The sequence below is a fragment of the Bubalus bubalis genome, chromosome 5 (assembly GCF_019923935.1).
Source record: "Bubalus bubalis isolate 160015118507 breed Murrah chromosome 5, NDDB_SH_1, whole genome shotgun sequence".
NCBI lineage: Eukaryota > Metazoa > Chordata > Mammalia > Artiodactyla > Bovidae > Bubalus > Bubalus bubalis.
In genome coordinates, this window is record NC_059161.1 from 119,723,870 (window position 1) to 119,795,958 (window position 72,089).

The 72,089-nt window shown below is 41.8% G+C and overlaps 1 protein-coding gene and 1 pseudogene across 1 annotated transcript; both read right to left on the minus strand.

Moving 5' to 3' along the window:
* Nucleotides 1-309: 309 nt before the first annotated feature.
* On the minus strand, nt 310-9,509 carry LOC112585188 (pregnancy-associated glycoprotein 1-like). The gene is made up of 9 exons (XM_025286462.2): nt 9,375-9,509; nt 8,144-8,294; nt 7,064-7,181; nt 6,847-6,965; nt 5,480-5,673; nt 4,327-4,443; nt 2,518-2,659; nt 2,332-2,430; nt 310-620 (listed from the first exon to the last, which is right to left on the minus strand). The coding sequence occupies exons 1-9, from the start codon at nt 9,473-9,475 to the stop codon at nt 471-473; spliced, it is 1,191 nt and encodes a 396-aa protein (XP_025142247.1). The 5' UTR covers nt 9,476-9,509; the 3' UTR covers nt 310-470.
* A 20,436-nt stretch (nt 9,510-29,945) lies between these two features.
* On the minus strand, nt 29,946-38,344 carry LOC112585190 (annotated as a pseudogene).
* Between the last annotated feature and the right edge of the window lie 33,745 nt (nt 38,345-72,089).

Consider the following 72,089-nt stretch of genomic DNA (forward strand, 5'->3'; position numbering starts at 1 on the left):
GGTAGCTTGGACTCCCTCACTAGGTGTAGAAGCCTTAAGGAAGAAAGTTGCCAGGCTAAGACCATCAAAGAAGTGTGAAGGGAAAGAGCAAGAGTGAGAGAGAATTGATGACTTCTCATTTCTTGGGTCCAGTCACTGAAATCTTTGTATTTGCTCTGATTCTTGTGTCCTGGATTCCCAGAGTCATTTAAATGAGTCTCCCTTTTCCTTGAAGCCAGTTGGAGTAGGGCTCCTCTCAATTTTGATTCAGACTTGGTTCTAGAACCTCCTGATCATTGTATACCTGCCAGACACAAACAGACACACCAATTTGTTTCAGCACCATTACGAGTGAAACCCTTTATTCTTTACTGAGAATAGGGTGTGCAGACCACCAAATACAGTTCACCCACATCCTGGGAAGGAGGCTCAAAGGGTGAGTGAGTGTATGTTAGGAGAGGCCTTACTGATTCCTGAACCACTCCCAGCATTTACACTGCCCGTGCCAGGCCAATCCTGTCATTTCCTCGATCAAAGACTGAGAAATACAGCCTCAGGAAGACGTCACCCAGGATCCAGGTCTCTCTAGATGTCCTCACTGTGTTCTCTTTAAAGGTTGTATAGCAGTGGCTTCTAGAATCCTGGGGGAGTCAGAGACACACTCCAGTCAGCATGAGCCCTTACCGGCGCCTCCCCCCAATACCCAGAACCAGCACAATTTGTTTTATTTCCCTCTTTTGGTAAGTATCAAGGGGTTTTCTCAGCATCAGAGGATATGAGAGTTCAACCAAAACCAAAGAGGACCAATACATGAGGTTGCCATGAGGAAGGGTGTGGTGAGTGGAGGACTGGGAGTTGGGGAAACACAGGAATGAAAAACAACACAGTCCTACTGTAGAGCGTAAGAAACTATATTCAATATTCAGTATAAACCACATGAAAAAGAATAAGAAAAAATATTTTTATGTGTATAGCATACTTTTTATCTGTATTGCATTGCAATGTAGCAGAATTTAATGCAAAACTGAATATCAGCCATACTTCAATATAATTTTTTAGAAAAGAACAAGTGTGTCCATAGTTCTCCTCACTCCCTGTTTCCTTCCTTATGACTCCTGCTCCTTGTTTTCTCTGTAGAGAATGCAGGTTCTCCTCCTGCGTGCCCACAATCCATACTTTATTTAAAAAAAAAAAAAACAACTTTTTTTTATATTGGAGTATAGCTGATTAACAATATTCTGAGTTTCAAGTGGACAGTAAAGGGACTCAGCCATATGTATCTGTACATCCTGGTCCCAAAGATACCCCTCCCACCCAGGCTGTCATATAACTGAGGGGAGTTCCCTGTGCTACACAGTAACTCGTTGTTGGTTATCCATCTTAAATAGAGCAGTGCCCACAACATGTCCCTGAAGACTTAACTCAGGAACTCTACAAAGCCTCCTTTGGTCCGCACTCAGCCTCCTTGGCCACTCCAGGCTTGGTTGGGTAACGTACTCTGGTTCCCCTTCCCCACTGGTCAACCTGTAGCCTTTATCACCCTTAGTAAGCCCCCAGTGCCCCAGTGCAGACCACCTTGAGATGCCATTTACATGGAATGCAGTGCAGTTTTGCCTGGAACCAAGCAAACCTGCATATGGCTCAATGAGTTTGTGGTTTAGAATTCCTGAAATTCCCTTTCTTCCTCAAAGCCTTCTTTGAGCCCATCAGCCTGCTCTGAACTCCCGCAGGGAGCTGACATGAAGCCTCCAGCCTGTGCTGGGGCTGAGCAGTCACTGTGCATCCTTTATTCACCTTAGTATCCAACCTCCCCACAGAGGGTCGAGTATCCCAACTCACAAAGGAGGCACCCGGCCAGAGCAAGGGGAAGATGCAGCCAAGTACTAAGCTGACCATGTAATTTATCATCCAAACCAGAAAAAAAACTTGAGAAGGGAAGGCAGACTGTTAACTTATGCTGGGACATCACACTGGGAATGCCCCCAGCCATTCTCCTTGTAACATGGCCTATTTCAGGGACTGCTAGAGCTGACTTCCATGTTCATACAGCTAAGGGTTCAGATTGAATTGAAGCTCTTTGAGGACTGAGGACCTTAGTGTCCCCCTCTCCTTGTGACTCCCACCATGCCAGCATGGTGTGGAGTCTCCATATTTATTTCAGGAAGATCAGTGTCCCAGACGGCCCTTTAATCTCAAATGGTTGGTTTTCTGGCAGTCACTGACCCAGCCACAGGGCTCATCAACCTCTGCAATGGTGTGAGATGGCCAGTAGAGGGCGACCTCCTCCCAACAGCAGCCCGTGGGTTGCTGCAAGCCCCAATTTGAGAACACCCCTCAGTATTGTCCCCTCACCTTGAGGATGTAGGCTCGTGCTGGCACCGGGTAGTTGATGCCGTTGATGGTGAAGATAATAGAGGGCAGAGTATTGACCACAGAACATGAAACGTAGTGCTGTTAGAGAGAGAGGGAGAGAGGTTGGCCCTGGAGATCCTTGTTGTGTGTGGAGACTGGGAGTGAACCTGAGGCATGACCCTTCACCTTGGAACCCCGTGGCGTGGCGCCGATCAGCTTCTGTATATTATTGACCAGTCTTCTTGGGCCTTTGATCAGTGCTGTTCCAGTGTCCACAAGGGCCTCACAGCCTCCAGAACAAGCAATAATCTTTCTTTTCATGGAGATGCTGAGAGATAGTGGAAGAAAGCGGGCATCAAGGTCACTCTGAGTCTCCCCAGAGCTGTCCCCTTCCCAACTGTCTCCTAAACAGCCCTTTGTCTCTTGCCCTCTTTTCCTTTGCTCTCAACACAGCACCTTTCTTGACATCCTCGAATGCAGTACTTGAATACACCAGGATATTTTGTACCTTGACACAGGCTGGTCTTCTTTCCTAGAAGACTCCACTCCACTTTGACTAGCAAATTTCTTCTCATCTTCCAGATTCCACCTTAATTGTATTTTTTTTGGGAAGTCTTTCCCCCGTGTTTATAAGTCTCCTGTCTTGGTCACTCTCTGTAGACCCTTCCTCATGTCTGCTGCTGCTGCTAACTCACTTCAGTCATGTCTGACCCTGTGTGACCCCATAGACAGCAGCCCACCAGGCTCCACCATCCCTGGAATTTTCCAGGAAAGAGTACCAGAGTGGGTTGCCATTGCCTTCTCCTCCTCATGTCTAACATGTACCAAAGGCACAATTCACTATGTGAGTGAGTCACTTCATGTACATCTGCCTTCTTAGATGTGAGTGCAAGTTTTATTCTCCTTGCCTCCCTAAAGTGCCTGGCACACAAGGGATGCCCAATGCTTGTCTGTTCAATGACTGAATGAAGACTGAGAAAACAATAAGTAACATCCAGAGAGCTGTACCTGGTGGGGAACAAATAATGGGTAGCACACAAAGTGAAGATGAAGATTCACCAGGGCAGCAGATTCTCATAGTAGGGGGAGAAAGGGGCTCCTCTGGGAGAGGGTGTCTCCCAGCAGTGCTCCTACAACCAGCTCAGACCCTGAGACCCTGACCAGGAAATATATAACTAGCCCACAGAAACTCCAAAGGACAGGTCAGCATTTGTCCTAGGGTCTCACACAGAATCCAATCAATTATGCCTCTTGTCCTCAGGTTACTCCTGTATCCCACCTTCCTGATTATCTTATAGACCCCCCCCACACTGTGTGCCCAGGTACATGGGGTGTCTTTTTTATTAGTTGCTTTCACATCTTAAGACTGCAGCCAACCTCTCTCCAGTGCTGGGTAGCTGCTCCCTAAGGAGACCAGTTTTCCCCATTTGCTCAGAAATTTCCCTGTTCTTAAATAGACGTTTATCTGTACTGAGAACTTCCTATGTTCAAGGTAGCCCTGGACTGTTGGTCATCTTATCATAACTCTGTTCAGGCTGCTAAAATTCTCCCTGATCGTCTGTTCACCACAATGTAGAGTCCTCTAGCCATGCTCCCCACCTCAAAGGGCAGTGGATGCAGCTCTCTCCCAGCTGCACAGACCTCTCTGTACCCTTTTAGGACCCTGATCAGAGCCATGCTCAGAAGGCCTGGGGATTATGAACCCATGGATTGTTTGTGTATCTGTGTGCTTGTGTGTTTATTTGTATGTGTGTTTGTATGTGTCTCTGTGTGTGCTTGTGTGTCTCTGACTACCTATGTTTATATGTGCCTCTGTGTATGTTTATATGTGTCTGCTTATGTGTTTCCATGTGTCTGTGTGTCTGTCTGAGTCATTGTGGGTAGTATATAGTCTGTGTGACTGTGTGTCTGAGAATGCATTTGTGTGTGTCTGCCTGTGTCCATGTACAGTAGTGGGAGCATCACTTGGGCTGACCCTCAGAGGAAGAGGCTTACCGGTCCATGTGTACACTCCAGCCGCCCGCTTGGATCAACGGTACCCAGTTGAGCTCTCCCTTGTAGTAGCGGTGATCCACCCCACCAAACATCACCACACTGCCCTCCCGCTTGTCTCTGTAGAGAGAAGTGAGGGGGGATCCTTGGAGGACAGTAAAAACAGCACTGTCTGAGAGCTGTGCTTGTCCACCCACCAAAGCCCTAATCAGGTCTCCACATAAAGATGCAGAAATAGTGTCTAGGAGCGATTGAGATCCAGACTGAGGTCTGTAAGTGGTTAGTGAGTGGCACAGAGGAGGTTAGAAGCTGAATCTCTTGGTTAGGCTCCACCCACTATGTCTTCTGAAGACACCCTGGGCCTCCAGGGACCTGAGTGCTCAAACACCCTCAGAGGACATGGTGCTGAAGCTTTTGGCTTTCCCCTTATCTACCTTGTCATTTTTAAGGAAAATCAAGGCCTGGGAGTTCTAAGGATGTGGGTTCAGGTCACCAAGAGTTGGCTCCACTGGCCTGTGACCTCTACTGTCCAAAGGGCCCCACACTCAGAAGGGACCCCACCTCTGCTCTCCCTGTCTTGAAATGCCTAATGTTTCTTGAACAAGGATTCCAGAGTTTTGTGTCCCACACTTTCATTTTTCACTGGAACCTACAAATTGGGTAGATGGTCCTGGGCTCCCAGTGAAATGCTATTGAGGAAGGAAAGATATCCACCATCCTTCTCCTTACTTCCTTATCAAATACATAAGCAAATCCTAATGCTTTTTTTTTTTTTAATTTTATTTTATTTTTAAACTTTACATAATTGTATTAGTTTTGCCAAATATCAAAATGAATCTGCCACAGGTATACATGTGTTCCCCATCCTGAACCTAATGCTTTTTATTCAACGTGCTTCCTGTTGCCTTCCATTAGCCTTCCTCCTCACTCACCCCAGGAGACCAATTTACTGATCTTGAGCCCAGGATCAGGGTGTGTTCGAATAAAACGTTATTTATAAAAGCCACTGGTGAAGCCAATAGGGCCCTTGGGCCATAGTTATCCTGGGTTAGATTATCTCTCAGGATACTTCTTTATCAAGTGTTCTATAATTTTCATGCAACTGAAAGCATCTTACAGCTAATTTGGATAAAATGATTGTCCATCTCAGACTTACTTGCTCAAGTAGAAGGCAAAAACAGGCTCAGAAATGGCACCTTCATTCTTCAGGTTGTCAAAGATGGGGATGGCTCCAGTGAAGGACATGTTTGGATAGTTCAAGCCCAAGATGCCATCAAAAGGTATACCATCAAACCCGACTTCTGCCAGGCTTATACAGAATGGCTGGTCAGTACTTACAAGGTCCCCAATCTGTGGGAGAGAAGAGTGTTCCCACTTACAGATACATGAAGTGGGCTAGGACTGGGCTAGGGTACATTGCTATTAGATCCTCAGAAAAGAATTGAGGCTGGGCTCTGTCTTCAGGGGCACTCAGATGATTAGACCAAGCTGGGAGGGGAATTTGGGTTCCACTTGAGAGAGGCTGTGAATTTTAAAACATCTGACCCTCTGAAAAACACCACCTGAGTGAGTCAAATTGGCCTCGTGGCTTCTGTACAGGTGTGGCAACCAAGTCAGGCCAGGACCCATTGGTGCCACCTTGTGGACAAACTGAGTGGAGAAAAAGATAGCCTTCTCTTTGGCATCACTGTGACCTAATGACAAGAATGGACTGCATTCTCTGTAATGTACTGTGGATTCTGCATCTGTCCAGGAAGACAGAAGCTGAAAACACAATCTTGCTTGCAGGGTTCTATGAAATTACTGCCTGGGGAATTCACCTTTGGGGATATATATGTGTGTATTTGTGTGAGTGTGTATAAGAGAGAAAGTGAGAGAGCAGAACTACTCAAATAATTTGGGGGAGGCAGACCATAGGTTAATTAGACTCTCAAAGGGCCTCTAGAGTGAGAACTCATTTATCAGGCCCCTTACTTCTCAGGCCTCCAGTTTCACACTATGGATACCTGAAGCCCTTGACTGCCCCCAGGGTCCCCAGATCAGTTTTATCCTGTCCCCAAACACCCCACAGCAACTTCAGTCATGAAAAGCCAGCCTAACTCCACCTTTTACCACATGTGTGCCCTCAGCAAGGCCCTTTCTGTCTGCACCTCAGTTTATGCATATGTCTCATCAGCTAATCAGAGTAACTGTTATGTGAGGTTGTTGCAGGATTAAGCCAATTATCAGCTGAAAGTGCCTGGAACAGTCTGTGAATATAAAATTGGGTGCTTTTTTCCCATTTTCTCACTCCCAGCAAAATGACTTGAACTGCTCATGGGCAGAGGAGCTGCAAGTCCACACTTCAAGTCACTCTCTGGGTTAGATAATCTGCTCATGTGTCACCACAGGCACTGTCTCCCCAGATGCAGGATCCTGTGGGTAAGGTGGCCAATATCTATGGGAGTTAGGCTAAGAAGGGTCCTGCATCTGTTTTGCAAGCAGGGGTCACTCCATAGCCAGCCCTGACTCAGCATTTGTTACCCGAACTGTGTCATAAACAAGAAGTCCTTTCATCCTTCCAGTACTGTACTTGATGTTGAAGACCTTTTGGGTATGCCGGAAGGTGGAAGACAGAAGATGTATGAACATAACTTTTGTAGCTGCAGACACAAGAGATGAGTGTCATCAGGTGCCAAGGGTGGAAACAGGGCAACAGGGCAAGTGAAAGATGGTCCGGGTAGGGGGAGTCTGTACTCACCACAGGCTAGACTTTGGCAAAAGACGGAGGGCACCCACAAGTCAGATGAGCCTGTGTCAAAGACAACCTGGAATTCCTGAGGGGGTGTTCCAATGGTGATGTTACCCATGTAGAGCATCTACAGTGAAAAGGAGGGAATAGGTCAGTGCAGAACTGGCTACCCTCTATTCCCACACTACTGCCTCCCTCTGGGTGTCACATATCCCTTGAGATCACTTTCTAACCACCGTGCAGCTCACAGACTTTGGTCACAGAGATGTCTGCATTTGATATATTTTTCCTGTGCTGCATTGTATGCAGTATATTGATTCTATGACCAGGCATTGAAATGGTACCTCATGCATTGGAAGCACAGAGGCATAATCACTGGGCCTCCAGGACCACTGGACAACCAGGGAAGTCCTGGTGCCTTCATTTGAGAAGGTCTGTAGTGTCTTCAATCCCAGCCTCAGTGCCCCCTTCTCCAGGAGGTCATTCTGGATCAACCCCAGCCACTCCCTCTATGAGACCACATCCAATCAACTCCACACAGATGACCCTTTCACTCGACATGTATATACCCTTTGCCTATCTCTCAGGCTGGCATGGGCATTCTTGAAGACAAAATAAGCCCTTTGTCTAATCTAAAAACAGTAACCACAGTTAGATCCTTATGGCCTTACACGGAATACGAGTTCCGTGCTGTGGTTCTTGCATCTGTGGAAACTGAATTCCTCTGCCGGAGGAGTCACAGTTGCTTTGTAGTTGGTTCTACCTTTTGATCAGTGATGGCTCACTCTTCATCTGTAACTGAGTGGCTCACACAGTTCCTAAGGAACAATCGCCCTCAAAGTAATGACACATCTTTGACACAGAAAGGGATGTTTACCTGCCACCTGGTAATTGCCGGGCCCAGTCACCAAGACCAACAGTTGAGGATGAGAGTACCTTCTCCTCTGGGTGGGGTCCCTGTTTTCCAGTGTGTCTGCCTCCTGCAGGAACCCCAACCCCAACATCCCACCAGGCACCACCAGATGAGCCTCAGTGCTAGGCTAGAGCACCAGGGGGCTCTATGAAGCACCATCCCACCAAAATACTCACATCCATGATGTTTCTCAGTGGGTGAATAGTTACATTTGAACCACGAGAAGAAATCTGGGACAGACTGTAAGCATGTTCCTTCAGGAAATTGTTCAGCTTGTTTTTTCCACTGAGGGTTTTTCTCATGGTCTTCACTCGCCTTAGAGGTATTCTTTCACAGAACATTTGACAAAGAAAACAAAGAGGATGCTACAATTAGCTGTCAGTGTTAAGGTGTAATTGTCATTGTAATGGCCCTGTGTATTTTCTAATCATTTTTATGAGGCACATTATTATCAGAATTTTATGCCTATACCATGGCAAAGACATCACTTTGAATACAGGCTCTGTTCTGTAATCTTGAGTAAGCCATATGACTGTGTGGTGTCTCAGTTTCCCCTTCAGTAAAATGGTGGAATGTAACAATACAAACCCTCTAAATAGAATATCTTGGGGATAAGTGAAGTGATGGATATAAGGTACCTGATAAATAGGAAGTCTCAACATGACAGTCATTAGCATTGCTGTTGCCATCCCACACTATCCTTCTCATAGAACCTCAGGGAAGGAGGTAGAAGGGGGACTCTTATCCTCTTTTACAAGGGAGCAATTTGAAATGCAAGAGGTTTCTGAGTTGACTGTGGTCACACTGCTTGTCAGATATAAAGCAGTGTATATAAAACAATGTGTCTTTCTCCACTTTGAAAGAGAAGTGAGAGTTGAAAAAATAATCCAAGATATAGGGAACAAGTAAGGGAAATTCAGAGGTTTGAGAAGGAAGGATGTGTCAAATGAAAAATTAAAAGAAAACAACACAGAGAGAAATACACTCCCAGTGCCTTCCAAAGAGTTGGAGAGATAAATGACAGTGATACAGAGATGTAAGCATAGACATATACACACTTAAGTAGACAGGGAAAAAAGAGGACATGTTGAATAAAATGTAGAAAAGTGCTATTCCACAGGACCACATAGATATCTGCATAGACTGTGCACTGAACAGTTGCAAGGAGTTGCATTTTCAATAGGTCATGATATGACTGGACCCCAAGAATTGTGCAACCATGCAAATGTACATAAGACCTTGGCATCTACAGTTCCTAGAGCAAGTTACTTATCAATAAGTAAGATTTGAACTTTAAGACTCTTAGGGAAATATTTCATTCCCTTCTAAACCTGATGGGTGGAATAATCAGATGAAAAGAAAAATCCGAGAAAGGAACATGATGTGGCTTACAGTCCCCATACTTACTTGACTATGCACTCTGAGAAGGCCACCAGCCAGAGGAGCACAAGCCACTTCATGCTTCTTTCCTGGCTGCAGGTACACAGGGAAGTTTTGGTTCTTAGCATGTAGTGGTGACCAGGAGCCCCTTGTAATATATGCTCTGACCTACCCTTGTTTTCCCCTGTAGTCCACTAAAAGATCTGAAAAAACCACAAAGGTCTCTATAAAATCTTTACCTTCATCAGTGTCCTTCGTGAGTGGCCTTTGAAGCTTCTCAGAATACAGAGAATTGAACTGTAATCTCTTCCTTGAAGCTTGGATGGAAAATCAGACTGATCTGCATGGACATTTAAGAAGACAGAGAACCTTGCCTACTTGGAGGAAAAAATGGGTAAGAACATCATGAAAATGGATACTAGGGGCCATGCTTGACATTCGTGGTTTCAGGTCATCTTCCTAGCCACTTCATGAGATATGCATTCCTATCTTCGTTGGAGATGAGATTGCTAGGAGGATAAGTTGTCAAATGGCAAAGTGAAGACTTCAGGGGCAGTCCAGGGACATACAACTGGCTTTAGGTAGTGGGTCTATTGGCAGACAACAGGGTCACCTATGATGCCAGTCTGCATCAAAGAATTAGGACAGAGCAGTACTTCAATTGCATAGTTTCAGTATTGGAAGAAATGTCATAGACATCCACAAGATGTTTTACATCATCCAGCAAACGTACAAGGAAGAACTCTGTGCTAGGTTCTGGGTTAAAGGCTTCGAAGTCAAAGTTGATCAAGACAAAAGTACTGTTTATCTTAAGAGAGCTAGCAATCTAGTTCTCACAAACTCATGGCCCCCGGAGGCAGGAAATATGATAATAGGACTAGGTGGCCATGTTGGACCCTTGGCAGCACAGGCCTTACCACTGGGAGCAGCCTTTCCTCCACTTCACCCATGCTGGAAAGCATGCCAGTTGCCTATGTTTTCAGGAGAATCAGAAGTTTGGCTATTTATGTACAATCTATTGATTTTAATGTTAGCAACTAATATTTTTTTTCCCCGAAAAAAACGGTGGGAACTAAATCTCCACAGTGATGTGCTGGAGTCAGCCTTCAGTCTCTGCAGGTTTTTGTTTCTGGCCTAGAGTTGGGAGTGCAGTAGGGACAGAGAGGAATTTAATTCATGTTGGTTGATTTAAAAAGAGACTGAATGCATACTAAACATGCTGACTCATTGGAAAAAACCCTGATATTCAGAAAGATTGAAGGCAGGAGGAGAAGTGGAAGACAGAGAATGAGATGGTTGGATGGCATCACCAAGTCAATGGACATGAGCTTCAGCAAGCTACGGGAGTTGGTGATGGATAGGGAAGCCTGGCATGCTGCAGTCTATGGCATTGCAAAGAGATGGACACAACTGAAGGACTGAAGTGAACTGAACAAATTGAGAACAAGACTAATAAATCTATTTTCATCAGCTTGTTGTTGACTAGCTATCTATAACAACACATTACTTAATTGGCTTTATAATTCAGACTTATGACTCTACATTCAGAGTGGAATATCTTCTAAGGAAAAACAAAAAATACATCCCATCAAAAACAAAACCAAAGAAAACCAAAAGAAAAAAAGGAAAAAACGTGACACTATATTCAATAACTTCAGTTCAGTTCAGTTGCTCAGTCATGTCCAACTCTTTGTGAGCCCATAAATGGCAGCACGCAAGGCCTCCCTGTCTGTTACGAACTACCGGAGTCCACACATACTCATGTCCATTGAGTTGGTGATGCCATCCAACCATCTCATCCTCTATCATCCTCTTCTCCTCCTGCCCTCAATCTTTCCCAACATCAGGGTCTTTTCAAATGAGTCAGCTCTTCACATCAGGTGGCCAAAGTATTGCAGTTTCAGCTTAAGCATCAGTCCTTCCAATGAACATTCAGGACTGATTTCCTTTAGGATGGACTGGTTGGATCTCCTTGCAGTACAAGGGATGCTCAAGAGTCTTCTCCAACACCACAGTTCAAAAGCATCAGTTCTTTGGGGCTCAGCTTTCTTTATAACCTAACTCTCACATCCATACATGACCACTGGAAAAACCATAGCCTTGACTACATGGACGTTTGTTGACATAGTAATGTCTCTGCTTTTCAATATGCTTTCTAGGTTGGTTACAACTTTCCTTCCAAGGTGTAAATGTGCTTTAATTTCATGGCTGCAATCAACATCTGCAGTGATTTTTGAGCTCAGAAAAATGAAGTCAACCACTGTCTCCACTATTTCCCCATCTATTGGCCATAAAGTGATGTGATTGGATGCCATGATCTTCGTTTTCTGATTGTTAAGCTTTAAGTCAACTTTTTCACTCTCCTCTTTCACCTTTATCAAGAGGTTCTTTAGTTCTTCTTCATTTTCTGCCATAAAGGCGGTGTCATCTGCATATCTGAGGTTATTGAAATTTCTCTCAGCAATCTTGATTCCAGCTTATGCTTCCTCCAGTCCAGCGTTTCTCATGATGTACTCTGCATATAAGTTATATAAGCAGGGTGATAATATACAGCCTTGACAAACTCCTTTTCCTATTTGGAACCAGTCTGTTGTTCCATGTCCAGTTCTAACCGTTGCTTCCTGACCTGCATACAGATTTCTCAAGAGGCAGGTCAGGTGGTCTGGTATTCCCATCTCCTTCAGAATTTTCCACATTTTATTGTGATCCACACAGTCAAAGTCTTTGGCATAGTCAGTAAAGCAGAAGAAGATTTTCGGGAATTATCTTGCTGTTTTGATAATCCATCAGATGTTGTCAACATGATGTCTGGTTCCTCTGACTTTTCTAAAACGAGCTTGATCATCTGGAAGTTCATGGTTCACATACTGCTGAAGCCTGGCTTGGAGAATTTTAAGCATTACTTTACTAGCGTGTGAGATGAGTGCAATTGTGCTGTAGTATGAGCATTCTTTGGTACTGCCTTTTTTGGGATCAGAATGAAAACTGACATTTTCCAGTCCTGTGGCCATTGCTGAGTTTCCAAATTTGCTGGCATAGTGAGTACAGCACTTTCACAGCATCATCTTTTAGGATTTGAAATAGCTCAACTGGAATTCCATCACCTCCACTAGCTTTGTTCATAGTGATGCTTTCTAAGGCCCACTTGACTTCACATTCCAGGATGTCTGGCTCTAGGTCAGTTATCACATCATCGTGCTTATCTGGGTCATGAAGACCTTTTTTGTACAGTTCTTCTGTGTATTCTTGCCACCTCTTCTTAATATCTTCTCCTTCTGTTAGGTCCATACCACTTCTGTCCTTTATCAAGCTCATCTTTGCATGAAATGATCCCTTGGTATCTCTAATTTTCTTGAAAAGATCTCTAGTGTTTACCATTCTGTTGTTTTCCTCTATTTCTTTGCATTGATTGCTGAGGAAAGCTTTCTTATCTCTTCTTGCTATTCTTTGGAACTCTGCATTCAGATGCTTATATCTTTCCTTTTCTCCTTTGCTTTTTGCTTCTCTTCTTTTCACAGCTATTTGTAAAGCCTCCCCGGACAGCCATTGCTTTTTTGTCTTTTTTTTCCATGGGGATGGTCTTGATTCCTGTCTCCTGTACAATGTCACGAACCTCATTCCATAGTTCATCAGGCACTCTATCTATCAGATTTAGGTCCTTAAATCTATTTCTCACTTCCACTGTATAATCATAAGGGATTTGATTTAGGTCATACCTTAATGGGCTAGTGGTTTTTCCTACTTTCTTCAATTTAACTCTGAATTTGGTAATAAGAAGTTCATGATCTGAGCCACAGTCAGCTCCTGGTCTTGTTTTTGTTGACTGTATAGAGCTTCTCCATCTTTAGCTGCAAAGAACATAATCAATCTCATTTCGGTGTTGACCATCTGGTGATGTCCATCTGTAGAGTCTTCTCTTGTGTTATTGGAAGAGGGTGTTTGCAATGACCAGTGCATTTTCTTGGCAAAATTCTATTAGTCTTTGCCCTGCTTATTTCATCTTAAAAGAGAACAACCAAGTGCAACATATGACTACATTCTTCAATAAACTGTGAAAAGACATCTGCTTTTTGAGAATAGGGAAATTTGCACATAGACTGGATATAAAATGTTCATTTTATTGGGAACAAAAGAGCATTTTTTTCATATCCTATCATTCTACCAAAAATACTCATTATATATATTTTGTGAAATGTTCATCTTTTCCCAAAATACTTCAGGAAAAATTAATAAGGTGTAAAAGAGAGAATGAAATGATGGTCTATCTTGAATTAAAAAGAGATACCTCCTACACGATGCGTAGCTGCTATGGATGAATTGTGTCCATCCCTGACTTCCAATGTGATGGTATTAGAAATTAGGGCCTCTGAGAGGTACCAAGGTTGACCTGGTGTTTTGATGGCAGTCCCTAATGATGGGATTAGCCTCTCCCTCTTTTTCTCTCTTATTCTCCCTCTTCTTCCTTCCCTTCAGCCACCACATGTGAGAACATAGCAAGAAGAGAAAGACGGATGTGCAAGTCAAGAATGTCTTCCCTGGGAACTCAATTGGCCACCACCTTGATGTTGCATATTCTGCAGTCTATGACAACCTGTGGGACTAAGAGGTTAGTTTTGTAGTTATTGATGCCAAATGATGGAATATAGGGTTCATGACACCCGTCTTTCTTATATTTGTTATGTTTGAAAATATTTTGCAGTAAGAAGTTTATAAAGAGTCCATTTTGAAGTTTCTGTTTTAGAGATACCCTTAGGAGCCCAAGATAGCAGATTCAGGCAGGTCCCTAATGAATGAGTGGTTGGAGGACCACATGCTCCTTACCCCAACTCATCTCTTGTCGTCTGAAAACTGTCCCCCACACCTGACACCCTTAACGCCCGCCCTCCACCCCCCCCCCCAACCATCTGCATCGCCATTACTCTGCTAAGCTGAGTCATCTAGCTGGAGATGTTGATGATTCAGGACAGGGTCTGGAAGCAGGAGGAATGCAGATATTTTTAGAAAGAAAAACTGGGCAGGCCCATCTTGGTTTTCCCTTCTTTAGTGCAATCTGCAGGTGAGGGATTGGGGCTGGGTAAGGAGGGAGCCACAAGTGGGACTGCATAGTTATCTACAAGTGAAGGGAGTAGGAATTCAGAACCCAGTAACCAGGAGGTGGGCAGCTTGCACAGGACCCAGGAGGGAAAGAAGAAGCACTGGGGAAAGAATAGTGCCTACTTGAGGGCCAGACCTTCTTGAGTCTTTCAGTTAAACTTGGAGGTCACATCCTTCCTGCTGGAATTCCTGCTCCAGAGGTGGAGGGGAGAGAGCTGTACTCACTCCTAATGACTCACAGGGAGAGGGCCTCCCCCAGAAACCCTTTGATTCAACTCTAACTGTGGGTATCATCCCAAGCCAGATAGAAAATGGCAGATCATCCAAAAAATGACCTACTTTAAATAGTATTTAAAATACTACAAATTTTGTTTAAGAGTCCTGGCATATCTAATTCCCAGAGTTTTTTAGGAGAGATGATTCATTAGCCTAATTTGGGTTTCTGCTGAGGAATATACAAGCTTCCCCATTGGTAACTCTGACATAAATACCTGATCTCATCCCACAGAACCCAAATGATGGTAAGTTCCAGTGGGCAAGGCCTCTAAGGTCCTCGGTGTCACAGCAGTTGTGTGCCACATGGTCTGCCACTCCCAGTCCTGAGCCCAGAACCCATGAACATCAATAGACAGTTACAGCCCCTTGCCCACCAGAGGCAGCCTCAGCATTCTCAGAAACATGCACCTCTGATCCACTTGCCCACTGATTGGCATTGAGCCTCAGACTGGAAGAAGTGTTCTAGAGCAAGTCCAGTCTCCCTCATCCAAGAGATGGGAAACTGAACCCTGGGGTTTATGACTCACCTTAAAGCTGCAGGTAAGTTAGTGAAGACTTGGACCCAGGAACTCTGGTTCCCAGGCTAGGAAACTTCCAAGAAGGGAAAGATGAGAGAAAGATCAATTGCATTCACTGCTGGGTAGCTCTCAGATGTCTGCAAGCACCAGAGTGGAAGTTTCTTTCCCTTTGCCCCTCAAGTCTGTTTCTGATTTTATTAGCAGACCTGCCTCCATGTAGCAGCAGGAAAGCAATATTCAGGGCTGTTTCTTCTTGGTTCCAGGGACAGTGGGAAGGCCATCTGTAGTGACCCTAGGAGGTAGTCGTGAAGGTGGTGACTGACTCACTATCAATTCAGATCCCCAGAGCTCCCACTCGACCTTCACACAAGACAGACCCTTGGCTGACTGGATAACATGAACCTGCATTCAGAGCAAGAAGCATTCTCTTCTTAGCATTCTGGAAACTTAGATAAGTGCTTTATGTTTCCTCAGGGAACACCTGCCTGAGCGAGGTTGGGGTCTGAGACTAGCCTGAATGCAGAGGATGCGTTCCCTCTTTGATGCTTCAAATAGACCTTGGAGATTCAATGGCCTTGAGAGAATTACAATCACCCTTATATTTTATAGGGACTTTGCTTTATGAATCTGGTTGGAGAAAAAGGACAGAAACACAGGACAAGGCCAGACATCTCTGGGTCCCAGCTGACTGTGAGTTGAGTTTCAGCCACCAGGCTTCACAGTTAGGTGCTGATGTAATTCACAAGCCACCTTTGAAGACAGAATAAAGGAAAGAGTTTTTGGGCAGAGAGCAGTGTGGTCAAAGAGCCATGGGAATCACATGGGGTAAAACGAAACAAGAATGATTACTTATTTCTTCACTCTGTCCGTTTCTTGGCGTTTCTACTCCTGAGAACAAGTGCATGGAGATAGTCAGAGGCATTGGTGCTGCCCCGGCACCTGATGCTCCTGGTGATAACCAGTTTGTGTAAATGTCCCTGAACCAGAGCATATTCAGCCTCATGATAGCCCCAGGTTCTCCCTTCTTGGGAAGGCTGACATGCCTCATTGTTTCTAACTCACAACTGAAGCATGGGATGAGGTATGGTGGTTGTCCTGTAGCTAAGTTCCAAACATGGAAGGAAGGTTGTCAGTGGAAGGGTAGCCATTTATTAAGCTTGGTTACCTTGGTCCTTAGCAGGGGTAATTCCCACATCTAGAATGTTTTTCTCCCAGCTTTTTGCATGGCCGTGTCCTTCTCAACATTTACCATAATTTCAAATGAGTCTCTCAGGCTTGTTTTCCCTGGCCACTGCACTCTCACGAGCACAAACCCTGATCCAAAAAATGCTTAGACACATCCCTCCATCAAAACAATAATTATAGTTACCAAAGTGGAAAGGTGGGAGAGGGATAAATTGAGAGTTTTTGATTAATATATGTATACTACTTTATTTAATAGATAACCAACAATGACCTACTGTACAGCACAGGAATTCTGATCAGTAGTCTATAATATCCTGTATGGGAAAAGAATCTAAGAAACAATGGGTACATGTGTATGTATAAGGGAATTAATTTCACATAAAACTAATATTAATACAATGCTGTAAATCAACTACATTCCTATATAAATTAAAACCTGAATTAAAAAAAAAAAATACTTACATGTAGAGAACCACGGAGTTTTTTAGACTCGCAGGATTTCAGATATGATGCTGGAGATGGCAGACTGGGTGAAGAAATCTGGACATTATCTGGGGTTGCATTTTCCTAAGCTTTGGTGTCTTTTGCTTCTAGTGTCACCTTTGATTTGTCTTTGGAGGATCTGATACAAGGGCTTGGAGACACCAGCTGGGTGTTAGTTGAAGGATGAGAGGGAGGCGCTAGTGGGAGAGTGAAATCCCAGCTCCCTAGCCTTGGTTTGAGGTACAACTTATATCCCAACTTTCCTGTGAAAACAGGCTGTAGCTTCCCTCTCCATGCCTTGCATGATATCATACCCAGACAGGTTTCATTCTTTTTCATGTCCTGCTTCCACTTAGCCCTCACTGTTTTCCCTGGGAAAATTTTTCTTTTTTTAATTTTTGCAGCAAGCAGGGGCTACTCTGTTATGGCAGTGCCTTGACTTTTCAGTCCTTTGCTTCTCTTGATGTAGATCACAGGCTCTAGGGCACTCAGGCTCAGTAGTTGTGGCCCACCGGCTTAGTTCCCCTGCGGCATTTGCAGTCTTCATAAACCAGGTCTCAAGCACATATCTTAAGCACTGGATCAAAAGGGAAAGCATTTTGGAAGGAATTTGAAATAAATCACTTTTATATGAAACTTGGCACCATGTCTTATTTATGAGGAGAAAGATAGAGGATTGTCCCTACTTGAAGCAACCTCCTGAGATCAGGGCTGATTGAGGTCCCCCTACATGATCTTGAAGCTGTCCTGCCATGTGGCTTTGTTCTTGCTTCAGTTTCTGAATCCCACACTAGACCACAGCTTCCAGAGGGCAGGGCTGTCACTTGACTCACTTCTAAGTATATGTTAGTAGATATTGTCTCATTCAGACCCTGATGTCAAGACAAATCTAACACAAAGATCAGTTATTCTATTAAGAGTGTTAGATTATAGGTTCAATGACTGTAATCAAACCCTAAATAACATTATCTTAAATACAAAACAATTTCAATTCTCTTTCATATAATGTTAGTGCAGGTCTCTCCACAGAGATGAGGGCCTACTTCTTTCTTGTCACATCTTCCGCCTGTGCTACTTACCTCTGGTCTAACATAGCTGCTCCAGCTCCTGTCATTACATCTGCATTCCAGCTACTGTGACAAAAATAATAGTTCCATTTGGAAGTGACATATCACCTCTATTCAAATTCCACTGGCGGAAGTATCTTCCATGTTCATGGCAATACTGCGGGTGGTGGGCACACAGAAGGGCAGAGGAATGTGATCCCATTTCAGAACATTCATGATAAGTAACAAGGGCCACCACCCTTCATTCATATCCCCTGTATTCATTCTTCTTTGGTTCTCTGCACACAGCTCTCGGTCTGTTTTGGCCTGCAGATATGGATATGGATGAGGTTATAAGAGAGGACATGGTCCAGGCTGTAAAGTATGGAGAAAAGAAGAAAGGAAAGAGATAAGAAAGTATAAAAATACAAAATCTAAAGGAAAGCATGCTTATAATCATAATTTTGCATTTATACAATTTAGGTATAATGGTTGATGAATCAATTTATAAAATAAAAAAAATTAAAGAAATGTAAAACATAAATATATTCACCAAACCCAACAAAATAATAAGACTATATTATATTAAACACATAGCAGTATCAGTATTAAGTTTGGATGCACATTGCAAAAATCTAATACAACTATAACTTTAGCAAGATAAACTTGATTTTTCTCTCCCACTCAGCCAGAGCTTGGGTGGTATCCATCTCCAAAGTTACATGATTGTCCAATACAACTGCAAGAGTTCCACCATCACAACTAAAATCCAGACAACAGTTAGGAAGAAAGTAGGTAAGGGAAGAGTCCCATCTCTCAGCTAAATCAGCTCCTTGAAAGCAGTCTTCCAAGAAATCCCTCTTACAGATCTGCTTACATCTCGGTCACCAGTCATGACTAAGACCACAGGTGTACAGGAAATGCAGTCCTGTGGCAATGGCACCCTATTCCAGCACTCTTGCCTGGAAAATCCCATGGATGGAGGAGCCTGGAGAACTGTAGTCCATGGGGTCGCTAAGACTCGGACACGACTGAGTGACTTCACTTTCACCCACTGGAGAAGGAAATGGCAAGCCACTCCAGTGTTCTTGCCTGGAGAATCCCAGGGATGGGGGAGCCTGGTGGGCTGCCTTCTATGGAGTTGCACAGAGTCAGACACGACTGAAGTGACTTAGCAGCAGCAGCAACAGCTACTGGGCTCATGGCTATATAACAAACTATTTTCAGTTTTGAAAGAGAAGCAGAGAATACATCATTTTGTAGGTAGCCTGCAGCATCTGCCTTAAAGAACAAACCTTTTCTGAATGGATCATGCTGAATTTTCTGAACGGATTAGGCTGGGCACAGTGTGGAAGGAACAGCAATGAGAAACCACTATATGGACCTGAACTGTGCTCCAGAAAAAAGAGGCAGACTGGTCAGTAGAGATCTTCTAAGGACTGAAGTGAGGATTATACACACCACATGATGCAATTTGCTTTGAAAACTGCTTTTCCAACTCAGGTCCCAAATTTCTCTCAATTCTTCAGCTTCTAAATATCTTGTCTTTGTTACCTCACATTCTGACCTACCTGTCTCACCTTCCTTATTTCTGTTCACATCACTTCTCCATCTACTCCACCAGCATTGCAAGATCCAGTACTGAAGGAGTTAGCAATAATTTCTAGAAGTGGGTACAAACACAATGACTATTTCTACTTTAATATTAGTTTCTCCTGATCAAGGTCTTTTGAAAGACTGATATGGCTAGAATTATGGAGATCTCACATTTGAGACCTTTTAAAAAACATTTCTTTTTACATTGGTCTGTTGGTGGTGATGCAGTCTCATAGTTGTTCAAGTCTGAGAAAGTATTTTATCTTGTTTTTAATATGTATTTTTCTTGGGTATAGAATTCTGAGTCAATTATATTTCTCAGCATTTTAAGATGTGGTGCCAGTGTCCTCTGACTAACATTGTTTCATATGCCTAATCTGCTGTCTTTCTCATTTTTTCTTCTACTGTGTCTGTTTTTCATTCTGGTTACATTTCTTTGGTTGATTATTTTAAACAATGAATTATCATGCACCTTTGAATAGTTGTCCTATTTCTTGTCTTTGAATTTATTGAACTTCTGTGTTAATGGGTTTAAAGCTTTCATCATATCTGGAAATTTTTCAGCCAGTAATTATGAAGTTCTTTTCTCTATTCTCCTTCTTTCACTTCCTGTGGGATTCCATTTACATATATTTCAGTATTCTTAAAGTTGTTTCAAATTTCTGTGATGCACAATTAATTTTTCCCACAGTCTTTTCATTCCTATTTTCCATGTCTCTATTTAACATACTCAATATTCTTCAGCTTCATGAATGTAAAGATTATTATTCTAGGAAGCATTTTAATGCCCTTCCTGCTAATTATGTGATGTATATTTTAACTGTGTTTTTACTAATTGATTTTTCCCTCATTATGGATATTTTCTTGCTTCTTTTTTTTTTTTTTCCTTTTCTTTCTTTTTTTTTTTATTTTTGTTTGGGGGATAATTGTGCTGGTTTCTGCCATACAACAACATAAACCATTCATAAGAATACATATGTCCCCTCCCTCTAGAACCTCCCTCCCACACTCGAGGTTGTTGCTTCTTTACACACTGGAATTTTTTTTTCTTTTGAAATTTATTTATTTACCTTAATTAGAGGATAATTACTTTACAATATTTTGATTTACCTAGGACATATATTTTCACAATTCATACAGAAATTTTAAATGGATATTAGATATGGCAATTTTTTCCCTTTGGATGCTGGATATTCTTAATTTTTATAAACTATTCCTGGCACTGTTTGCAAACCCTGGGAATTTCTTGGGAACAATTGTATTTTTTGAAGGCTTGCTGTTCAGGTTTTTTAGCTGTTATAATACCAGCCTTTAGACCATGTTTAGTATTCCCCACTAATAAGGCAATATTGTCTTCAGGACTATACTGATGTCATGGGAATTATGAGTAATTTCCATGCTGGTGGGTGGGGACACCATTAGACTTGGCACAATTTGAGACTCAAGTATTGTTCCCTGTAATCCTGACCAGTACTATCAACTCTCTGCTGAAAACTGGAAGGGTATCACCTGTACACTAGCACAGTTCTCTGTGTGTAGCTCTCTCCTATGACCTATAACTATCTAGAGTTTTAAATCTGTCTTCTTGGGGAGACCGTTTGTCTCTGCTTAGATAGCCCATCCATGTATGTGTTGGAAACTATTTCTAGAGTTGGGGCAATTGTAGAACTCACCTTGCTTGCTCCCCGCCTCAGGAATCCATTTTCTGCTGCCTGACATTTGATGTAAAAAACTGCTCTTTCATTTATGTCTTCTACTTTCAAGTTGTTTAAGACAGGAGGATAAATGTATCCTTTGCTCCTCTATGTCTAAAAAAATGGAGGTCCCCCTGAAATCAGAAGTCACTGAATGCCTTGTGAATGCTAGGCAGTGACTTCTGTGCATGGATGCAGACTAACTAGGGATATGTGTTGGGGCTTTGGGGAGCCCTGTCTTTCTGGAGAAACTTGACAATTGCAACTAGCATTTGCTATGGGGTATGTTCAGTTCAGTTCAGTCACTCAGTCATGTCCGACTCTTTGCAACCCCATGGACTGCAGCACACCAGGCTTCTCTGTCCTTCACCAACTCCTGGATCTTGCTCAAACTCATGTCATCGAGTTAGTGATGCCATCCAACCATCTCACCCTCTGTCATCCTCTTCTACTCCTGCCTTCAATCTTTCCCCTTAATAGGGTCTTTTCTAATGTGTAAGTTCTTCACATCAGTTGGCTACAGTATTGGAATTTCAGCTTCAGCATCAGTCCTTCCAATTAATATTCAGGATTGATTTCCTTTAGCATAACTGGGTGGATCTCCTTGTAGTCTAAGGGACATTCAAGATTCTTGTCCAACACCAAAGTTCAAAACCTTCTGTTCTTCATTTCTCACCATTCTTTATGCTCCAACTCTCACATCCATATATAACAACTGGAAAAAATCATAGTTTTGTTTATACTGAAATTTTTCAACAAAGTAATGTCTCTGCTTTTAAAAATGCTGCTAGGCTTGTCATAACTTTTCTTCAAACAAGCAAGCGTCTTTTAATTTCATGGCTGCAGTCATCATTTCCAGTAGTTTTGGAGCTCCCAAAAATAAAGTCTCTCACTGTTTCCATTGTTTCCCCATCTATTTGCCATGAAGTGATGGGACCAAATGCCATGATCTTCATTTTGTGAATGTGGAGTTTAAGCCAGATGTTTCACTCTCCTCTTTCACTTTCATCAAGTGGCTCTTTAGTATCTCTTCATGTTCTGCCATGAGGGTGGTGTCATCTGCATATCTGAGGTTATTGATATTTCTCCCAGAAACAATGATTCCAGTTTGTGCTTCATCCAGTTGGACATTTCGCAGGATGTGATCAGCATATAATTTAAATAAGCAGGGTGACAGTATACAGCCTTTAATTACTCCTTTCCTGATTTGGAACCAGTCTGCTGTTCCATGTTCAACTATAACTGTTGCTTCTTGACCTGCATACAGATTTCTCAGAAGGCAGGTAAGATGGTCTGGTATTCCAATCTCAGTAAGTTTTTCACAGTTTGTTGTGATCCATACTGTCAAAGGCTTTTGCATGGTCAATAAAGCAGAAGTAGGTATATTTCTGGAATTCTCTTGCTTTTTCTATGATCCAACGAATGATGGCAATTTGATCTCTGGTTCCTCTGCCTTTTCTAATTCCAGCCTGAACATATGGAAATTCACAGTTCATGTACTGTTGAAAACTTGCTTGGAGAAATTACTTTGGTAGTATGTGAGATGAGTGCAACTGTGTAGTAATTGAACATTCTTTAAAATAGCCTTTCTTTGGGATTGCCACTGCTGAATTTTCCAAATTGGCTAGCATATTAAGTGCAGCACCTTTACAGCATCATCTTTTAGGGTTTGAAATAGCTCAATTACAATTCCATCAGCTCCACTAGCTTGACTCATAGTGATGCTTCTTAAGGCCCTCTTGACTTCACATTTCAGGATGTCTAGCTCTAGGTGAGTGATCACACCATTTTGGTTATCTGGGTCATTAATATCCTTTTTGTATTGTTCTTCTATATATTCTTTCAACTTCTTAATATATTATGCTTCTTTTATTTCCATGCCATTTCTGTCTTTTATTTGGCCCATCTTTGCATGAAAATATCCTTCCCTACCTCTAATTTTCTTGAGCAGATCTCTGGTCTTTCCCATTCTATTGTTTTCCTCTATATCTTTGCACTGATCGCTTAGAAAGGCTTTTTTAAAAATCTGTTGTTGCTATCTTTGGAACTCTGCATTCAGATTGGTATGTGTTTCTTTTCTCTTTTGTCTTTTGCTTCTCTTCTTTTCTAAGTTATTTCTAAGGCATCCTCAGACAACCATTTTGCCTTTTTCCATTTCATTCTCTTGAGGATGGTCTTAATGAGGTACATACAGATCAAAAAACAAAGATCACTGCATCCAGATCCATTATTTCATGGAAAATACATGGATAAACAATGAAAGCAGTGACAGACTTTATTTCCCTGGACTCCAAAATCACTGCAGATGGTGACTGCTGCTGTGGGGGAAAAAAAAAAAAAAGACACTTGGTCCTTGGAAGAAAAGCTATGAAAAACCTTGACAGCATACTAAAAAGCAGAGACATTACCTTACCAACAAAGATCTGTATCATCAGACCTATGGTTTTTCCAGAAGTCATGAGTGGATATTAAAGTTGGACCATAAAGAAAGTTGAGCACCAAAGAATTGATGCTTTTGAACTATGGTGTTGGACAAGATTCTAGAGAGTCCCTTGGACTGCAATGGAGATCCAATCAGTCCATCCTAAAGGAAATCAGTCCTGAATATTCATTGGAAGGACTGATGCTGAAGCTTAACCTCCATTACTTTGGCCAATTGATGGGTAGAACTAACTCATTATAAAAGACCCCAATGCTGGGAAAGATTAAAGGCATGAGGCAAATGGGGAAAACAGAAGACAAAACTGTTGGGTGGCATCATCAACTTGATGAACATGAGTTTGAGCAAGCTCCGGGAGTTGGTGATGGACAGGGAAACCTGGCATGCTGCACCCCATGATATAGCAAAGAGTTGGACATGACTGAGAGACTGAACTGAACTAATGTATAGAGGACAATCAAGGAGCAGGAAGAAGTCTTTAAGGAAGGAGGAAGGAACTATCCCTGGATAGCTGACAATTTTGGGTCAGCAGGCCATTGAAAGCTGGAGAAGCTCTACAGAAGCAATTCTATGGCAGGTGGAAAGAATGGTAAGAGAAAGGCAGGGCAGCAGTGCTGGGATTTCCCAGAGGACAAGATCCTTGTTCTACTAAACTTTATCAGTGCTCAATATTGTTAGGTGTTTGGAAAAAAGAGTTTTGTTTTGGAAGTGGTAGAGCAATATTCAATGGAAGGACTGATGCTGAAGATGAAGCTCCAACACTTAGGCCATCTGATGTGAAGACCCAGCTCATTGGAAGAGACCCTGATGCTGGTAAAAATTGTGGTCAGAAGGAGAGGGAATAAAAGAATGAGACTGTGAGATGGCATCACTGACTTAAAGGACATGACTTTGAAGAAAGTCAGCGAAATAGTGAAAGACAGGGAAGCCTGCTTTGTTGCCGAACATGTAATCACAAAGAGTCAGACATGACTTAGCAACTGAACAATACCAATGAAGACACAGAGACCACTGAAGGCTCTGGTCCTGGTTGGAGTGGAGAAAGATTTAGGTGGAAGGGGAGACTTCCCATCCTCTGGTGCAGGTCCTTGAATCCAAGGCAAGGAGCACAAGATTTTGAATGTGTTACCAAACATTGTTTTCTAAAAAAAAAACAAAAACCTGTTTTCTGCGGGAGAGAGAGCTTTGACTGAGTTTGTTCTCTAGATTTTACTGAGGGATTTAAAAGGGATTGGGGTCGGGCTGAGACTGCAAAAACCAGGTGACCAGCTGCTGGAGGGCGAGGCTTGTGGTAATATTTTGCACTAGGTGGAAAATGAATTCAGAAAAATTGTCCCTTCTGGCATGTACATGCCAATGTATCACATTATTTCAGCAGATCACTTTAATGTTGTTTTGGGGCAAGCTAGAAATGTAGGACGGGTGGTTTGCTTTTCTCCATTCCTGTTGGTATTTAGATGACTAAATGTCTGGTTACTTCATTGCATAGTTGGAATCATGTTTGGGAAAGAAAACTAGATCAACTCCACACATATTTTGTCCTTAAACAGCAATCATAGGAAGGTTTCTAAAGCAATGGTAGGTACTTTAAACATGAGGGGATAAATGGGTGAGAGGGTAACAGGCAGGAAGGCCAGGGGTCTCCAAAGGGAGGAAATAGCCTGCAAGTGTCAGACATTTTTATCTCTCTTAAGCAGCAGGAGGAAACAAACTAGCAATATTTTTTCCTTCTCTATACAAATTTAAAAGGAGGTTTCTCTTAAAATACTGTGTTGCCATAATGACACCTGGTATCACCTGAAGTTAACTATCCTCAAACCTAGAGATAACCAATGCCTTTTTCTTATGGAAATGTTTGTCTTAAGCTATGCTAATATACTATACATTTACACCAAGCTTTGTCTTCAAGTCGGTTCTGCCTTTTGGCTCAGAACCTACTTGACAAACCAGTATGTTACACTCAGATAGTGTTCCCCCAATCTATGTAAATGAAACTATTTGTATGGTGATCTGCCCTTCTTCAAGATTCATGTTAATCATTGTATGGCCCAAGATGAACCATTTGGTGCCAAGTTATCACAGAATGCACCTTATGGGTGAGGGGCCTGGTGCCATTCAGAGTTTTAAGACATTCCTTTCTGTCATTAACAGACTGCTAGTGACTATATAACATCCAGCTGAAGACTAGCAGGGGGGCACTCTTTCTGCCCCCTTCTGATGCCTATGCCAGAAGCTTTCTCTATCTCCTTTATACATTAATAAAACTTTATTACACAAAAGCTGTGAGTGATCAAGCCTCGTCTCTGGCCCTGGATGTAATTCTTCTCCTTCGGGGCCAAGAATAGTGGCGTCGTGATTCAACAACAACCTTTCATGGGGACAGATTCATTTAACAGGCTGAGACTGGATTGTACCAGTTGCCATAGTTGTTGCTATGAAAAGAAGCCATCACAGCTACTTGTTGCTATGGTGGAGTTGTGGGAAATTTAAAAGAGACCAAAAGCCTTACAACTCTCCTTGCAGAGTGATTTCAGACTAGAAGTAGTTAACAAAGAAAGGCTGACTGGTAAGGCTGAGGATAGGAGTAATCTGAGCCAGTAATCATTAGCTCTTTGGGAGCATCAGCTCAGTCAGAGTTCTGTGTCATGGTTCAGAGAGAGATGTCATTTGGCTTGAATCAATAGTTAGCCTTGGGGATGGCAGCCATAACCTCTAAACAGATTTCCTTCTCCCCAGGTGGCAGAATAATTCATATTTGTTCCAGACTCAGGAACCCAGAAAGCCCTCTTGAGGCCACTTGCTCTCTGCAGGCACACATGCAATCTAGAAGGTGGAACTAGCATCATGGTGCCCATTTTCCAGATGAGAAAACTGAGGTTAAGTGACTTGATCAAGCTCACACAGCTAAGTACGTGAAAGGCCAAGCACAAACCCAGGGTAACAGTCCTCAAATTGTGTGTTTTTGCTCCACACCCACTGGGAGTGGTGGGTGGTCATCTGGCACCAATGCTTAGGCAGAAGCAAGCAATAATCAGACTTAAATTGAAGTAACTAAGGAAAACCACTAGACCATTAAGCTATGACCTAAATCAAATCCCTTATGATTTTATGGAAATTAAAAATAGATTCAAGGGATTAGGTCTGGTAGCCTGAAGAACTAGGATGGAGGTTTGTTACATTGCACGGGATGTGGTCACCAAAACCATCCCCAGGAAAACAATATGAGAAGGAAAAGGGGTTGCCTGAGGAGGCTTAAAAACACTGAGAAAATAAGAGAAGTGAAAGGCAAAGGAGAAAGGGAAAGGTATACTCAGTGGCATGCAGACTTCCAGAGAATAGCAAGGAGAGAGAAGAAAGTCTTCGTAAGTGCACACTGCAAGAATTAGAGGAAAATAATAGAAGTGTAAAGATTATAGATCACTTCAGGAAAATTGGAGCTACCAAAGGAACATTTCATGCAAAGATGGGCACAATAAAGGACAGAAAAGTCAAAGACCTAACAAAAGCAGATGAGATAAAGAAGAGGTAGCAAGAATGCACAGAAGAACTGTACAAAAAAGGTCATAATGACTGGGATAGGAATGATGCTTGGGTCACTCATGTAAAGCCAGATATCCTGGAGTATGAAGTCAGTGGGCCTTAGGAAGAATCACTACAATGTTAGGAGAGCTGATGGAATTCCAGCTGAGCTATTTAAAAATCCTAAAGAATGAGGCTGTAAAAGTGCTGCATTCAATATGTCAACAAATTTGGAAAACTCAGCAGTGGCCACAGTAACATGTATAATATCATATATGAAATGAGTCACCAGTCCAGGTTCGATGCACAATACTGGATGCTTGGGGCTGCTGCACTGGGACGACCCAGAGGGATGGTACTGGGAGGGAGGTGGGAGGAGGGTTGAGGATGGGGAACACGTGTATACCTGTGGCGGATTCATGTTGATATACGGCAAAACCAATAAAATATTGTAAAGTTAAAAAATTAAATTAAATTAAAAAAAAGAAAGGCAATTCCAAAGAATGTTCAACCTATCATGCAATTGCACCCATCTCACTTGCTAACCAGGTAATGCTCAAAACCCTTCAAGTTAAGCTTCAATGCTACATGAACTGAGAACTTTGAGATGTACAAACTAGTTTTAGGAGCCAGAGGTAAAATTTCAACATCCATTGGATCATAGAGAAAGCAAGGGAATCCCAGAAAACATTTCCATCTGCTTCACTGACTATGCTAAAGCCTTTCACTGTGTGGACCACAACAAACTGTGGAAAATTCTTAAGGAAATGGGAGTACAGATCACCTTACCTGTCTCCTGAAAAGTCTGTATATAGGTCAAAATGTGGCAGTTAGAATCATACACAGAAAAACTGAAAGATTTAAAAGTGGGAAAGAAGCGTGACAACGTGTACATTGTCACTCTGCTTACTTAACTTCTATATAGGATACACCATTCGATATGCAGGACTGCATAAATCCCAAGCTGGAATGAAGATTGCTGGAAGAAGTATCAACATTCACAGATCTGAAGATGACACTGCCCTAGTGGCAGAGAGCAAAGAACTAAAGAGCCTCTTCATGAGGAGAGGAGATGCAAAAACTGGTTAAAACTCAACATTCAAAAAAACTATTCACAAAAATATACTCAACATTCAGGGCATCTGGTCCCACCACATCATGGCATATAGATGAGGGAAAAGTGGAAACAGTGGCAGATTTTATTTTCTTGGGCTTCAAAACAACTGTGGACCTTGACTGTAGCCACAAAATAAAAACACACTTGCTCCTTGGAAGGAAGAAAGGCTATGAAAAACCTGCACTGTGTATTAAAAAGCAGAGACTCACTTTGCTACAGAGGTCTGTAGTGTCAAAGCCATGATTTTCCAGTAATCATGTACAGATGTGTGATCTGGACCATAAGAAAGGGTGAATGCCAATGAATTGAGCTTTTGAACTGTGGTGCTTGAGAAGATTCTTGAGAGTCCCTTATACAACAAAGACATCAAACCAGTCAATCTGAAAAGAAATCAACCTGTGACCCCTGCTGGCTCAGCTGAGGCATCTACTAAGAGCCTCCAGGTGGAAAGAACAGATGCTTCCACTGAAAAAGTGCCTAACCATGGCAGTTCCAAGCAAATAGTTTATAGCTCCACCCCTGAAAGAAGCTCAGAAATGCTGAAGGCTCTGTGTACCCTGGGTCCCCTGATGCATGAATTGCATTCTCCCCAGCAGCACTGGAGGCAAGGAAGGGGCATTCTGGGCCCTGGAGGATCTGGATGGCTCTGGAATCCACTGGGGCCACCACTTACCAAGTAGGCCTGGAAAGGACAGAGCAGGCATATGTGGCAGAGAGCTGGTGACTGAGTGTGGGACAAAAGGGAACCAGCTCTCCATGAAGTACCTCACCCAAAATCCCCTGGAGGACATGCCCAGTGATAAGAATATCTGAGATGGGACAAAGAGGGTCTATTTAATTATCCCTTATAATTCCTCTGAATGAGGAGGTGGTTGAGTTGGTGGGTCATCACAAGTTCTTCCATGGCCTAGACCATCTGCTAGTCACTATCCTTGGGTCTGCCTCTCCCCAGCTTCAGTCATGTAGTTTTTGAGGAAATTGACAATCATGTCCTGAGGGGTCAGGGCCAAAGACCATGTAAAACCAGTCATAATACCACATTTCCCTGCCAGGATGGCTGATCTAAGGCTGTACATGTGATCTGAGGTGGGTCATTCATAGAACACCCTTGAACTCTAATGTCTGCAATTTTCTTTCCTTACTAGGTGATGCCTTCAGGATTTAAAACCCTAGGTCAGGTAGCTTGAACTCCCTCACTAGGTGTAGAAGCCTTAAGGAAGAAAGTTGCCAGGCTAAGACCATCAAAGAAGAATGAAGGGAAAGAGTGAGAGTGAGAGAGAATTGATGACTTCTGGTTTCTTGGGTCCAGTCACTGAGATCTTTGTATTTGCTCTGATTGTTGTATCCTGGATTCTCAGAATCATTTCAATGAGTCTCTATTTTCGTTGAAGCCAATTGGAGTAGGGCTCCTCTCAATTTTGATTCAGACTTCGTTCTAGATCCTTCACTCCCTGACACAGAGGCAACATTTATTTCAGCACCATTAAGAGTGAAACCCTTTATTCTTTACTGAGAATAGGGTGTACAGACCACCAAATACAGTTCATCAGCATCCTGGGCAGGAGTGCCCAAAGTGTGAGTGAGTGTGTGTTAGGAGCAGCCTTACGGATTCCTGAAGCACTCCATGCATTTACACTGCCTGTGCCAGGCCAATCCTTTCATTTCCTCGATCATAAACTGAGAAGTACTGCCTCAGGAAGACGTTACCCAGGATCCAGGTCTCTGTAGATAGACTCAATTTGCTCTCTTTAAAGGTGGTATAGCAGTGGCCTCTAGAATTCTGGGGGAGTCAGAGACACACACCAGTCAGCATGAGACCTTACAGGTGACTCCCCCCAGTATCCAGACCCAGCTCAATTCTTTGTTTTATTTCCCTCTTTTGATAGGCATCAAGGGGTTTTCTCAGCAGCAGGGGATATGAGAGTTTATCTAAAACCAAAGAGGGCAAAGACATGAGGTTGCCATAAGGAAGGGTGTGGGGGAGGGGAGGACTGGGAGTTGGGAAATAGAGGAATGATAAACAACAAAGTCCTACTGTAGAGCGTAAGGAAATATATTCAATATTCAGTGATAAACCACATGAAAAAGAATAAGAAAAAAATATAATTTTATGTGTATAACTGAGTCACATTGCTCTGCAGCAGAACTTAATGCAACACTGAAGGCAATGGCACCCCACTCCAGTACTCCTGCCTGGAAAATCCCTTGGAGGGAGGAGCCTGGTAGGCTGCAATCCATGGGGTTGCTAAGAGTCGGACACGACTGAGAGACTTCACTTTCACTTTTCACTATCACTTTTTTACTTTCATGCATTGGAGAAGGAAATGGCAACCCACTCCAGTGTTCTTGCCTGGAGAATCCCGGGAAGGGGGAGCCTGGTGGGCTGCCGTCTATGGGGAAACACAGAGTCGACCACTGTGAGACTTTGGACACGACTGAAGCGACTTAGCAGCAGCAGCAGCAGATTAGCCACACTTCAATATAATTATTTAGAAAAGAACAAGTGTGTCCATAGCTCTCCTCACTCCCTGTTTCTTTCCTTCTGACTCCTGCTCTTTGTTTTCTCTGCAGAGAATGCTGGTTCTCGTCCTGCATCCCCACAATCCGTACTTTATTATCAAACTCTATTTTGTATTGGAGTATAGCTGATTAACAATATTCTGAGTTTCAGGTGGATAGTAAAGGGGCTCAACCATATGTATCCGGGTATCCTGGTCCCAAAGACACCCCTCCCATCCAGGCTGTCATATAACAGAGGGGAGTTCCCTGTGCTACAAAGAAACTCGTTGTTGGTTATCCATCTTAAATAGAGCAGTGCCCACAACACATTCTTGAAGACTTAACTCAGGAAATCTGAGAAGCCTCCTTCGGCCCACTCTCACCCTCTTTGGCCACTCCAGGCTTGGGTGGGTAAAGTACTGTGGTTCCCCAGCCCCACTGGTCAGTCTGTAGCCCTCATCACCCCTAGTAAGTACCCAGTGCCCCAGAGCAGACCACCTTGAGATTCCATTTGCATGGAATCTAGTGCAGTTTTGCCTAGAACCAAGCAACCCTCCATATGGCTCAATGAGTTTGTGGTTTTAGAATTCCTGAAATTCCCTCTCTTCCTCAAAGCCTTCTTTAAGCCCGTCAGCCTGCTCTGAACTCTCTCAGGGAGCTGACATGAAGCCTCCACCCTGAGCCGGAGCTGAGCAGTCACTGTTCACCCTTTATTCACATTAGCATCCAACCTTCCCACAGAGGGGACAGGTACCCCAACTCACAAAGGAAGCACCTGGCCAGAGCAAGGGGAAGATGCAGCCGAGAACTAGGCTGACCATGTAATTTATCATTCAAACCAGGAAAGCTTTGAGAAGGGAAGGGAGACTGTGAACTTATGCTGGAACATCACACTGGGACTGTCCCCAGCCATTCTCCTTGTAATATGGCCTATTTCAGGGACTGCTAGTGCCGACTTCCATGTTCATGCACCTACGGGTTCAGATTGAATTGAAGCTCTTTGAGCACTGAGGACCTTAGTGTTCCCCTCTGCCTGACTCCCAGTATGCCATATGGTGTGATATCTCCACATTTATTTCAGGAAGATCAGTGTCCCACACAGCCCTTTACTTTCAAATGATTGGTTTTGTGGGAGGCACTGGCCCAGCCACAGGGCTCAGCAGCATCTGCAATGGGGTGACATGGCCTCCAGAGGGCTCCCTCCTCCCAGCAGTAGCCCAAGAGTTCCTACAAGCTCCAGTTTGAGAACCAACCCTCAATATTGTCCCCTCACCTTGAGGATGTAGGCTCGAGCTGGCACTGGGTAGTTGACACCATTGATGGTGAAGATAATAGAGGGAAGGGTATTGACCACAGAACAATAAACGTAGTGCAGTTAGAGAGAGAGGGTGAGAGGTTGGCCCTGGAGTTCCTTGTTGTGTTTGGAGACTGGAAGTAACCCTGGGGCATGACCCTTCACCTTGGAACCCCGTAGCCTGGCACTGATGAGCTTCTGTATGTTATTGACCAGTCTTCCTGGGGCTTTGATATGTGATGCCCCAGTGTCCACAAGGGCCTCACAGCCGTCAGAAAAAGCAATAACCTTTCTTTTCATGGAGATGCTGAGAGATAATGGAAGAAAGAGGGCATCAAGGTCACTCAGATTCTCCCCAGAATTACCCCCTTCCTGACTGTCTCCTAAACAGCCCTTCATCTCTTGCCCTTTTTTCCTTTGTTCACGACACAGCACCTTTCTTGACATCCTCGAATGAAGTACTTGAATGCACCAGGATATTTTGTACCTTGATACAAGCTGGTCTTCCTTCCTAGAAGACTCCACTGCACTTTGACTAGCAAACTTCTTCTCATCTACCAGATTCCACCTTAATTGTATTGTTTTCAGAAAGTCTTTCCCCTGGTGTTTATTAGTTTCCTGTCTTGGTCTCTCTCTGTAGACCCTTCCTCATGTCTGCTGCTGTTGCTGCTGCTGACTCACTTCAGTCGTGTCTGACTCTTAGAGAACTCATAGAGGGCAACCCACCAGGCTCCGCCATCACTGGGATTTTACAGGCAAGTGTACTGGAGTGGGTCGCCATTGCCTTCTCCTCATGTCTAGCATGTACCAAAGTTACAATTCACTATGTGGGCAAGTCACTTCATGTACATCTGCCTTCTTAAATGTGAGGGCGAGTTTTAATCTCCTTGCATCCCTAAAGTGCCTGGCACACAGTGAATGCTCAATGCTTGTCTGTTCAATGAGTGAACAAAGGCTGAGAAATCAATAAGAAACATCCAGAGAGCTGTATGTGATGGGGAACAAATAACGGGTTGCTCACAGAGCAAAGATGGAGATTCACAGGGGCAGCAGATTCTCATGGTAGGAGAGAGGGGCTCCTCTGGGAGGGGGTGTCTCCCAGCACTGCTTCTACAACCAGCTCAGACCCTGAGACCCTGGCCAGGAAATACATGACTAGCCCACAGAAATGCCAAAGGACAGGTCAGCTTTTGTCTGAGGATATCACACAGAATCCTATCAGTTATGCCTCTTGTCCTCAGGTCACTCCTGGATCCCACCTTCCTGATTCTCTGTTATAGCCCCTATCCCACTGTGTGCCCAAGAACATGGAATGTCTTTTTTATTAGTTGCTTTCATGTCTTAAGACTGCAGCCAACCTCTCTCCACTGCTGGGTAGTTGCTCCCTAAGAAGACTAGTTTTCCCCATTTTCTCACTGTCCCTGTTTTTAAAATGACATTTATCTGTACTGAGAACTTCCTATGTCCTAGGTAGTCCTGGACAGTTGGTCATCTTATCATAACTCTGTTCAGGCTGGAAAAATTCTCCCTGATCCTCTGTTCACCACACTGTAGAGTCCTCTAACCATGCTCCACGCCTCACAGGGCAGTGGGTGCAGCCCTCTCCCAGCTGCACAGACCTCTTGGACCTTTTAGGACCATGGTCAGAGCCTTTCTCAGAAGGCCTGAGTATTATGAACCCATGGGTTGTTTGTGTATTTATGTGCTTGTCTGTTTGTTTGTATGTGTGTTTGTATGTGTCTCTGTGAGTGCTTGTGTGTCTCTGACTAGCTATGCATGTTCTTATGTGTCTCTGTGAAGGTTTATATGTGTCTGCTTGTGTGTTTCCATGTGTCTGTGTGTCTGTCTGTGTCGTTGTGGGTGGTGTATATGTCTGTGTGACCGTAGGTTTAAGAATGTATTTGTGTGTGTCTGCCTGTGTCCATGTACAGTAGTGGGAACACCACTTAGGCTGACCCTCAGAGAGGCTCACTGGTCCATGTGTACACTCCAGTAACCTGCTTCGATCAATGGTACCCAGTTGAGCTCTCCCTTGTAGTAGCAGTGGTCCACCCCACCAAACATCACCACACTGCCCTCCCGCTTGTCTCTGTAGAGAAGAGAGGCTGGGATCCTTGGAGGACAGTAACAACAGCACTGTCTGAGAGCTGTGCTTGTCCACCTATCAAGGCCCTAATAAGGTCCCCATGTACAGATGCAGATATCGAGTCTAGGAGCCATTGAGATCCAGACTGAGGTCTGTTACTGGCTAATGAGTGGCACAGAGGAGGTTAGAAGTTAAATCACTTGTCTGGGCTCCACTCACTATGTCTTCTGAAGATGCCCTGGATCTCCTGTGACCTGAGTGCTCAGACACCCTCAGAGGACAGGGTGCTGAAGTGTTTTGGCTTTCCCCTTGTCCACCTTGTAATTTTTCAGGAAAATCAAGGCCTGGGAGTTCTGAGGGTGTGGGTTCAGGTCACCCAGAGTTGGCTCCAATGGCCTGTGAGCTCTACTGTCCAGAGGGTCCCACACTCAGAAGGGACCCCAACTCTGCTCTCGCTGTCTTAAAATGCCTAATATTTCTTGAACAAGGGGTCCCACACTTTTGTGTCCCACACTTTCATTTCTCACTGGCTCCACAAATTGTGCAGCTGGTCCTGGGCTCCCAGTGAAATGCTAATGAGGAGGGAAAGATATCCACCATCCTTCTCTTTCTTTCCTTATCAAATTCATAAGGAAATCCTAATGCCTTTTCCTTCAACTTGTTTCCTGTTGCGTTCCATTAGCCTCCTCCTCACACACCCCCGGAGACCAATTTACTGATCTTGAGCCCAGGAGTAGGGTTGTGTTCCAATAAAATTTTATTTATAAAAGCCAGTAGTGATGCCAGGTAGGGCCCGGGGGCCATAGTTATCCTGGGTTAGATTATATCTCAGGATACTTCTTTACCAAGTGTTCTATAATTTTCATGCAACTGAAAGCAACTTACAGCTTATTTGGAGAAAGTGATTGTCCATCTCAGACTTACTTGATCAAGTAGAAGGCAAAAACAGGCTCAGAAATGGCATCTTCATTCTTCAGCTTGTCAAAGATGGGGATGCTCCAGAGAAGAATATGTTGGGGTAATTCAAGCCGAAGACGCCATCATAAGTTCAGCCTTCAAACCCGTATTCTGCCACGCTTAGACCGAATGGCTGGTCAGTACTTACAAGGTCCCCAATCTGTGGGAGACAAGAGTGATCCCACATACAGATATGTGAAGTGGGGCTAGGACTGGGCTGGGTGCATTGCCATTAGATCATCAGAGAAGAATTGAGGCTGGGCTCTATCTTTGGTGGCCAACAGATGGTTAGACGAAGCTGGGAGGGGAATCTGGGTTCCACTTGAGACAGGCTGTGAATTTTAAAACATCTGACCCTCTGAAAAACACCACCTGAGTGAGTCAAATTGGCCTCATGGCTTCTGTACAGGTGGGGCAACCAAGAGTCAGGCCAGGTCCCATTGGTGCCACCTTATGGACAAAAGGAATGAGAGTAAGATAGCCTTCTCTTTGGCATCACTGTGACCTAATAACAGGAATGGGCTGCATTCTCTGTAATGTACTGTGGATTCTGCATCTGTCCAGGAAGACAGAAGCTGAAAACACAATCTTGCTTCTGGGTTCTATGAAATTACTGCCTGAGGAATTCACTTTTGGGGATAAATGTATATTTCTGTGAATGTGTACAAGAGAGAAAGAGAGAGAGGGGAACTACTCAGGCATTTTGGGGCAGGCAGGCCATAGGTTTATTAGACTCTCAAGGGCCCTCTAGAGTGAGAACTCATTTATCAGGCCCCTTGACTTTTCAGGCACCCAGTTTCCCACTCTGGATACCTGAAGCCCTTGACTGCCCCCAGGGTCCCCAGATCAGTTTTATCCTGTCCCCAAACATCCCACAGCAACTTCAGCTCTGAAAAGCCAGCCTAACTCCACATTTTACCACATGTGTGCCCTCAGCAAGGCCCTTGACGTCTGTACTTCAGTTTCCTCATATGTCTCATGAGCTAATCAGAGTAACTGCTGTGTGGGGTTGTTCAGGATTAAACCAGTTACCACCTGAAAGTGCCAGGGTGCTTTTATCCCTTCTCCTCTCTCCCAGCAAAATGAACCTTGAACTTCTCATGGGCAGAGGAGCTGCAAGTCCACACCTCAAGCAAATCTCTGGGTCAGCTAATTTGTTTATTCCTGTGTCACCACAGGCACTGCCTTCCCAGAAACATATCCTATGGATATGATGGCCAATATATATGGGAATTAGGCTAGGATGGGTCCTGCCAGATGGTCCTGCATCTGTTTTTCAAGCAGTGGTCACTCCATAGCCAGTCCTGACTCAGCATTTGTTACACTGTTACCCAAACTGTGTCATAAGCAACAACTCCGTTCATTCTCCCAGATCCATAATTGATGGTGAAGGTCTTATGGGTAGGCCGGAAGGTGGAAGACTGAAGATGTCTGAACCTAATGTGTGTAGCTGCAGACACAAGAGATGAGTGTCATCAGGTGTCAAGGGTGGAAAACAGGGCAGCAGGGCAAGTGAAGGATGGTCCGGGTACAGGGTGTCTGTACTCACAACAGGCTGGACTGGTGCAAAAGACGGGGGGCACCCACAGGTCAGATAAGGCTGTGTCAAAGACAACCTGGAATTCCTGAGGGGGTGTTCCAATGGTGAGGTTACCCACGTAGACCAACTACAGGGAGAAGGAGGGAGTGGGTTAGTGCAGAACTGGCTACCCTCTATTCCCACACTGATGCCTCCCTCTGGGTGTCACATATCTCTTGAGATCACTTTCTAACCACTATGCACCTCACAGACTTTGGTCACAGACATATCTGCATTTGATATATTTTTCCTGTGCTACATTGTATGCAGGATATTGACTCTATGACCAAGCGTTGAAGTGGTACCTCCTACATGGGAAGCCCAGAGGCATAACCACTGGGCCTCTAGGACCGCTGGACACCCAAGGAGGTCCTGGTGCCTTCATTTGAGAAGCTCTGTAATCTCTTCAAACCCAGCCTTAGCAGCCCCTTCTCCAGGTGCTCCTTCTTGATCAACCCCAGCCACTCCCTCTAAACTCAGACCACATCCAATCAACACCACACAGGTGACCCTTTCTTTTGACATGTATTTGCCCTTTGCCTATCTCTCAGGCTGGCATGGATATTCTTGAAAACAAAATAAGCCCTTTGTCTAATCTCAAAACAGTGACCACAGTGATCGTTATGGCCATACATGGAATACAGATTCAGTAACTTTTTACTGCTGTCATTCTTGCATCTGTGGAAACTGAATTCCTCTGCCTGGGGATTCACAATTGCTTTGCAGTTGGTTCTACCTTTTGATCAGTGATGGCTCACTCTTCATCTGTAGCTGAGTGGCTCAAGTAGTTCAGAAGGAACAATCACCATCAAACTAATGACACATGTTTGACAGAGAAATGAATATTTACCTGCCACCTGTTAATTTCCAGGCCCAGTCACCAAGACCAACAGTTGAGGATGAGAGTGCCTTCTCCTCTGGTTGGGGTCCCTGTTTTCCAGTATCTCTGCCTCCTGCAGGAACCCCAACCTCAACATCCCACCTGGCACCTCCAAATAAGCCCCATGCCTGGCTAGAGAACAAGGGGGCACTGTGGAGCACCGTCCTCCCAAAATACTCACATCCATGATGTTTCTCAGCGGGTGAATAGTTAGTTTTCAGCCATGAAAAGATCTGGGACCATCTGTAAGGATGCTCCTTCAAGAAATCCTCCTTCATATGGAATTTAGAAAGATGGTAACAATAACCCTGTGTACGAGACAGCAAAAGAGACACTGATGTATAGAACAGTCTTATGGACTCTGTGGGAGAGGGAGAGGGTGGGAAGATTTGGGAGAATGGCATTGAAACATGTAAAATATCATGTATGAAATGAGTTGCCAGTCCAGGTTCGATGCACGATACTGGATGCTTGGGGCTGGTGCACTGGGACGACCCAGAGGGATGGAATGGGGAGGGAGGAGGGAGGAGGGTTCAGGATGGGGAACACATGTAAACCTGTGGCAGATTCATTTTGATATTTGGCAAATCTAATACAGTTATGTAAAGTTTAAAAATAAAATAAAATTAAAAAAAAAATAAAAAAAAAAAGAAATCCTCCTTCAGCATGTTTTTTCCACTGAGGGTTTTCCTCATGGTCTTCGCTCTCCTTAGAGGTATTCTTTCACTGAGCATTTGACAAAGAAAACAAAGAGGATGCTACAATTAGCTGTCAGTGTTAAGGTATAACTGTCATTGTAATGGCCCTGTGTATTTTCTAATCATTTTTATGAGGCACATTATTATCAGAATTTTATGCCTATACCATGGCAAAGACATAGATTTGAATACATGTTCTTTTCTGCAATCTTGGATAAGCCATATGACCATGTGGTGTCTCAGTTCCCCCTTCGGTAAAATGGTGGAATGTAACAATACAAACCCTCCAAATAGAATATCTTGGGGATAAGAGAAGTGATGGATATAAGGTACCTGATAAATAGGAAGTCTCGGAGGGAGGAGCCAAGATGGCGGAGGATTAGGACAGGGAGAACTCTTTCTCCCCCACAAATTCATTAAAAGAGCATTTAAACATCGAGTAAATTCCACAAAACAACTTCTGAATGCCGGCAGAGGACATCAGGCACCCAGAAAAGCAACCCAACTCTTCGAAAGGAGGTAGGAAAAAATATAAAAGACAAAAAAATAGACAAAAGAGGGAGGAATGGAGTTCCGTCCCAGGAAGGGAGTCTTAAAAAGAGAGAAGTTTCCAAACATCAGGAAACCTTCTCACTGCTGAATCTGTGCCGAGCTTTGGAAGCACAGAGGGCAACATAACAGGGAGAAAAAAATAAATAAACAATTAAAAATCGCAGATTGTGAGCCCTACGGTAACTCCCCCAGCGGAGAAGCAGCACAGAGGCCTGCACACGCCATTAGCAAGCGGGGGCTGGGCAGGGAAGTGCGGCGCGGGCTGCGTCTCTTAGAGTAAGAATCTGGCCCGAGTGTCCTGAGCGCTATCTGAGCGAAATAATTTGGGCTAGCAAACCAGACTGTGGGATATCTACCACGCGAAAAGCCAGCCCTAACCTAAGACACCACCAGGCCCGCGCACAGAACAAAGGACTGAACAGAGATAGCTGGCTGCAGACCTTCCCCCTCCAGTGACAGGCAGCCAGAGCTGGAAGGAGGCAATCGCAGCCCCAGAGAGACACTATCTATAAAACTGTAAGCAGGCTTCTTTGCTAACTAAAACTTCTTGGGGGTCTGGACGGTCAACATCTGCCTGAGAAGGTGCGCTGGTTTTACACCCAGATAACCGAGTGGCAGGGAGGCGATAAGACGCAGCATTGGCGCTTGCCAAACACCTCATCACCTGAGCTGCTCGGACCTGGGAAGAGCACAAAATGCAGGCCCAACTGAGTCTGCACCTCTGAGGACAACCCGAGTGCCTGAACCTAAGCGGCTTGGACCTGGGCGGTCAGCCCAGGGCCGGCCTCTGATTGTTCCTGGCGGAACAACCTAGAGCCTGAGCAGTGTGGGCAGGGAGGCTACACGCGCCGTGAGTGGGGGCAGACCCAGTGTGGCTGAGGCACTGCGAGCGCACGCCAGTGTTATTTGTTTGCAGCATCCCTCCCTCCCTCCCCACAGCGCGACTGAACAAGTGAGCCTAAAAAAAAAAAAAAAAAAAAAAAAGTGTCCTCCACCGTCCCTGTTGTGTCAGGGCAGAAACCAGACACTGAAGAGACCAGCAAACAGAAGAAGCTATAACAGAGGGAAATGCCTTGGAAGCTACAGGCCATAGATTAAAACCCTGTGGTTACTTCGGACTACATAGGAAGGGGCCTATAGATCTTGAGAAATATAAGTCAGACCAAGGAACTAGCCAAAAATGAACTGAACCCACAATACTCACAACAAAACCAGAGAAAGACCTAGATATATTTTTACTATTTTTATGATCAATCTTTCTTTCTTTATTCTTTTTTTAATTTTTTTAAAAAAATTTTAAGTCCTCTATTGTCCTTTAATTTTCACTTTTATAACCTATTACTTTGCAAAAAAAAAAAAAAAAAAAAAGACCCTATTTTTTTCTTCTTCAGCAAACTTCATATATATATTTTATAATTTTTAACCGTGTTTTTATTTTTTTCTTTTCTTTAACATTGTATTTTTGAAATTCCAAACTCTACCCTAGATTTTTAATTTTAGCCTTTTGGTATATGTTATCAATTTTGTACCTATAGTTTTTTTTATAATTTCTGTAACTTTTTTTCCCTTTTTTCCCCCCTCTGTTTCTTTCTCTTCTTCTTTTATATAACATCATATATCTGCAATTCCAAACTCCACTCAAGATTTTTAATTTATGCTTTTTGGTATTTTATATCAATTTTGTACCTGTATTTTCTTTATAATTTTTGCGACATTGTTTTTGTTGGTTTGTTTGTTTTCTCTCTTTATTTTTCTTCTTCTTTTTTTAACATTGTATTTTTGAAATTCCAAACTCTACTCTAGATTTTTAATTTTTGCTTTTTGGTATTAGTTATCAATTTTGTACCTGTAGTTTCTTTATAATTTTTGCAACCTTGTTTGTTTTTCTTTGTTCGTTTTTTCTCTCTTTCTTTTCCTTCTTCTTTTCATTAACATCGTATTTTTGAAATTCCAAACTCTACTCTAGACTTTTAATTTTTGCTTTTATGTATTTGTTACCAATTTTGTACCTTTAAGAACCCAATCTTCAGGACCCATTTTTCACTAGGGAGCGAGATTACTGGCTTGACTGCTCTCTCTCCCTTTGGACTCTCCATTTTCTCCACCAGGTCGCCTGTATCTCCTCCCTAACCCCTCCCTACTCTACCCAACTCTGTGAATTTCTGTGTGTTCCAGACGGTGGAGAACACTTAGGGAACTGATTACTGGCTGGATCTGTCTCCTTCCTTTTCATTTCCCCCTTTTATCCTTCTGGCCACCTCTGTCTCCTTCCTCCTTCTTCTCTTCTCTGTATTACTCTGTGAACATCTCTGAGCGGTCCATTTGTGGAGTGCACATAAGGAAGTGACTACTGGCTAGCCCACTCTCTCCACTATTGATTCTACCTCATCTCATTTGGGTCACCTCTAACTTCCTCCTCCCTCTTCTCTTCTCCATGTAACGCTGTGAACCTCTCCGAGTGACCCTCACAGTAGAGAAACTTTTCATCTTTAACGTAGATGTTTTATCAATGGTGCTGTATAGAAGGAGAAGTTTTGAAACTACTGTAAAAATAAGACCGATAACTGGAAGTAGGAGGCTTAAGTCCAAACCCTGACTCCAGGGAACTCCTGACTCCAAGGAACATTAATTGACAGGAGCTCATCAAACACCTCTATACCGACACTGAAACCAAGCATCACACAAGCACCAACAAGTTCCAGGGTAAGACATACCAAGCAAATTCTCCAGCAACAAAGGAACACAGCCCTGAGCTTCAAGGTACAGGCTGCCCAAAGTCACCCTAAAACCACAGACATCTCATAACTCATTACTGGACATTTCATTATACTCCAGAGGGAAGAAATACAGCTCCATCCACCAGAACATCGACACAAGCTTCCCTAACCAGGAAACTGTGACAAGCCACCTGTACAAACCCACACACAGTGAGGAAACGCCACAATAAAGAGAACTTCACAAACTGCCAGAATACAGAAAGGACACCCCAAACTCAGCAATTTAAACAAGATGAAGAGACAGAGGAATAGCCAGCAGATAAAGGAACAGGATAAATGCCCACCAAACCAAACCAAAGAGGAAGAGATAGGAAATCTACCTGATAAAGAATTCCGAATAATGATAGTGAAATGGATCCAAAATCTTGAAATTAAAATGGAATCACAGATAAATAGCCTGGAGGCAAGGATTGAGAAGATACAAGAAAGGTTTAACAAGGACTTAGAAGAAATAAAAAAGAGTCAATAAATAATGAATAATGCAATAAGTGAAATTAAAAACACTCTGGAGGCAACAAATAGTAGAATAACAGAGGCAGAAGATAGGATTAGTGAATTAGAAGATAGAATGGTAGAAATAAATGAATCAGAGAGGATAAAAGAAAAACGAATTAAAAGAAATGAGGACAATCTCAGAGACCTCCAGGACAATATTAAATGCTACAACATATGAATCATAGGGGTCCCAGAAGAAGAAGACAAAAAGAAAGACCATGAGAAAATACTTGAGGAGATAATAGTTGAAAACTTCCCTAAAATGGGGAAGGAAATAGTCACCCAAGTCCAAGAAACCCAGAGAGTCCCAAACAGGATAAACCCAAGGCGAAACACCCCAAGACACATATTAATCAAATTAACAAAGATCAAACACAAAGAACTAATATTAAAAGCAGCAAGGGAAAAACAACAAATAACACACAAGGGAATACCCATAAGGATAACAGCTGATCTTTCAATAGAAACTCTTCAAGCCAGGAGGGAATGGCAAGACATACTTAAAATGATGAAAGAAAATAACCTACAGCCCAGATTATTGTACCCAGCAAGGATCTCATTCAAGTATGAAAGAGAAATCAAAAGCTTTTCAGACAAGCAAAAGCTGAGAGAATTCTGCACCACCAAACCAGCTCTCCAACAAATACTAAAGGATATTCTCTAGACAGGAAACACAAAAACGGTGTATAAAGTCGAACCCAAAACAATAAAGTAAATGGCAATGGGATCATACTTATCAGTAATTACCTTAAACGTAAATGGGTTGAATGCCCCAACCAAAAGACAAAGACTGGCTGAATGGATACAAAAACAAGACCCCTACATATGTTGTCTACAAGAGACCCACCTCAAAACAGGGGACACATACAGACTGAAAGTGAAGGGCTGGAAAAAGATTTTCCATGCAAATAGGGACCAAAAGAAAGCAGGAGTAGCAATACTCATATCAGATAAAATAGACTTTAAAACAAAGGCTGTGAAAAGAGACAAAGAAGGTCACTACATAATGATCAAAGGATCAATCCAAGAAGAAGATATAACAATTATAAATATATATGCACCCAACACGGGAACACCGCAGTATGTAAGACAAATGCTAACAAGTATGAAAGGAGAAATTAACAATAACACAATAATAGTGGGAGACTTTAATACCCCACTCACACCTATGGATAGATCAACTAAACAGAAAATTAACAAGGAAACACAAACTTTAAATGATACAATAGACCAGTTAGACCTAATTGATAACTATAGGACATTTCATCCCAAAACAATGAATTTCACCTTTTTCTCAAGCGCACATAGAACCTTCTCCAGGATAGATCACATCCTGGGCCATAAAGCTAGCCTTGGTAAATTCAAAAAAATAGAAATCATTCCAAGCATCTTTTCTCACCACAATGCAGTAAGATTAGATCTCAATTATAGGAGAAAAACTATTAAAAATTCCAACATATGGAGGCTGAACAACACGCTGCTGAATAACCAACAAATCACAGAAGAAATAAAAAAAGAAATCAAAATGTGCATAGAAACGAATGAAAATGAAAACACAACAAACCAAAACCTGTGGGGCATGGTAAAAGCAGTCCTAAGGGGAAAGTTCATAGCAATACAGGCACACCTCAAGAAACAAGAAAAAAGTCAAATAAATAACCTAACTCTACACCTAAAGCAACTAGAAAAGGAAGAAATGAAGAACCCCAGGGTTAGTAGAAGGAAAGAAATCTTAAAACTTTGAGCAGAAATAAATGCAAAAGAAACAAAAGAGATCATAGCAAAAATCAACAAAACCAAAAGCTGGTTTTTTGAAAGGATAAATAAAATTGACAAACCATTAGCCAGACTCATCAAGAAACAAAGGGAGAAAAATCAAATCAATAAAATCAGAAATGAAAATGGAGAGATCACAACAGACAACACAGAAATACAAAGGATCATAAGAGAGTACTATCAACAATTATATGCCAATAAAATGGACAAAGTGGAAGAAATGGACAAATTCTTAGGAAAGTACAACTTTCCAAAACTCGACCAGGAAGAAATAGAAAATCTTAACAGACCCATTGCAAGCACGGAAATTGAAACTGTAATCAAAAATCTTCCAGCAAACAAAAGCCCAGGTCCAGACGGCTTCACAGCTGAATTCTACCAAAAATTTAGAGAAGAGCTAACACCTATCCTGCTCAAACTCTTCCAGAAAATTGCAGAGGATGGTAAGCTTCCAAACTCATTCTATGAGGCCACCATCACCCTAATACCAAAACCTGACAAAGATCCCACAAAAAAAGAAAACTACAGGCCAATATCACTGATGAACACAGATGCAAAAATCCTTAACAAGATTCTAGCCATCAGAATCCAACAACACATTAAAAAGATCATACACCATGACCAAGTGGGCTTTATCCCAGGGATGCAAGGATTCTTCAATATCCGCTAATCAATCAATGTAATACACCACATTAACAAACTGAAAAATAAAAACCATATGATTAACTCAATAGATACAGAGAAAGCCTTTGACAAAATTCAACATCCATTTATGATAAAAACTCTCCAGAAAGCAGGAATAGAAGGAACATACCTCAACATAATCAAAGCTATATATGACAAACCCACAGCAAACATTATCCTCAATGGTGAAAAATTGAAAGCATTTCCTCTAAAGTCAGGAACAAGACAAGGGTGCCCACTTTCACCATCACTATTCAACATAGTTTTGGCCACAGCAATCAGAGCAGAAAAAGAAGTAAAAAGAATCCAAATTTGAAAAGAAGAAGTAAATCTCTCACTATTTGCATATGACATGATCCTCTACATAGAAAACCCTAAAGACTCCACCAGAAAATTGCTAGAACTAATCAATGACTATAGTAAAGTTGCAGGATATAAAATCAACACACAGAAATCACTTGCATTCCTATACACTAATAATGAGAAAACAGAAAGAGAAATTAAGGAAGCAATTCCATTCACCATTGCAACGGAAAGAATAAAATACTTAGGAATATATCTACCTAAAGAAACTAAAGACCTATATATAGAAAACTATAAAACACTGGTGAAAGAAATCAAAGAGGACACTAACAGATGGAAAAATATACCATGTTCATGGATTGGAAGAATCAATATAGTGAAAATGAATATACTACCCAAAGCAATTTATAGATTCAATGCAATCCCTATCAAGCTACCAACGGTATTCTTCACAGAGCTAGAACAAATAATTTCACAATTTGTATGGAAATAGAAAAAACCTCGAATAGCCAAAGCGATCTTGAGAAAGAAGAATGGAACTGGAGGAATCAACCTACCTGACTTCAGGCTCTACTACAAAGCCACAGTTATCAAGACAGTATGGTACTGGCACAAAGACAGATATATAGATCAATGGAACAAAATAGAAAGCCCAGAGATAAATCCACGCATATATGGACACCTTATTTTTGACAAAGGAGGCAAGAATATACAATGGATTAAAGACAATCTCTTTAACAAGTGGTGTTGGGAAATCTGGTCAACCACTTGTAAAAGAATGAAACTAGAACACTTTCTAACACCATACACAAAAATAAACTCAAAATGGATTAAAGATCTAAACGTAAGACCAGAAACTATAAAACTCCTAGAGGAGAACATAGGCAAAACACTCTCCGACATACATCACAGCAGGATCCTCTATGACCCACCTCCAAGAATATTGGAAATAAAAGCAAAAATAATTAGGTCCCATTTGTTTATTTTTGCTTTTATTTCCAATATTCTGGGAGGTGGGTCATAGAGGATCCTGCTGTGATGTATGTCAGAGAGTGTTTTGCCCTAATTAACCTTAAAAGCTTCTGCACATCAAAGGAAACTATTAGCAAGGTGAAAAGACAGCCTTCAGAATGGGAGAAGATAATAGCAAATGAAGCAACTGACAAACAACTAATCTCCAGAATATACAAGCAACTCCTACAGCTCAACTCCAGAAAAATAAATGACCCAATCAAAAAATGGGCCAAAGAACTAAATAGACATTTCTCCAAAGAAGACATACAGATGGCTAACAAACACATGAAAAGATGCTCAGCATCACTCATTATCAGAGAAATGCAAATCAAAACCACTATGAGGTACCATTTCACACCAGTCAGAATGGCTGCGATCCAAAAGTCTACAAGTAATAAATGCTGGAGAGGGTGTGGAGAAAAGGGAACCCTCTTACACTGTTGGTGGGAATGCAAACTAGTACAGCCACTATGGAGAACAGTGTGGAGATTCCTTAAAAAACTGGAAATAGACATGCCTTATGATCCAGCAATCCCACTGCTGGGCATACACACTGAGAAAACCAGAAGGGAAAGAGACACGAGTACCCCAATGTTCATCGCAGCACTGTTTATAATAGCCAGGACATGGAAGCAACCTAGATGTCCATCAGCAGATGAATGGATAAGAAAGCAGTGGTACATATACACAATGGAGTATTATTCAGCCATTAAAAAGAATACATTTGAATCAGTTCTAATGAGGTGGATGAAACTGGAGCCTATTATACAGAGTGAAGTAAGCCAGAAAGAAAAACACCAATACAGTATACTAACGCATATATATGGAATTTAGAAAGATGGTAACAATAACCCTGTGTACGAGACAGCAAAAGAGACACTGATGTATAGAACAGTCTTATGGACTCTGTGGGAGAGGGAGAGGGTGGGAAGATTTGGGAGAATGGCATTGAAACATGTAAAATATCATGTATGAAATGAGTTGCCAGTCCAGGTTCGATGCACGATACTGGATGCTTGGGGCTGGTGCACTGGGACGACCCAGAGGGATGGAATGGGGAGGGAGGAGGGAGGAGGGTTCAGGATGGGGAACACATGTGGACCTGTGGCGGATTCATTTTGATATTTGGCAAATCTAATACAGTTATGTAAAGTTTAAAAATAAAATAAAATTGAAAAAACAAAAAAAAAAAAAAAAAAAAAAAAAGCAAAAATAAATAAATGGGACCTAATTAACCTTAAAAGCTTCTGCACATCAAAGGAAACTATTAGCAAGGTGAAAAGACAGCCTTCAGAATGGGAGAAGATAATAGCAAATGAAGCAACTGACAAACAACTAATCTCGAGAATATACAAGCAACTTCTACAGCTCAACTCCAGAAAAATAAACGACCCAATCAAAAAAATGGGCCAAAGAACTAAATAGACATTTCTCCAAAGAAGACATACAGATGGCTAACAAACACATGAAAAGATGCTCAACATCTCTCATTATCAGAGAAATGCAAATCAAAACCACTATGAGGTACCATTTCACACCAGTCAGAATGGCTGTGATCCAAAAGTCTACAAGTAATAAATGCTGGAGAGGGTGTGGAGAAAAGGGAACCCCCTTACACTGTTGGTGGGAATGCAAACTAGTACAGCCACTATGGAGATCAGTGTGGAGATTCCTTAAAAAATGGGAAATAGAACTGCCTTATGATCCAGCAATCCCACTGCTGGGCATACACACTGAGGAAACCAGAAGGGAAAGAGACACGTGTACCCCAATGTTCATCACAGCACTGTTTATAATAGCCAGGCATGGAAGCAACCTAGATGTCCATCAGCAGATGAATGGATAAGAAAGCTGTGGTACATATACACAATGGAGTATTATTCAGCCATTAAAAAGAATACATTTGAATCAGTTCTAATGAGGTGGATGAAACTGAAGCCTATTATACAGAGTGAAGTAAACCCGAAAGAAAAACACCAATACAGTATACTAACGCATATATATGGAATTTAGAAAGATGGTAACAATAACCCTGTGCACGAGACAGCAAAAGAGACATTCATGTATAGAACAGTCTTATGGACTCTGTGGCAGAGGGAGAGGGTGGGAAGATTTGGGAGAATGGCATTGAAACATGTGTAATATCATGTATGAAACGAGTTGCCAGTCCAGGTTCGATGCACGATACTGGATGCTTGGGGCTGGTGCACTGGGACGACCCAGAGTGATGGTATGGGGAGGAAGGAGGGAGGAGGGTTCAGGATGGGGAACACATGTATACCTGTGGCGGATTCATTTTGATGTTTGGCAAAACTAATACAATTATGTAAAGTTTAAAAATAAAATTTACAAACTAAAAAAAAGAAGAGTAAGACACAACTTAGCAACTAAACAACAACAACAAAAAAAAAAATAGGAAGTCTCAACAATGACAGCCATTAACATTGCTATTGCCATCCCACACTATCCTTCTCATAGAACCTCAAGGAAGAAGGAAGAAGGGGAACTCTTATTCTCTTTGACAAGGGAGCAATTTGAAATGCAAGAGGTTTCTGAGTTGGCTGTGGTCACACTGCTTGTCAAATAAAAAACAGTGTATCTTTCTCCAAGTTTTCAGAGAAGAGAGAGTTGAAAGAAGAATCCAAGATATAGGAAACAAGTAAAGGAAATCCAGAGGCTTGAGAAAGAAGGACAAGTCAAGTGAAAAATCAAAAGAAACAACAGAAAGAGAAATACACTCCCAGTGACTTCCAAAGAGATGGAGAGATAAATAACAGTGATACATAGATGCAGACATAGGCATATACACACTGAAGTACACAGGGAAAAAAGAGGACATGTTGAATAAAATGTAGAAAAGTGCTATTCCACAGGACCACATTGATATCTGCTTAGACTGTGCACTGAACAGTTGCAAGGAGTTGCATTTTCAATAGGTCATGACATGACTGGACCCCAAGATTTGTGCAACCATGCAAATCTACACCAAGACCTTGGGATCCACAGTTCCTATAGTAAGTTACTTATCAGTAAGTAAGAGTTGAACTTTAAGACTGTTAGGGAAATATTCCATTCCCTTCTAAACCTGATGGGTGGAAGAATAATCAGATGAAAAGAAAAGTCTAAGAAAAGAATATGATGCAACATACAGTCCCCATACTTACTTGACTATGCACTCTGAGAAGGCCACCAGCCCGAGGAGTGCAAGCCACTTCATGCTTCTTTCCTGGCTCCAAGTACTCAGGGAAGTTTGGGTTCTTAGCATGTAGTGGTGACCAGGAGCCCCTAATTATATATGCTCTAAGCTACCCTAGTTTTCCCCTTTAGACCACTAAAAGATTTGAAAAAAAAAAAAAAAAAAGCTCTTGATAAAATCTTTACCTTCATCAGTGGCCTTGGTGAGTGGACTTTGAAGCTTTTCAGAATACAGAGAATTGAACCATAATCTCTTCCCTGAAGCTTGGTTGGAAAGTCAAACTGATCTTCATGGACATCTAAGAAGATGGAGAATCTTGCCTACTTGGAGAAAAAATGGCTAAGAACATCATGAAAATGGATACTAGGGGCCATGCTCGACACGTGGGGTTTCATGTCATCTTCCTAGCCACTTCATGAGATATTCATTGCTGTGTTCGTTGGAGAGGAGATTCCTAGGAGGATAAGTTGTCAAATGGCAAAGTGAAGACTTCAGGGACAGCCCAGGGAAATACACCTTGCCTTAGGTAGTGGGTCTAATGGCAGACATCAGGGGCCCCTATGATGCCAGTCTGCATCAAAAATTTAGGGCAGAGCAGTACTTCAATTGCATGGTTTCAGTATTGGAAGAAATGTCATATGCATCCACAAGATATTTTATATCATCCAACAACTGTACAATGAAGACATGTGTGCTAGGTTCTGAGCTAAAGTCTTCAAAGTCAAAGTTGATCAAGACAAAAGTAGTCTTTATCTTAAGAGAGCTAGAAATCTAGTTCTCACAAATTCATGGCCCCAGGAGGCAGGAGATATGATACTAAGACTAGGTGGCCATGTTGGAATCTGGGCAGCACAGGCCTTACCACTGGGAGCAGCCTTTCCTCCACTTCAGCCATGCTGGAAAGCAGGCCAGTTGGCCATGTTTTCAAGAGAATCAGAAGTTTGGATATTTGTGTACAATCTACTGATTTTAATGTTAGAAACTAATTCTTTTTTTCCTGAAAAGAAAGTGGGAACAAATCTCCACAGTGATGTGCTAGTTTCAGCCTTCAGTCTGCAGTTTTTTGTTTCTGGCCTAGAGTTGGGAGTGCAGTGGAGACAGAGAGAAATTTAATTCATATTGGTTGATTTTAAAAGAGACTGAATGTATACTAAACATGCTGACTCATTGGAAAAGACGCTGATATTAGGAAAGATTGCAGGCAAGAGGAGAAGCAGAAGGCAGCAGATGAGATGGTTCGATACCATCACCAAGTCGAAGGACATGAGTTTGAGCAAGCTGTGGGAGTTGGTGATGGATAGGGAAGCCTAGCATGCTGCAGTCTATGGCGCTGCAAAGAGACAGACACAGCTAAAGGACTGAACTGAACTGAACAAATTGAGAACAAAGACTAATAAATCTAATTGCATCAAGTTGTTGACTAGTTACCTGTAACAACACACTAAGTGGCTTTAAAATTCAGAGTTATGACTCTACATTCAGAAGGGAATATCTTCTGAAGAAAAACAAAAAGACTGCCCATCAAAAACAAAATCAAAGAAAACCAAAAGAAAAAAAGGAAAGAAATGTGACACTATATTCAACAACTTCAGTTCAGTTCAGTTCATTTGCTCAGTCATGTTCAACTCTTTGTGAGCCCATGAATGGCAGCATGCAAGGCCTCCTTGTCCATCACCAACTCCCGGAGTCCACACATACTCATGTCCATTGAGTTGGTGATGCCATCCAACCATCTCATCTTCTGTCATCCCCTTCTCCTCCTGCCCTCAATCTTTCCCAACATTAGGGAATTTTCTTTTTTTTTTTTCTTTTTTATATAAACTTATTTATTTTAATTGGAGGTTAATTACTTTACAATATTGTATTGGTTTTGCCATACATCAACATGTATCCACCACACGTATACACGTGTTCCCCATCCTTTACCCCCTTCCCACTTCCCTCCCTGTATCATATGGGTCAGGTCTTCGCATCAGGTGGCCAAACTATTGGAGTTTCAGCTTCAGCATCCGTCCTTCTAGTGAAAATTCAGGACTGATTTCCTTTAGGATGGGTTGGTTGGATCTCCTTGTAGTCCAAGAGACACTCAAGAGTTTTCTCCAACACCACAGGTCAAAAGCATCAATTCTTCGGGCCTCAGCTTTCTCTATAGTACAACTCTCACTTCCATACATGACCACTGGAAAAACAATAGCCTTGACTACACGGACCTTTTTTGACATAGTAATGTCTCTGCTTTTCAATATACTGTCTAGATTAGTCTCAACTTTCCTTCCAAGGTGTAAGCATCATTTAATTTCATGTCTGCAATCACCATATGCAGTGATTTTGCAGCCCAGAAAAATGAAGTCAACCACTGTCTCCACTGTTTCCCCATCTGTTGGCCATGAAGTGATGGGACTGGATGCCATGATCTTAGTTTTCTAAATGTTGAGCTTTAAGCCAACTTTTAACTCTGCACTTTGACCTTAATCAAGAAGTTCTTTACTCTTCTTCAATTTCTGCAATAGGGTGGTGTCATTTGCATATCTGAGGTTATTGATATTTCTCCTGGCAATCTTGATTCCTACCTGTGCTTCCTCCAGCTCAGCATTTTCATGATGTACTCTGCATATAAGTTAAATAAGCAGGGTGACAATATACAGCCTTGACATACTCCTTTCCTGTTTGGAACCAGTCTGTTGTTCTATGTCCAGTTCTAACTGTTGCCTCCAGACCTGCATACAGGTTTCTCAAGAGGCAGGTCAGGTGGTCTGGTATTCCCATCTCTCAGAATTTTCCAGTTTATTGTGATTCACACAGTCTAAGGCTTTGGCATAGTCAATAAAGAAGAGATAGGTGTTTTTCTGGCACTTTCTTGCCTTTTTGATGATCCAGCTGATGTTGGCAATTTGATCTCTGGTTTCTTTGCCTTTTCTAAAACCAGCTTGAACATCTGGATGTTCACAGGTCACATATTGCTGAAGCCTGGCTTGGAGAATTTTGAGCATTACTTTACTAACGTGTGAGATGAGTGCAATTGTGCTGTAAATTGTGCATTATTTGGAAATGCCTTTCTTTGGGACTGGAATGAAAATGGACTTTTCCAGTCCTGTGGCCACTGCTGAGTTTTCCAAATTTGCTGGCATATTGAGTGCAGAACTTTCACAGCATTATCTATCAGGAGTTGAAATAGCTCACCTGAATCCCATCACCTCCACTAGCTTTGTTCATAGTGATGCTTCCTAAGGCCCATTTGACTTCACATTCCAGGATGTCTGGCTCTAGGTGAGTGATCACACCATCGTGATTATCTGAGTCGTGAAGATCTTTTTGGCATAGTTCCTCTGTATATGCTTGGCACCTCTTCTTAATATCTTCTTCTTCTGTTAGGTCCGTACTATTTCTGTCCTTTATTGAACTCATCTTTGCATGAAATATTCCCTTGGTATCTCTAATTTTCTTGAAGAAATCTCTAGTCTTTCCCATTCTATTGTTTTCCTCTTTGCATTGATCACTGAGGAAGACTTTCTTATCTCTTCTTGCTATTCTTTGGAACTCTGCATTCAAATGGGTATATCTTTGCTTTTCTCCTTTGCTTTTTGCTTCCCTTCTTTTCACAGCAATCTGTAAGGCCTCCTCAGACAGCCATTTTGCTTTTTTGCATTTCTTTTACTTGGGGATGGTCTTGATTCCTGTCTTCTGTACAATGTCATGAACCTCCATTCATAGGCACTCTGTCTATTATATCTTGTCCCTTAAATCTATTTCTCACTTCCTCTGTATAGTCCAAAGGGATTTGATTTAGGTCATACCTGAATGGTCTAGTGCTTTTCTCCACTTTCTTCAATTTCAGTCTGAATTTGGAAATAAGGAGTTCATGATCTGAGCCACTGTCAGCTCCCAGTCTTGTTTTTGGTGATTGTATAGAGCTTCTCCATCTTTGGCTGCAAAGTATATAATCAATCTCATTTTGGTACCAACCATCTGGTGATGTTCATATGTAGAGTCTTCTCTTGTGTTGTTGGAATTGGGTGTTTGCTATGACCAGTGCATTCTCTTGGCAGAACTCTATTAACCTTTGCCCTGCTTCATTCTGTATTCCATTCCAAATTTGCATGTTACTCCTGCTGTTTCTTGATTCCTACTTTTGCATTCCAGTCCATTATAATGAAAATTACATCTTTTTTGCGTGTTAGTTCTAGAAGGTCTTGTAGGTCTTCATAGAACTGTTCAACTTCAGCTTCTTCAGCATTACTGATCGGGGCATAGACGTGTATTACCATGGTATTGAATGGTTTGCCTTGGAAATGAACAGAGGTCATACTATCATTTTTGAGATTGCATCCAAGTACTGCATTTCAGACTCTTTTGTTGACTATGATGTCTACTCCATTTCTTCTAAGGGATTCCTGCCCACAGTAGTAGATATAATGGTGATTTGAATTAAATTCACCCATTCCAGTCTATCTTAGTTCTCTGAATCCTCAAATGTCTATGTTCACTCTTGTCATCTCCTGTTTGACCACTTCCAGTTTGCCTTCATTCATGGACCTAACAATCCAAGTTAACATGCAATATTGCTCTCTACAGCATTGAATATGGCTTCTATCACCAGTCCCATCCTCAACTGGGTGTTGTCTTTACTTTGGCTCCATCCCTTCATTCTTTCTGGAGTTATTTGTCTGCTGATCTCCAGTAGCATATTGGTCACCTACTGACCTGGGGAGTTCATCTTTCAGTGTCCTATCTTTTTGCCTTATCATACTGTTCACGAGGTTCTTAAGGCAAGAATACTGAAGTGGTTTGCCATTCCTTTCTCCAGGGGACCATATTCTGTCAGACCTCTCCACCATGACTGATCCATCTTGGGTGTCCCTACATGACATGGCTTAATTTCATTGAGTTAGACAAGGCTGTGGTCCATGTGACAGATTGGCTAGTTGTCTGTGAGTGTGGTTTCAGTCTGTCTGCCCTCTGATGCCCTCTCTCAACGCCTATCATCTTACTTGGATTTGTCTTAACTTGGACGTGGGTATCTCTTCACAGCTGCTCCAGCAAAGTGCAGCCGCTGCTCCTTACCTTGGAAGTAGGGTAGCTCCACTCGGCTGCTGCCCCTTATTTGGCGTGGGGTAGTTCCTCTCTGCCACGCTTCTGCACTGCCATTGCAGCCACCAGGCATCTGCACTGCCATCGCATCTGTGGCGAGCAATAATTCAACAACTTATTGTTCTTCATATTGTTTCTGTTATTGTGACAGAATCGTATGTTTGTTAACAGGTAAAAGTAAGAAAATAATTAAAACTAATATTTTGAAGTAAGCCTTTCAGTGGCTAGAAAAAGAGGTTCACACATAACATAAAGAGATTTAACTCAAACTCTGCTGTCTTAAATCTTGAACTGAAAGCATAAGTTTGTACCAAATAATTATATTCCTTTTTATTTTAATTTCTAATGAAAATGTGTACTTCCTCCTCCAACCACTGTAAAGCCTAGAAACAGTGACAACTTGATAACAGTGACTATTCTGAAGTCTAACATGTAGCTTCTAAATACATTTCCCATCTGACAATCTAAAGAGATGGCTGATTTGAAGACTGGGTAAAGAAATGCACAAAATAATCTTGGAAATCAGGAAGGGAAAGAAAACTGAGGGACTTAAAAGACCAGTGGGGACTGGACAGAAAGTTTAGGAATCCAAATGATAAGGGCAAATATCTACCAGCTTGTAGGGCAGAATGATGTTTCTGCTTCTCAATAAACTGTTTATGTTTATCATAGCTTTCCTGCCAAGAAGCAAATGTCTTCTGATTTCATGGCTGCAGGCACCATCCACAGTGGTTTTAGAGGCTAAGATGAAGAAATCTTTCACTGCTTCCACTTTTTCTCCTTCTATTTGCCATGAAGGATGTGGCTGGATCCCATGACATTAGTTTTTTTTTTTTTTTTTTTAATATTGAATTTTAAGCTGGCGGAATGTGTCCAAATGTTAATAGGCATCATCTAATTTGTCACTGTGATAGACTGCTAAGGCACCAACTTACCATTCTGAGCACTGAGAAAGGAAAACAGTCAACCATATTTAAGCTGTTTTTGTTTCTATTAAGCATATGTTATGTAACTACAAAGAGTTCCAGGAAAACAAGCTAGACTATCCCTTCTGGGGGTGATAAGAGAGTGATGGGGAGCAGCTGTAATACAGATGAAGCCTCACTCACTGGCCTGCAGCTCAGACCCTGTTGTGGAGGTCTGGTTCCTAATAGACTAAGGACTGGTACTGGTCCTGGCCCACTGTGCTGGTATTGTAGACTCCTGCTCTAAACCCAATAGTGGGACATTCTGTAAGACAAACCACCCTGCTTCCTCCTTGTTTCTGAACAAATAAATGGCATTAAAATTGGGAGAGGAACAGCTATTTTGTCTTAAAGGAGAACAACCAAGTGCATCATATGACTACATTCTTCAATAAACTGTGAAAAGACATCTGCTTTTTGAGAATCAGGGAAATTTGCACGTGGACTGGATATAAAATGTTCATTTTCTTGGGAACAAAAGAGCATTTTTTTTTTCATATCCAATTATTCTACCACAAATACTCATTATGTACATTTGGTGAAATGAGTGTCTGTCTTGATTTAAAAACAGATCTGCATAGCTGCTTTGGATTGAATTGTGTCTACCCTTGACTCCCAATGTGATAGTATTAGGAAGTAGGGCCTTTGGGAGGTACCTAGGTTGACAAGGGGTGTTGATGGTGGTCCCTCATGATGAGATTAGCCTCTCCTTATTTTTCCGTCTTATTCTCCCTCTTCTTCCTTCCCATCAGCCACCACATGTGAGAACATAGCAAGAAGAGAAAGACTGATGCGCAAGTCAAGAATGTCTTCCCTGGGAACTCAATTGTCCTTACCTTGATGTTGCATAGTCTCCAGTCTATGACAGCCTGTGGGACTAAGAGGTTAGTTTTGTAGTTATTGATACTGAATGGTGAAATATAGGGTTCATGACACTATTCTTTCTTGTATTTGTTATGTTTGAAATTGTTTTGCAGTAAGTTTATAGAAAGTCCATTTTGAAGTTTCTGTCTTACTGATATGTTGAGCAGCCCAAGATAACAGATTCTGGCAGGTCCCCAATATATGAATGGTTGGAGGACCACATGCTCCTTATTCCAACTCATCTATTGTCATCTGAAAACTGTCCCCCATACCTGACACCCTTACCGCCCCCCTCCCCCATCTGTATCTTCATTCCTCTGCTAAGCTGAGTCATCTAGCTGGAGATGTGGATGATTCAGGACAGGGTCCGGAAGCAGGAGGAATGCAGACATTTTTAGAAAGAATGAATTTGGAAAACCAGTCTCGGTTCTGCCTTCTTTAGTGCCATCTGCAGGTGAGGGATTGGGCCTAGGTAAGGAGGGAGCCACAGGTGGGACTGCCTAGAAATCTACAAGTGAAGGGAGAAGGAATGCAGAACCCAGTAGCCAGGAGGTGGGCAGCTAGCACAGAACCCAGGAGGGAAGGAAGAAGCACTGGGAAAAGAATAGGGCCCACCTGAGGGCCAGACCTTCTTGAGTCTTCTGGTTAAATTGGAGGTAACATCCTTCCTGCTGGAATCTCTGCTCCAGATGTGGAGTTGAGAGAGATGTACTCACTCCTAATGAGTCACAGGGAGAGGGACAGCATCCCCCAGAGGCCCTTTGATTCCACTCTAACTGTGGGTATTATCCCAAGCCAGAGAGCAAATGGCAGGTCATCCAAAAGATGACCTACTTTAAATGGTATTTATAATAGTACAAAATTTGTCTAAGAGTCCTGGCATATCTAGGTCCCAGATTTTTTTGGAGAGATGATTCATCAGCCTAATTTGGGTTTCTGCTGAGGAATCTACAAGCTTCCCCATTGGTAACTTCTGACTTATAACTACCTGATCTCATCCCACAGAACCCAAATGATGGTAAGTTCCAGTGGGCAAGGCCTCTAAGGTCCTCGGTGTCACAGCAACTGTGTGCCAAGTTGTATACCACTCCCAGTCCTGAGCCCAGGACCCATGAACATCACCAGATAGTTACAGCCCCCTGCCCACCAGAGGCAGCTTCAGCTTCCTCATCAACACCCACCTCTGAACCACTTGTCCACTAATTGGCTTTGAGCCTCAGTCTGGAACAAGTGCTGGAAACTAAACCCTGGGGGGTATGACTCACCTTGGCTGCAGGTAAGTTAGTGAAGACTTGGGATGCAGGAACTCTGGTTCCCAGGCTAGGATACTTCCAGGAAGGAAAGATGAGAGAAAGATCAATTGCATCCACTGCTGGGTAGCTCTCAGATGTCTGCAAGCACCAGAGCGTAAGTTTGTTTCCCGTTGCCCCTCAAGTCTGGTTCTGATTATATCAGCAAACCTACCTCCATGTAGCAGCAGGAAAGCAATATTCAGGGCTGTTTCTTCTGGGTTCCAGGCACAGTGGGATCGGCTCAGCTGTAGTGACCCTAGGATGCCCTCGCAGAGGTGGTGACTGACTCACTCCCAACTCAGATCCCCAGAGCTCCTGCTCCTCATTCACACAAGACAGACCCTTGGCTGACTGGGTAACATGAACCTGCATTCACAGCGAGAAGTTTTCTCTTCTCAGCCTTCTGGCAACTTAGATATGTGCCTTATGTTTCATCAGGGAACCATTGGCTGAGTAAGGTCAGGGTCTGAGACTAGCCTGGATGCCAGGATCTGTTCCCTCTTTGATGCTCCAAATAGACCTTGGAGATTCAAAGGCCATGAGAGAATTACAATCACCTTTATATTTTGTAAGGACTTTGTTTTATGAATCTGGTTGGAGAAAAGGACAGAAACACAGGACAAGGTTGGACATCTCTGGGTCCCAGATAACTGTAACTTCATTTCCAGCCACCAGGCTTCACAGTAAGGTGCTGATATTATTCACAAGCCACCTTTGAAGAAACAAAAGAGGAAAGAGTTTGGAGCAGAAAGCAGTGTGGTCAAAGGGCCGTGGAAATCACACAGGGCAAGATGAAAAAGAGTCATTACTTGTTTCTTGCTCTATCTGTTCCTTGGCATTTCTCCTCCTGAGAACAAGTATATGGAGATAGTCAGAGGCATTGGTGGTGCCCCTAGCACCTGATGCTCCAGGTGATAACCAGTTTGTGGACATGTCCCTGAGTCCAGAGCATATTCAGCCTCGTGATAGCTCCAGGTTCTCCCTTCTTGGGAAGGCTGAAATGCCTCATTGCTGCTAACTCACAACTGAAGCATGGGATGAGGTCATGGTGGTTGACCTATAAGCCAAGTTCCAAGCATGGAAGGAAGGTTTAACAGTGGAAGGGTAGCCATTCATTAAACTTGTTTACCTTGGTCCTTAGCAGGGTCTAGGTTCCACACCTAGAATGTTTTTCTCCCAGCTTTTTTCATGGCCAGGTCTTTCTCAACATTTACCATCATCTCAAATGAGTCTCTCTCAGGCTTGATTTCCCTGGCCACTGCACACTCACAAGCACAGACCCTCATCTAAAAAGTGCCTAGACCCTTCCCTGTATCAAAAAAATTATAGTTACCAAAGTGGAAAGGGGGAATGGGATAAACTGAGAGTTTGAGTTTATATATGTATACTGCTTTATTTAGTAGATAATCAACAAAGACCTACTGTACAGCACAGGAATTCTGCTCAATAGTCTATAATATCCTGTATTGGAAAAGAATCTAAGAAACAATGGATACATGTGCATGTACATGGAAATTAATTTCTCATAAAACTAATATTAATACAATGCTGTAAATCAACTACACTCTTATATAAATTAAACCTGAATTAAAAAAAAAAAAGCTTACATGTATAGATCCATGGAGTTCTTTAGACTCGCAGGATTTCAGATATGATGTTGAAGATGGCAGACTGGGTGCAGAAATCTAGACATTATCTGAGGTTGCATTTTCCTGAGCTTTGGTGTGCTTTGCTTCTAGTGTCACCTTTGATTTGTCCTTGGAGGATCTAATACAAAGGCTTGGAGACTCTAGCTGGGTGTTAGTTGAAGGATGAGAGGGAGGAGCTAGTGGGAGAGTGAAATCCCACCTCCCAGCCTTGGGTTGGGGCATGTTTGAGGCACAACTTATATTCCAAGTTCCCTATGAAAACAGGCTGTAGCTTCCCTCTCCATGACTTGCATGATATAAGACCCAGACTGGTTTCATCCTTTTTCATATCCTGCTTCCCCTGAGACCTCACTGGTTTCTCTGGGAGATTTTTTTTTTTTTTTTTTTTTTTTTTTTTTTTTGTCAGCACTAGGTCTTCATTGCAGAGAAAGCAATGGCACCCCATTCCATTAATCTTGCCTGGAAAATCCCATTAATGGAGGAGCCTGGATGGCTGCAGTGCATGGGGTCACTGAGGGTCAGACACGACTGAGCAACTTCACTTCTACTTTTCACTTTTACGCATTGGAGAAGGAAATGGCAACCCACTCCACTGTTCTTAACTGCAGAATCCCAGGGACACGGGAGCCTGGTGGGCTGCCGTCTATGGAGACACACAGAGTTGGACATGACTGAAGTGACTTCGCGGCAGCAGCAAGTCTTCATTGCTGCTCAGGACTTCTCTATTTGCAGCGAGCAGGGGCTACTCTGTAATTTCAGTGCACTGGCTTTTCAATCCTGTGCTTCTCTTGATGTAGATCATAGGCTCTAGGGCACTCAGGCTCAGTAGTTGTGGCTCACCGGCTTAGTTGCCCTGGGGCATTTGCAATCTTCCCAAACCAGGTCTCAAACGCATATCTTAAGCGCTAGATCAAAAGGGAAAACACTCTGGAAGGAATTTTAAATAAATTACTTTTACATGAAACTTGGCACCATGGCCTATTTATGAGGAGACTGAAAGAGGATTGTCCCTGCTTCAAGCAACATCCTGAGATCAGGACTGATTGAGGTTCCCCTCCCAAGGGTTCCTATAGGATCTTGAAGACGTCCTGCCATGTGGCTTTGTTCTTGCTTGAGTTTCTGAATCCCACACTAGACCACAGCTTCCAGAGGGCAGGGCTGTCGCTTGACTCACTTGTAAGTATACGTCAGTAGATATTGTCTCATTCAGACCCTAATGTCAAGACAAGGCTAACACAAAGATCAGTTTTTCTGAGTGTTAAGTTACACGTTCAAAGACTGTTATCAAAACCTAAATAACATTTTCTTAGATGCAATAGAATTTCAATTCTCTGTCATATAATGTTAGTGCAGGTCTCTCCATAGAGATGAGGACCCACCTCTTTCTTGTCACATCTTCCACTTGTGCTTCCACTTCTTATACCTCTGGTCTAACATGGCTGCTCCAGCACTTGTCATTATATCTGCATTCCAGCTAGTCAGACAGAAAATAATGCTTCCATTTGGAAGTGACATATCACCTCTACTCAAATTCCACTGGCCAAAGTATCTTCCATGGTCATGGAAAACCTGGTGGTGGTGGGCACACAGAAGGGCAGGAGACTGTGATCCTACTGAAGAACATTCACGATGAGTAACAAGGACCACTACTCTTCTTTCATATCCCTGTATTCATTCTTCTTTGGTCCCCTCCACACAGCTCTGGGTCTGTTTTGGCCTGCATATATAGATATGGATGAAGTTATAAGAAAGGACATGGCCCAGGCTGTACAAATATGGAGTAAACAAGAATGGAAAGAAGATAAGAAAGTATAAAACTTCAAAATAAATTGATGAATCAATTTATGAAATAAAAACTAGAGAAATATAAAACATAAATATATTCACTAAACCCAACAAAATAATAAGGCTGTATCATACTAAACACATAGTAGTATCAGGATTAGTTAGGATGCACATTGCAAAAAACTAAAACAACTATAATTTAGCAAGATAAACTTGATTTTTCTCTCCCACTGAAACAAAGCTGGAGGTGGGCCAGCCAGAACTTGGGTGGTATCCATCTCCAAGGATACATAATTGTCCAATACAACTGCAGGAGTTTCAGCCATCACAACCAAAATCCAAGGAGCAGTTAAGAAGAAAGTATGGAAGGGAAGAGTCACACCTCTCAGCTAAATCAGCTTCTTGAAAGCAATCTTCCAAGAAATCCCTCTTACAGATATGTATGCATCTCTAAGTCTCCACTCATGACTAAGAGCACAGGTGGGCAGGAAATGCAGTCCTTTAGCTACTGGGCTCATGGCTATATAACAAACTATTTTCAGTTTTGAAAGAGAAGCAGAGAATAGATCATTTTGTAGGTAGCCTGCAGTGTCTGCCTTAAAGAAAAACAACAACAACAAAATAAAAAAAAAAAAAGAATGGAGTAGGCTGAACAGCTGGGCATAGTGTGGGAGCCAGGAGAAAGGAGCAGCAATGAGAAACAGCTAGATGGATCTGAACTGTGCTCCAGAAAATAGAAGCAGACTGGTCAGTAGAGATCTTCTAACGAATGAATTGAGGATTACACATACCACATCATCCAATTTGTTTTGAAAACTGCTTTTCCAACCCAGGTCCAAAATCTCTCTCAATTCTTCAGCTTCTAAATACCTGTCTGTGTTACCTCACATTCTGACCTACCTGTCTCATCTTCCTTATTTCTGTTCACATCACTTCTCCATCTAGTCCACCAGCATTACAAGATCCAGTATTGAGAAATTAGCAACACTTTGTAGAAGTGGGTAGAAACACAATGACTATTTCTACTTTACTATTTGTTTGTCCTGATCAAGATCTTTTGAAAAGACTGAAATGGCTACAATTATGGAGATCTCACGTTTCCTCTAAAATCCCAACCAAGAATGTGACTTCCTTGGACCTGGAGGGGATGCATTCACTTTTGGATCCACAGGTTTAGCAGAACAGTAAGTCCCCTGTATATGAACAAGTTACATTTGAAAAGGGTGTTCAAAAATTCCAGTTTCTTCATAAATCCAGCAAAGTTACTTAGGTAGCAAACTAAGACAATTGGCTACGTATTACTCTAGTTTAATAGCTTTATGATACTTTCCACACAATTAATACATAGAAAACAAACACAAACAATAAAATAAATATTTTTAATCTTGCAGTACCTGGATAAGGCATGGCAACCCACTCCAGTATTCTCGTCTGGAGAATCCCCATGGCAAGAGGAGCCTGGAGGACTGCCATCAATATGTTGAAATTTCAGACACAGCTGAGCAACAAAGCACAGCTAAAAATAGAATAGTAGTACCATCTACATTACCACTGCATTTATGCTTCCTTTCAGACAGCTTAGGCTTGAAAAAAAAGTCCTGCACTATTGTACTCCATACCATTCTGTACAGTAAAGTACACAAATGTGCACCAATTTGTCTTGATGTGCCCACGACAATGTGTGTCAGATCTGTGAACTAACTGATGTGATGGCACATGCAAATGCACTTTTACATGTTTGAAAGTTTTCTACTTGAACGTTTGTATGTAACAAACTTGCTACACAGGTTTTCAGTGAATGTATGTAGTGAAGGAACAAGAGAGGAGAATAAGGAGCTGCCTGTTCTTTCCCTTTTTACCTCTATTATGGCCGCTCTGAATAGGAATTTCATTGGGTGTAATTGAGGCCTGGTGTATGGGAACATGGCTGCAAGTGACAGAGGACCAGGATCCCAGGAGGTAGGACAAGAGTTGTGGTTGGTTGAAAAGAGCCAAGAGTGTGAAATAGGAGGAAACAAGTTTTCACTGGTTTATGTGAAAGACTCAGCAAATATCATCCGGATTTGTGTGTAGTGATTGAGCTGTGGTTTAGAGGAGCAGTCCCTGTTGCCAAGGATGAGCAAGAGAGGAGACGAGAGAGGAGACTGAACCATGAAAATCAAACATGTATGTCTAGTATTGTCTATGTATGTCAAGTATGTCTAGTATTGAAGAGATGTAAGTCCTGTCAATTTATCTGCTCCTTCCTGGGCTTAATTAGAGTTGTAAAAGAGGGAAGGTCCACACTATGCTAGCACCTTATTCTTCTTCTGTCCAGTGAACATTGATTTCTAATGCCATTTCTTTATAAACAGAGAATGTTCTTTGCATGATTGAAGTCTTCTAATTTACTGTTTGGTATAAACTTTTGGTGCTGTTCTGTGCCCTGGGGCCTGGTAGGCTCTGTTTCAGCTGCAGAGTGCAGTGTATGGGGATCTGCTATTGCCTGCGCCCTGAGTTACATCTTAACTCTGGGTTCACATCTGAAGGGTTAACTCTAGTTGGGTTTAATTCTATCATCTTGTTCTTTGTCTTCAGTTTGTCCCATGTTCTTGCTTTTCATGTCTCTTTATATCCCTGACTTCTTTGTGATTGAGTAATTGTTCTGATTCCCTTTTATATCCTTTGTCACCTTATTAACTCTAACTGTTTTTTAAGAGTTTTAAGATCCATGAGATGCATCTTTAACTTGCCAGTCTATCATTATTAATTATGATAATTATTAAATTATTTATTCATTTACCATTTCTTTGTCTGTACTGGGTCTTAGTGTGGCATGTAGGATCTTCCTATTGGTAGGGACTCTCTTTGAGGAGGGAAAGCTCAGTATTTGCAGCGTGTAAACTCTATTTGAGACATACAGGCTTAGCTGCTCAGTGGCATGTGGGAACTTAGTTCTCTGGCAAAGGAACAAACCTTTGCCATTTGCAATGCTTTGCATTGCAAAGCAGATCCTTACCCACTGGACCACCAAGGAAGTCCCTATATTAACATTTTAATACATATTACATGTTTATCATTTTAGTACTGTTCATTCCCCCTGTAGATACAGATTTCCACTCTGTTTTAAATTCCTTCTGACTTGAGACCTTTTAAAAATCATTTATTACATTGGTCTGTTGGTGGTGATGCAGTCTTATAGTTGTTGTATGTCTGAGAAAGTATTCTATCTTGTTTTTGATATGTATTTTTCTTGAGTATAGAATTCTGAGTCATTTATATTTCTCTTAGCATTTAAGATGTGGTGCCAGCGTCCCCTGGCTAACATTGTTTCATTTGCCTAATCTGCTGTCATTCCCATTTTTTGTTCAACTGTGTCCGTTTTTCCTTCTGGTTACATTTCTTTGGTTGATTGTCTTAAACCATGCATTATGATGTGCCTTTGTATAGTTGTCATATTTCTTGTCCTTGAATTAATTGAGCTTCTGTGTTAACAGGTTTCAAGCTTTCATCATACCTGGAAAATTTTCAGCCAGTAATTATGAAGTTCTTTTCTCTATTCTCTTGTCTTTCACTTCCTGTGGGATTCCATTTACATGTATTTTAGCACCCTTAAATTTACTTCAAAGCTCTCTGATGCACAATTAAGATTTTCCCCACAGTCTTTGCATTTCTATTTTACATATTTAATATACTCAGTATTCTTCAGCTTCATGAATAAAAACATTATTGATGTGGTAAGCATTTTAATGTCCTTCCCTGTTAATTGTGTAATATGTATTTTACTTGTGTTTTTACTAATTGATTTTCCCCTCATTATGGATATTTTCGTGCTTCTTTACACATCTGGATTTTTTTCTTTTTAAATTTATTTATTTATCTTAATCAGAGGATAATTACCTTACAATATTGAGATGAAACTAGGACAAATACTTTCACAATTTATATGGAAATTTTAAATTGGATTGTGGATGTGGTCACTTTACCTGAGGATGATGGATATTTTTTAATTTTTATAATTTATTCCTTTCACTGTTTGCAAACACAGTTAATTTATTGGAAACCATTGCCCTTTTTGAAGGCTTGCTGTAACATTTTTTAAGCTGAGATGAAACCAGCTTTGAGACCAGGTTTACTATTACCCACTAGCAAGGCAATATTGTCTTCAGGGCCCTATTGATCTCATGGTAATTATGAGTAATTTCAGGGGCAGTTACAAGATGGTGGAGGAATAGGACAAGGAGACCACTTTCTCCCCAACAAATTCATCAAAAGAACATTTGAACGCTGAGTAAATGCCACAAAACAACTTTTGAATGCAGGCAGAAGATATCAGGCACTCAGAAAAACAGCCCAGTGTCTTCAAAAGGAGGTAGGAAAAGTATAAAAGATAAAAAGAGAGACAAAAGAGGTAGGGACGAAGATCCGTCCCAGGAAGGGAGTATTAAAAAAGAGAGGTTTCTAAACACCAGGAAACAATCTCACTGGTGAGTCTGTGGTGAGCCTTGGAACCTCAGAGGGCAACATAAGTGGGAGGAAAAATAAATAAATAATTTAAACCCACAGATTACGTGCCCAAAAGTAACTCCCAGCGGAGAAGCCGTGCAGACGCCTGCATCCACCACTAGCAAGAGGGGGCTGGGCAGGGAGGTGCGGGCTTCATTGCTTAGAGTAAGGATCGGGCCTGAATGCCCCGAGGGCAATCTGAGGGAAGTAACTTGAAATAACAAACCAGACCCAGGGTAGCTACCCCGTTAAAAAAGCCCTAAACGAAGACACCGCCAGGTGTGCTCACAGAACACAGGAGTGAGCAGAGGTAGCTGGCTGCAGACCAGCCCATCCCCTGCCAGAGACAGGAGAGCTAGGGCAGCCAGAGCCAGAAGGGGGCAATCACAGCCCCAGAGAGGCATCATCTACCAAAATGCAAGCAGGCTTCTTTGCTAACCAAGACATCTTGGGACTCTGGACGGTCAACATCCACATGAGAAGGTGCCCCAGTTTTAAACCCAGAAAACCGAGCGGCAGGGATGGGAGAGGCAATAAGTAGGAGTACTGTGCTTGCTGAACACCTGGTCACCTGAGCAGCTCAGACCTGGGAAGGGCACAAAATGCCAGCCCAGCCCAGTCTGAGCCTTTGAGGAGTACCCGAATACCTGAACCTGAGGGCTTAGACCTGGGAAGTGCATGCAACCCAGGGCCCACCTCAGACAGTTCCCGGCAGAGCAACCTAAAAACCTGAGCAGTGTAGACAGGGAAAGCACACACTCCATGAGCAGGGCAAACCCAATGTTCCCGAGACACTGGGAGCATTCCCCACACACACCAGTGATATTTGTTTCCAGCCTTCCTCCCTCCCCACAGCACGACTGAACAAGTGAGCCTAAAAAAATTGTCCATCACCACCCACTTCAGTCAGGGCAGAAATTAGAAACTGAAGAGACCAGCAAGCATAAGAAGCTAAAACAGAGGGAACTGACCCGGAAGTGACAGGTGAAATAGATTAAAACCCTCCGGTTAGCACTGACTACATAGGAAGGGGCCTATAGATCTTGAGAATTATAAGCTGGATCAAGGAACTATCTGAAAGTGAACTGACCCCACATAGTCCACAACAACATCAGAGAAAGACCTATATATATTTTTACTATTTTCATTCTTTAACTTTTTTTTTAATTTTTAAGTCCTCTACTACTCCTTTAAATTTCATTTTTATAAGCTACTATTACTTTGGCAAAAAAAGACCCTATTTCTTAAAGCAAATTTCATATATATATATATAATATTTTAATATATATATGAAATATATATATTTATATAAATATATATATATTATATTTTTGTGACTTTATTTTTTCTTTCTTTTTTCTTTAACATTGTATTTTTGAAACTCCAACCTCTACTCTAGATTTTTAATCTTTGCTTTTTGGTATTTGTTAGCAATTTTGTACCTTTAAGAACCCAATCTTCAGTAGCCATTTTTACTTGGGAGCGAGATCACTGACCTGATTGCTGTCTCCCCCTTTGGATCTCCTTTTTCTCCACCAGGTGGCCTCTATCTCCTCACTCCCCCTTCTCTTCTCTACCCAATTCTGTGACTCTCTTTGTGTATTCCGGACTGTGGAGAGCACTTAGGGAACTGATTACTGGCTGGAAATGTTTCTCTCCATTTGATTCCCCCCTTTATCCCCCGGGCCACCTCTGTCTCCTTCCTCTCTCTTCTCTTCTCTGTGTAACTCTGTGAACATCTCTGAAGGATCCAGACTGTGCAGAGCACATAGGGAAGTGATTACTGGCTAGCTTGCACTCTCCCCTTTTGATTCCCCCTCTTCTACTCCTGGTCACCTCTATCTCCTTCGTCCCTCTTTTCTTCTCCATGTAACTCTGTGAACATCTCTGGGTGTCCCTCACTGTAGAGAAACTTTTCATCTTTAACCTAGATGTTTTGTCATTGGTGCTGTATAGATGGAGAAGTCTTGAGTCTACTGTAAGAATAAGACTGAAAATCAGAGGCAGGAGGCTTAAGTCCAAATCCTGAGAACACCAGAGAACTCCTGACTCCAGGGAACATTAATTGATAGGAGCTCATTAAACGCCTCCATACCTACACTGAAACAAAGCACCACCCAAGGACCAACAAGTTCCAGAGCAAGACATACCACACAAATTCTTCAGCAACACAGGAACATAGCCCTGAGCTTCAATATGCAGGCTGCCCAAAGTCACTCCAAATCCACGGACATCTCACAACTCATTACTGGACACTTCATTGCACTTCAGAAAGAAGAAATCCAGCTCCACCCCCAAGAACACCGACACAAGCTTCCCTAACCAGGAAACCTTCACAAGTCACCCATCCAACCCCACCCACCATGAGGAAACTCCACAATAAAAAGAACTCCACAAACTCCCAGAATATGGAAAGGCGACCCAAAATACAGCAATATAAAGGAGATGAAGAGGCAGAGAAACACCCAGCAGGTAAAGGAGCAGAATAAATGTCCACCAAACCAAACAAAAGAGGAAGAGATAGGGAACCTACCTAAAAAAATATTCCGAACAATGATGGTGAAAATGATCCAAAGTCTTGAAAAAAAAAAGGAATTACAGATAAATAGCCTGAAGACAAGGATTGAGAAGATGCAAGAAAGATTTAACAAGGACTTGGAAGAAATAAAATAGAGTCAATATACAATGAATAATGCAATAAATGAGATAAAGAACAATCTGGAGGGAACCAACAGTAGATAATGGACACAGAAGATAGGATAAGTGAGGTAGAAGATAGAATGGTAGAAGTCAATGAAACAGAGAGGAAAAAGAAAAATGAATTAAAATAAATGAGGACAATATTAGAGACCTCTGGGACAATGTTAAACGCCCCAACATTTGAATCATACGAGCCCCAGAAGAAAAAGATGGAAAAAAAAAAAAAAAAAGACCTTGAGAAAATACTTGAGATAATAGTTGAAAACTTCCCTAAATTGGAGAAGGAAATAATCACACAAGTCCAAGAAACCCAGAGAGTCCAAAACAGGATAAAACCGAGGTGAAACACCCCAAGGCACATATTAATCAAATTAACAAAGATCAAACACAAAGAACAAATATTAAAAGCAGCAAGGGAAAAACAACAAACAGAACACAAGGGGATGCCCATAAGGATAACAGCTGATCTTCGAATAGAAACTCTTCATGCCAGGAGGGAATGGCAGGGCATACTTAAAGTGATGAAAGAAAAAAAACCTACAGCCCAGATTACTGTACCCAGCAAGAATCTCATTCAAATATGAAGGAGAAATCAAAAGCTTTACAGACAAGCAAAAGCTGAGAGAATTCAGTACCACCAAACCAGCTTTCCAACAAATGCCAAAGGATTTTCTCTAGACAAGAAACACAGAAACTTAAACGGTGTATAAACTTTAAATGGTGTATAAACTCGAACCCAAAACAACAACGTAAATGGCAATGGGATCATACTTAACAGTAATTACCTTAAATGTAAATGGGTTGAATGCCCCAAACAAAAGACAAAAACTGGCTGAATGGATAAAAAAACAAGACCCCTATATATATTGTCTACAAGAGACCCACCTCAAAACAAGGGACACATACAGACTGAAAGTCAAGGGCTGGAAAAAGATATTCCATACAAATAGAAACCAAAAGACAGCAGGAGTAGCAATCCTCATATCAGATAAAATAAACTTTAAAACAAAGGCTGTGAATAGAGATAAAGAAAGACACTACATAATAATCTAAATATCAATCCAAGAAGATGATATAACAATTATAAATATAAATGCACCCAACATAAGAGCACCACAATATGTAAGACAAATGCTAACAAGTATGAAAGGGGAAATTAACACTAACACAATAATAATGGGAGACTTTAATACCCTACTCACATCTATGGCTAGATGAACTAAACAGAAAATTAACAAGGAAACACAAACTTTAAATGATACAATAGACCAGTTAGACCTAATTGATATCTATAGGACATTTCACCTCAAAACAATGAATTTCACCTTTTTCTCAAGTGCACATGGAACCTTTTCCAAGATAGATCACATCTGGACCACAAATCTAGCCTTGGTAAATGAAAAAAAAAAAAAAAAAAAAGAAATCATTCCCAGCATCTTTTCTGTCCACAATGCAGTAAAATTAGACCTCAATCACAGGAGGAAAACTATTAAAAATTCCAACATATGGAGGCTAAACAACACGCTGATGCATAATCAAAAAATAACAGAAGAAATTTAAAAAAAATCAAAATATGCATAGAAACGAATAAAAATGAAAACAAAACAACCCAAACCCTGTGGGACACTGTAAAAGCAGTGATAATGGGAAGGTTCATAGCAATACAAGCACACCTCAAGAAAGAAGAAAAAAGTCAAATAAATAACCTAACTCTACACCTAAAGTAACTAGAAAAGGAAGAAATGAAGAACACCAGTGTTTGTAGAAGGAAAGAAATCTCAAAATTCGGGCAGAAATAAATGCAAAAGAAACAAAGGAGACCATAGCAAAAATCAACAAAGCCAAAAGCTGGTTCTTTGAGAGGATAAATAAAATTGACAAACCATTAGCCAGACTCATCAAGAAACAAAGGGAGAAAAATCAAATCAATAAAATTAGAAATGAAAATGGAGAGATCACAACAGACAACACAGAAATACAAAGGATCATAAGAGACTACTATCAGCAATTTTATGCCAATAAAATGGACAACTTGGAAGAAATGGGCAAATTCTTAGAAAAGTACAACTTTCCAAAACTGAACCAGGAAGAAATAGAAAATCTTAACAGACCCATCACAAGCACAGAAATTGAAACTGTAATCTCAAATATTCCAGCAAACAAAAGCTCAGGACTAGACAGTTTCATAGCTGAATTCTACCACACTGGGATGACCCAGAGGGATGGTATGGGGAGGGAGGAGGGACGAGGGTTCAGGATGGGAAATACATGTATACCTGTGGTGGATTCATTTTGATATATGGCAAAACCAATACAATATTGTAAAGCTAAAAAATAAAATAAAAATTAAAAAAAAATTTAGAGAAGAGCTAATACCTATCCTACTCAAAGTCTTCTAGAAAATTGCACAGGAAGGTAAACTGTCAAACTCATTCTATGAAGCCACCATCACCTTAATACCAACACCTGACAAAGATGCCACACACAAAAAAGAAAACAACAGGCCAATATCACTGATGAACATAGGTGCAAAAATCCTTAACAAAATTCTAGCAATCAGAATCCAACAACACATTAAAAAGATCATACATCATGACTAAGTGGGCTTTATTCCAGGGATGCAAGGATTCTTCAATATCTGCAAATCAATCAATGTAATACACCACATTTAAAAATTGAAAAATAAAAGCCATATGATTATCTCAATAGATGCAGAGAAAGCCTTGGACAAAATTCAACATCCATTTATGATAAAAAAAAAAACTATCCAGAAAGTGGGAATAGAAGGAACATATCTCAACATAATCAAAGCTATAGATGACAAACCCACAGCAAACGTTATCCTCAGTGGTGAAAAATTGAAAGCATTTCCCCTAAAGTCAGGAACAAGACAAGGGTGCTCATTCTCACCACTACTATTCAGCATAGTTTGGGATGTATTAGCCACAGCAACCAGAACAGAAAAAGAAATAAAAGGAATCCAAATTGGAAAAGAAGTAAAACTCTCACTGTTTGCAGATGACATGATCCTCTACATGGAAAACCCTAAGGACTCCACCATAAAATTACTAGAGCCAATCAATGAATATAGTAAAGTTGCAGGATATAAAATCAACACACAGAAATCCCTTGCATTCCTATACACTAATAATGAGAAAACAGAAAGAGAAATTAATGAAACAATTCCATTCACCATTGCAACGAAAGAATAAAATACTTAGGACTATATCTACCAAAAGAACCTAAAGACATATATATATATATATATATATATATATATATATATATATATAACACTGGTGAAAGAAATCAAAGAGGACACTAATAGATGGAGAAATATACTGTGTTCATGGATTGGAAATATCAATATAGTGAAAATGAGTATACTACTCAAAACAATTTATAGATTCAATGCAATCCCTATCAAGCTACCAGCGGTACTTTTCACAGAGGTAGAACAAATAATTTCACAATTTGTATGGAAAAAAAATAAATCTTGAATAGCCAAAACAATCTTGAGAAAGAAGAATGGAACTGGAGGAATCAACCTGCCTGACTTCAGGCTCTACTACAAAGCCACAATCATCAAGACAGTATGGTACTGGTGCAAAGACAGAAATAAAAATCAATGGGACAAAATGGAAATCCAAGAAAAATCCATGCCTCTATGGACACCTTATCTTTGACAAATGAGGCAAGGATATACAATGGAGAAAACACAATCTCTTTAACAAGTGGTGCTGGGAAAACTGGTCAACCACTTGTAAAAGAATGAAACTAGAACACTTTCTAACACCATACACAGAAATAAACTCAAAATGGATTCAAGACCTAAACGTACAACCATAAACTATAAAGCACCTAGAGGAGAACATAGGCGAAACACTCTCCGACATAAATCACAGCAGGATCCTCTATGACCCACCTCCCAGAATATTGGAAATAAAGGCAAAAAGAAAACAAATGGTACCTAATTAAAATTAAAAGCTTCTTCACAACAAAGTAAACTATAAGCAGGTGAAAATACCGCCTTCAGAATGGGAGAAAATAATAGCAAATGAAGCATCTCACAATTAATCTAAAAAATATACAAGAAACTCCTGCAGCTCAATTCCAGGAAAATAAATGACCCAGTCAAAAATTTTGATATTTGGCA

Bases quoted from the DNA above. Each gene is read 5' to 3' on its own strand.
- LOC112585188 (XM_025286462.2), bottom strand. From the start codon at position 9,475: ATGCTAAGAACCAAAACTTCCCTGTGTACCTGCAGCCAGGAAAGAAGC. The intron at 2,660-4,326 runs GTAAGCCTCTTC...ACTATCTCTCAG, and splicing joins TGGAGTGTACACATGGACCG to CATCTCCATGAAAAGAAAGA. The intron at 621-2,331 runs GTGAGGGGACAA...TGACTCCCCCAG, and splicing joins CACGAGCCTACATCCTCAAG to GATTCTAGAAGCCACTGCTA.